This window comes from Lissotriton vulgaris, chromosome 9 (genome assembly GCF_964263255.1).
Source record: "Lissotriton vulgaris chromosome 9, aLisVul1.2, whole genome shotgun sequence".
NCBI classification, from domain to species: Eukaryota; Metazoa; Chordata; class Amphibia; order Caudata; family Salamandridae; genus Lissotriton; species Lissotriton vulgaris.
In genome coordinates this window covers 530,676,268-530,737,215 of record NC_141697.1, presented here as the reverse complement: position 1 = coordinate 530,737,215, position 60,948 = coordinate 530,676,268, and the positions used below count along the sequence as shown (strand labels likewise).

General features: G+C 44.7%; 1 protein-coding gene across 1 annotated transcript; it reads left to right on the top strand.

Moving 5' to 3' along the window:
* The first annotated feature begins 5,998 nt into the window (after positions 1–5,998).
* Positions 5,999–37,020, top strand: MIA (MIA SH3 domain containing). The gene is made up of 4 exons (XM_086936675.1): positions 5,999–6,340; positions 14,320–14,453; positions 16,409–16,519; positions 36,513–37,020. The coding sequence occupies exons 1-4, from the start codon at positions 6,217–6,219 to the stop codon at positions 36,534–36,536; spliced, it is 393 nt and encodes a 130-aa protein (XP_086792801.1). The 5' UTR covers positions 5,999–6,216; the 3' UTR covers positions 36,537–37,020.
* The last annotated feature ends 23,928 nt before the right edge of the window (positions 37,021–60,948 follow it).

Below are 60,948 nucleotides of genomic sequence, written 5' to 3'. Positions count from 1 at the left end.
TGATGATTGGAATTTTTTTATTTTATTTATTTCTTTATGCAATTTTATATAGCGCAGACTTTACCCGAAGGTGTCAGAGCGCTTCACACAAGGAACAGCAATAATACATGAGGAGAAAAATTACAAGTGGACAAATTACAAAAGCAAACGTTAAGTTACATGAATCAAAAGTGACAATAGTGAGCAACCAAAATACATGAGGTAGCAATTGGTACATTACAGGAGGAAAAGGTGATATGTGTGCAGGTTACAAAAGCATACTAAGTACAAGTAGAGCTATAATACTGCAATTAATGGCAGACACTCCAGCACAAGAACAAACGTTACATAGGCAATGGTGGCACTTGTGCAAGTATCTAAAGCAAACAAAAGTGAGAGGTAGCATACAGTGTGATACCAGAGAAAAGTGACGTGTGCAAGTTACAAAAGGGTACCATACACAGGTACAAGGGTAATACTACAGTAAATGGTAAACACTCAAACTGCCAGAACACACTGGGAAGGCACTTCCCATGCACCAGCTTCACCTCAGCCTCCCCCTGGCTACCTGGCTACCTTGGATGACCCAGAAAGCTGTGTTTTGTGCTCCCCTGCCAGGACATTTTCCTGAGGCCTGGAGGGCTGATTAATTTACTAATTGCAGGGGCCTTACCTCTGTTCATGTGCTCCTGAGCAGAAGGTCTGGGGAGGGCTAAGTAGGTTAGTAATAGCAGGGGCTTTGCTGCTTTTCAGGTAGCTCCTGTGCTGGAGGGCTGGAATAATTTTGTGACAGAAAGGGGCCTTGCTATTTTTTTTAGTTGCTCAGCATGTAGGCCATTAGCACCTTTGCCCTGTGTCCTGTGCAAGAACAGTATCCTCCCACTTTCATTCCTTGTCTGTGCAAATAGTGTTTCATGAAAGGGCACGCCCCTTGAATGTGGACCACGCCCCTTAAATATGGGCCACGCCTCTTGAATGTGGGCCACGCCCCTTAAATATGGGCCACGCCTCTTGAATGTGGGCCACTTTTTTCGTCAGTGCCCGGGCCGAATTGTGATCCCAATCCGACCCTGACACTGGCTGTGCCTCTGTGGGCATTAGCATTTCTTTTTTTATTCGTACAAATTAAGCTCTGATTTGGTGGTGAAATTTGCTGTCAAAGGTTTTTTTCTTTGTAGGTGCAAAGCTCTCCCAGAGTGAAGTGTGTGAGCTTCCTCCACATCCGCCGCAGAGTCCCTGCCTGTGTTTATCCAAAATGTTGTTTATTTGCCCCACTAATAACAGATGCAAGTTTAAAATACAACTAACATCCTTTCCAGTGTAGCTTCCAAAAGCTCGTGGAATGTTTTCACATTCACATTTTTGCATTTTAATTAAGCAATCGTAAATTCTGTGTACAGTGAGAGGTCTGTGCTTTCAAATCCCAGGGCACCTTCGGGTATTTGAGAACTGGCAATTTTAGAAGTTTACGTGTGAGCGTAGAAAGATGGTCAGATGCAAACAACAAATTCTCAATGTGTTGTATGAAATCCGGGTAAATCGGTGCGGTTTGTAAGATCTTTTTTGACAAACCCCAATAATAAGTGCATTTTGCTTTTTTATTTTTCTATTTGATTATTTTGGATTAATAGTCCTCGGAGCATGCTTCTTTCTTTGCATTTCTAACACAAGCCCATCACACCCTCGATCTTCAAACATGGCGAAAAGTGGCTGTCATTCTCCTTTGTCTTTGAAATGTCAGTGTTGCGCTAGCAGCCAATGTTAACGATCGCATTACATTCTCCTCTACGACCTTGTACCACCCACCACTACAGCATTATCCTTGACTTTTTCCGGATGATATCTTCCCGGCCCTTCTGGGCATCCCAACCAGGAGCTGAGACTACTACTGTCTTTATCCCAAATGTATCCGGAATTTGAGACTGCTTGTTTTTCCGGCACAATGTACATTACTCTTTGTATCCCATTGATATCCTCCCCTCCTAAGTCCTTTCTATACCACTCTTCAATCCTGTAAAGCGCTCCGATACCCTCATGGGTTTGGTTTGCGCTCTATGAAACCTTAAAATAAATAAATTAATTAATTAAACCGACAATATTTGGGGGATTTATTGGAGTCATGCTCGGGTTATATGTAAAGCATCTTTTCTTAATGTGAGTTGTGGTTTTTTACAGGGCAACCTATGCCAATTCCGTGGCATTGTTGAACTGTTGGTAGTCGTGTGGTGTTGAATAAAGTCATAGGGCCTTATTACGAGTACAGCAATCCATAGGACCACCGTACTCGCTGTGGCGGTCCGACCACGGCAACACTGCTGGTCCGCCAGCAGTACTACAAGTTGGCCAGATGGACCACCACAGGACCACTGCGTCTGCCGGGGATCCAGGATGCCGCGGCTGTCGTGCAGCGGTCAGGGAGCTGCAAAGTGCCGGTAGTGCTGCATCTGCACTGCAGAGCATATTACGAGTTACCTGTCCGTTGACCCTTTCATAGCGGGGAGCCTGCCTTGAAAAGGTGATGGAAAGGCAACAAAGGGGGCTCCAACAGGGCACCCATGCTGTTCCTGGGCCTAGGGATGCATGCAGGGGGAATTTGCACCCTTGTTTGTGCATGGTGTAACATGCATGCCACACCATGAGGGAACGTGCTGCAGACACTGTCTGCCATTTTGGACTAGTAAGTACAAAAAATAATATAATACTGCCACTTAATTTCAGAGGCATGTGAATCTCATCACGCATGCAAGCATCTATGGAATGACAATATCACTAGCAGCATCATGACGCATAGGAGATCATATCCATGATCGCATGTTGTGCCTTTTTCTTTTGCCGATGCTTCACAGCTTTGGCAGAAATCATTGGCAATCAATCAATCAGTCTACTTGTAGATCGCGCTACTCACCCGCGTGGGTCTCAAGGCGCTGGGGGGGGGGGGGGGGGGGTGTTACTTCTCAAAGAGCCAGGTCTTGAGGAGTTTGTCTTCTGAAGGTGAGTAGGTCTAGGGTCTGCCGCAGGAGGGTGGGCAGTATGTTCCAGGTCTTGGCGGCGAGGAAGGAGAAGGATCTGCTGCCGGAGGTGGCTCGTTGGATGCGAGGAACAGCGGCGAGGGCGAGGCTGGCAGAGCGGAGTTGGCAGGGTGTAGAAGCTGAGTCTACTGTTAAGGTAGCCTGGTCCGGTGTTGTGTAGTGCTTTGTGTGCGTGGATGAGAAGTCTGAAGGTGATCCTTTTGTCGACGGGGAGCCAGTGTAAGTCTCTCAGGTGGGGGGTGATGTGGCTGCGGCGAGGGATGTTGAGGATCAGACGGGCGGAGGCGTTTTGAATGCGTTGTAGTTGTCGTAGGAGATTGGCTGAGATTCCTGCGTAGAGTGCGTTGCCGTAGTTTAGTCTGCTATTGAAGAGGGCCTGTGTCACTGTTCTTCTTGTTTCAGTGGGGATCCTCTTGTAGATCCTGCGGAGCATGCGCAGGGTGTTGTAGCAGAAGGAGGAGACGGCGCTTACCTGCTTCGACATTGAGAGGGAGGAGTCGAGGATGATTCCTAGGTTGCGTGCGTGGTCAGTGGGTGTTGGTGCTGCTCCTAGCGTGGTTGGCCACCAGAGTTCGGCTTCAGTCGGCTGCTCCTCATCCATTGAGCGACGGCCTTCATACCCTTGTGGAGGTTGGTTTTGGCGGTGTGCGGGTCTTTGGTGGGGGAGAGGATGAGCTGGGTGTCGTCGGCGTAGGAGATGATGTTGAGGCATTATTGGTATAGCCAATAAGTAAAAAATTCAAACCATATTGGCTTCACCAATGCCTGTGTAAATATGAAGATGGTTAAGTAAATGGAATGATACCTCTGTGGAGGCTATGTGCCTGCTTTAAAATTTTAATTTAGTAAGTGAGATCAGAGGGCTGTACTTGCTAGCTTAAGTGTCCTATTGTTGGTACAGATCGGTCGAAAGCAAGTGGTGAGTTGGAAGCAAGTGCTGTTGGGTGCCCTATTCAGGGGGGGCTCCTCCACTAGGGGGAGGAGCGTCGCCCCCTGCTTTCTCGCAGTGCAAGAAGCAGAAACATAAAATGGTAAAAATACCATTTTATATTTGCGAGAAAGCAGAAGTGTTTGGTTGTGGGCGGGCGGGCGGGTGGACGGGGCTGCTCTACGAGCAAGGCTGGGTAGGAGAGGAGTGGTGTGCCCACTCCTGAATGAGCATGACTGGTTTGGTCAGCCCTCTGGGACCGCCAAAACCAGTCATGCGCACTCTGCCCTTTCTCCATGCAGGCTGCAATGCAGCCTACATGGAGAAAATCGGCTCCCCATAGGCGCCTGGCTGGATGCCGTCCCGACCAATCACAACACTATTGGCTTAGGGGAGGGGAGGGAGGCTGCCTGCTTCCTGTTCCTGCCGGAGGCAAGAGAGCCATGAGTAGGGGCTGAGAAAACGCGGGACCCGGCCGGCCGGCAGACAGGTACGTTTTTAAAATGTATTATTACATTTCCCAACATACCTCCTCCCGCCGTGAGACCCCCTCCCTACCCGCCATTAATGCTGACCGCAACAGACCCTAATAGCCAGTTAATTGTATATTTAGGCTGCTTTGGATGCATGTTAAGAACTTTGTCTTAAAGTGTTCTGTTGAAAGATATTTTGTGTTATATCTTGATGAATACAATGCTGTTGTGAGCAAGGTGATACTAAACTATATTGTGTATTCCTGAGTTGCTAGATGTGCAGGGACGTAGCACCAGGGGGTACGTTTGAGATCTTACACCACCCCTAAAAAATGTATTCTCTTGTACATAGTTGGTAACACGTTCTTTTAGTCAGGTAATGTGCATTGTCTGTTGAATTTCACCTGGGATTTTTACATGCCCACCCAGACAAAAACACACATACTCTCTCTCTCGTCTATGTTTTAAAGGCCTTAAAAAATGTTTTGTTTGAAAAATATTGCATTTTAAGTACCCCTAACAATCCTCACTCCTCTCTTTTCACTGCTCTTAAGCCCCCTCATGTCCTAATTCTCATATTATGTGTTCCCAGTGTGATTATTGGGAAATCTGAAGCTCACACTCTCCAATCATAATGACCAAGCTACGCCCCTGTGGATGTGTGCGTAATGTTTTGTCAGATGTGTCCCGTGGAGTGTTATGTGAGTGGTGTGTGATTTGGAGGAGCCTGCTTTTGTGCACACGTTGATACCTAGCATTTGGCTCGATCACAATGGGGCAGCAAGCTAATTTGTACTACGATGTGCGCAAATTACTGGCTGTGCAACTTGCACCCAATTATGAGTTGTGTACTTCATAATGGAGAACACAATTGTAATAGTGCATGGGATCATGTGCGCTGTTTGCTCAAACAATTTTAACCCAAATTGTAGGAATATTTGGGACACAGACAGCAGTTTGTGTCCAAAACGGGATTATCTGACCCGTGATGATCATGGCGGATGTACTGTGTTTGATGTATGTACAGAATTCTGCTTAATGTGCACATATGGAAGTTATGTATATTCACGTACTGTGTGATTAAACACGGATGCTTTGTTAGATGTGTGTACAATGTTCAGTCTATCGATTCCTGGGTACAAGACCATATAGTGTTCTTTTGAAGCCTTTGAGGCAGTAGGGTAGCCAGTGAGTCATGGGCCCTAGTGCATGAAATGAAATTGACTCCTCGGATGATGTTTGAATTATAAAATGCATCAATAATCAGAGTTTAGTGGGCCCCTAAGGCCTCTGAGCCTGGTGCCACTACATCTGCTGCACCAATGGAAGCTGTGCTGCTAGTGTGACCAAAAGGGCTTAAATATATATGTGTTCGCATGTGTGTGTGTGTATATATATATATGTATGTGTGAGTGTGTGTGTGTATAGATACCCACACACACCGACACATACACACATAGACACACACACACATATATATTATTGTTTATTGTAATGACACAATAGTTTTCCTCAATTATCCTTTTAGCAGCAACCATGTCAACTATGACATCATTCTTCCAGGATGAGAACCAAGACATTCCAAAAATGGCGTGGGAGGCGACCGAAAACAGAGAAGTGTTTTCCTGAGGCACTGGTGCAGGCCAGGAGAATTTTCCTTCAGCAAACATCTACATTGCTCTCTAACGGAGAGCAAAGCATCCGTGGCTACGTCGGTTGTGGCTGCTCGCAGAGGCGCCGCGTTGCTTTTTCGTAAATATTTTTACCAAATAGAAGAATTAAAAAACCCGAGAAAGCTCTTCTGAAAATGTGCGCCACAGCGCGGCTTCTTCTGTTGGCGGGCTTTTTAGCTCTTCTTGTGAGTGCACATGGGGGCAGGAAGATGGGGAAACTAGCAGAAAGGAAACTTTGTGCAGACGACGAATGCAGCCGTGAGTATTATATTTATATATAAACTGACTCAAAATCTGTACTTCGAGGGGGTGGCAGCTGGCACCTAGGGAGAAGTTATGTTATGATATATTATGTTGCGTAGTTTTCGTATAGCTCTGCGTACAGCATTTGGACTGCTTCTTAAGGCTGTCAGGGCTGTTTGCTCCAGCGGAGGGACTCCCACGTGGAGCCTAGTCACCCATAATATCCTTCCGCCATACCGATGTGGACATGCTCCTGCCCTCCGTGCTAGGAATATTTTCCAAGGTTTTGTTTTGTGTGTTAATAGCGTGGTGTACTCCCTGCAGAGCCATCACTTCCAAAAGGTGAGGTGGGGCCAGCTGGCGCCAAATTAGTGCAAACTGCCAGTAAAAAACACTTTTTTCAGTCCATGGTGAGAGCTTAATATTACAAATTAATATATTTTTAGATTTTACTTTCTGGGAGTTTGGTTCTGTCCAGGGGCGATGAATTCCAATCTCCTTCACCCCATGACCGTGGTCAGTTATTTGCTTGTATGTGGAAATTCCCATAGATGTCCCCGGAGGTGGTTGGCTACCATAATAAGAACAGATGTTTAAGATGATTCGGCCAAAAGATTTTCTAAAGTCTCACCTGTAACTAAAGAATGACCGAAACCCCCCTGATTCCATTTTTACTTGTATTGGGTGTATTACCTAACAATTACTGTTTTGGGCCAGATTTTCATGCTTTTTAGGTCTCGCTAGACCTATTGTGACCGAGATCCTTGTCAAGCGACCTAGATCTGGCCACGAGCGCCGATTACACCTCGTGGACGCGCCCCCTGGCCCCGCCCCCCCAGCCGTGCACATCTCTTGCTCCAACTGTGCAAGGCAGCCTCTCGCCTCTCAATCACGCGCACACACACACACACACACACACAGGAGTGCACAGAACCCCCACCCCACACAACTAAGCGGCACACTCAGACACATGCACACACACATTCCCCCACCAATACCACACACCCCCACTCACCTGGCTCTTTCCGCGTGTCACTCTCCCTCCGCAGCAGGTCAGTTCTCTGCATCGGCATCAGGCTCCATGTCTTCTCCGGCGATCCTCCCCTGCTTACGTGCACGCTCACGGCGGCGTCTCGAGCTCCTTAACCTCGTGCACTACTCACGCCTGAACCTGGGGAACGGGATCGTTTTTGCGGTGTCTCGCGCTGGTGCGCGTGCAGCAGTTCGTTTCATTCTTGTTGGGAGATAGTATACCTTTCCCTTGTTTAGTTAACGCTGCCGCATAAAATAAGGCCTTCCCTGCCGCATAATTCCAGAGGATCATATTTATCTATATAATTTAAACCAATACACGTATCAGGTTTTGAACCCTGATTATAACACTATCTGGTACCAAATTTCCCAAATCTGGCGGAAAAAAACACTTTACTAATTAAGAATAATATTAAAATTTACGATTTCGACAAGACCGCACCTTACTCCTGGAACTTTCTAAAACACCACATGATACACTGTACATGTCTAACTGGGCCAATAGGGACCTCTGTTAATACCTCAGGGGCATTTTCAGATCAAGAGTAGATTCGAAGCACTAGCCCCTCTCATGCGCACTGACTCTCTCTCCCCTTTTCCTGCCCTTACCTCTCTCCTCGCCTCGCTCTTCCAGACTGTTTCCCTGCTTCCCTTCTCCTTGGCTCCAAACCTGCTGAACCAGAGCAGGTGTGGCAAGCCTTAAAGGCGCAGGCGAACCCCCAAAGGCGCAGGCGAACCCCCATCTCTCTCCACTTCCCGTCCTCAGACCCAAAACAAACACATACCAGAGCGCCCGCTGCGCTCCTGCCTCTTAAAGGGGAGGCCTGGCCGTGACCTCACCCTGCTATCAGCAGGGAGCTTCGAGCGTGTCAGCGGCAGGCCTCGGCTGCTTAACTTTTAACGGCCAAGCCTCGCCAGAGTGTGGTTTTCATTAGCACAGAAAGTATTTCTGTGGATTACTTTCAAAATAATTAACTTTTTCAAACTTGCGTATCTTTTGTAACTTCGGCGTATCCTGTAGTGTCTACAGGAACTTTATCTGCGCAAATAAAATTAGATGTTTATCTGTTCAGGCTCTTTGTACAGTCCCGCTTGGTGGAATAAATAAATAAATAAATCCTAATCTAGTGGCTGAATTGTGTATTATACCATTGTGTTAGAATCCTGCTGTGATCACTTGGCTAAATTGTGTGATCCTCGGCATATCACTTTATCTCTGTGTCACGGATCTCTTTGCGCAAATGAGATCACTTTGAATGACGGAGACAGCAAGTACTAATTAGGTCGTGCTTTTATAACGAGAGTGCCACGTTATTAACTTTGCCAATGCTTGTTCGTAAAACTTTTTTATTTCTATTTTTAAAAAGGGGGGAAGAATTAAATCCCTGTAGGAAAAAAGCAAACACATACCAAAAGATACTTCAAAGCTGTATATTGGATTCATTATTTTCCGTCTTTATAAATGGCATTGTTTATTTTTCAAATTCTTTTCACTCAAGAAAAAGTCAACAGAATTTAAAAAGAATAAGAAAGCATCTTAAACAATTGCCACTGCCAACTTTTCTCTCCACAGGCCTTAGGACTGAAACAAATGCTCTTCCACTTGGTCCTCTGCAGTAGCCTAGGAAGCAGATTTATCACCTTCCAGGAGAAGAAACATCTCCTTTTCAGTCATACTCAGTAAATCTTCTGCCTCAAACACCAGCTGAGTGCAGCAGCCAGCCCCTTCCTCAGCGCCATTAAAGCCTTTGTGTGCCTGTACTGTCATGTAATATGTTTAACCTAGAGGGGCTGGGCTATATTAACGTCCAAACTAGGCCACCGAAATATATAGTACAAAAGAGATGTTTGGACGTATATTAATAATTAACAACTGTTGAAACAACCACCTTGAAGTCTAAGGCGGTTTTGGTGATTCAATGTTTCAAAAACCAATACACAAAAACATTAACTCATGACTTTGTAAAGGACAATCAGTAGATACACATTTATGAAAGTTCGATAATACAACATCAATTACAATTTTACAAAAAAGAACATTAATGACATCACATCCTTACACATAACCGACCAGTCCTTATTTTTACAAGGAAGCATGGTGGTACATATCATTTTTTTAACCAAAACAACCTGCCATGAACAGCTAAGCACCACTACAGTACACCAGACCAAGTGTCCTGTTTGTATGCACGATTTTGCTATGGGTTAAGTGGTAGATACTGCTAGCTGGGTGAGGTCGACGAGTATCAGAACCCAATACGAATTCAGGGTTCTCTGCAGGACCGGGACATGGTCGAACGCTTCTGTGGGAATAAGGCGAGCACTTGTGGTGTTGTAATAAAAAAAAAACACAACTGGGCATGGATGCCCTAATTTTCTTGTAAAATTGGCCAGCAGCACCTATCGGCGTGGCCACATAATTCAACAAGCATTTGCAATGCAATAGGTCTCGCATTTACGCAAGTTTAAGCTACTGCCATTATAAATAACAACGTGTTTTATTTGTTTCAAAAAACAAAACATAAATAAAAGGCATTGTCATTTACAATGCCAATAGCTCAAACTTGCGAAATGCGAGACCTGTTGCATTGCAAATGCTTGTTTATGATGCTTACAGTAGACATTTATATATTGTTATTTCATATGTACTTAAGTTCACCTTTTTTCTTCCTTCTCCCTTATTTCTAAATTGATTGATATTGCTTTTCTGTTTTTTATTATCCAATGTTGTATCCATATGTATTTCAATGAATGTATCTCCTTTCTGTTTTCAATAAATTTCTCTTTAAACTTAAAAAAAGCTGATTTTTAAATTCAAAATTCAACTTGTTAATTGAACAAAAGCAGCATTAACAACAATCACTCATTTGTTCAAAATGTGAAGGAATACAGTGTCTCACTGTACCCTTTCCAGACGCATTTCCCTACACTTAAGGCCGTCATTTTCTTTGTGTGGTAAAGTTGTTTGCATGGAGTATGTGCAGACGCTGTATTGTATAGATCTGCAGCTACAACATGCTACAAAATGTCTAGCGGAGACGTTGACTAAGCTCCTTATGAGCGCAAGTGCCGTTGTTCCGAGATTCACTGTATCCCCGTGTGTGGCTGCACCCCCTACGTCACGGGGCGGAGAAGGGCAGAGAGCGCCCGCGGGGTCCTTGTGCCAACATTGTTCACAGCCTCGAGCCGCCAGCAGCCCGAGGCGGTGTACGAGGCTGGAACAGTTCTAAATTCATTTTAATTAATGTCATGTTAATCCCCATCTATGATGGAGATTTGATTACAGCAGGAAAGGGAGAGGGGTCTGAGAAGAAGTCCGAGTGAGGCCGATCAGATGGACCGATAGCAAGGAAAGGCTAAAGAATTGAGGACACTTACTGGGGATACGCTGAGAGCTGTCAGAAATGGAATTTATTTATCACGCAAAATATGTAGCAGCTTTAATGCGGGGCAATACCGGCCTGCAGGTGGGGGGGCACGGAGACGGGCTGTGTACAGAGGTCGGCACAAGGACCCCGCGGGCGCTTTCTGCCCGAGACGCGAGCCATGTTCGAATAGAGCATGCGCAATGATGATGACACGGAATGATGGTGGGCGTGGTACTTCGTCATCGGCCATAATGTGCGCATGCGTACGCATGCGCAAAACAGGGGGGGCCACTGCCTCACGGGGGGCAGCGGATTATGGAACACCGTAACAACTGTACACACACATTGCACGGCAAACAGGGGCGATAAGGTTAGGAGCAGCGAATCCTTCGACGGCCTCCTTTTGCTGGTCACTGGAAATCTGGCCCGTGCAGTCATTTAAGCACAGAAGCCAGGAAATTTGGCAGAGAACAGTGGATGCAATTCTCCGAGGGATTTATTCAGTTTGACTGAAGCACAGGAGGCATTTGGGGTAAGGCTTGGCAGTTTTCTTGTGGAAAATCAGGCTTCGCGGTTTTTAGTGAGCTGCACCGGGCATTTCCCAGGTGGGCTGGAAGGGTGTGCGGGATGGTTTTTTCACAGGGGGCGCCGTCACAAAAGCGGGAGCAGCCTTTTTTCTAGCATCCCCTCTGACCTTCCCACCACCCCCAACCTCCCGCTACCAGGGCCGGTCGAGCAACAATATACCAGGGCTGGTTGCTGTTCCCAGTCCGCCCCTGATTAGAAGTCTATTTCTTTCTCCTTGCTTGCTTAGGTGTCTAGCACAACATCTTATGAGGCGTTCAACTTTCCTGAATCTAAGGCGCCATCTTTTTATTTAACTGATTATATTAAAAGTGGGGTGATAGTATTAATAATGTTTAAAAATGTTTATATGTAAAGTAAGGTAATGCTTAAAGATGTATGTACATAAAAAGGAAAGGTTTGTACATAAAAGTAAGGTACATTTTAAAGATTATAACACAAAAGACATTGCAGTCACTGTCAATGCAAAGGAGAGTTTTTCAAGAAAACGTTATTGCAATATCTCATAAGAAGTTGGGAGTATATTGGCAGTCATCTGGTTGGTAGTGAAGGTGCCGGGTTCCACGTTATAGATCTACTCTAGAACCCCTAGCCAATGTCTCTTTTTGTCATCATCAAAGCGTGGAGGGGAGGAAAATCTTTAACGAATCAATCATTACAGTTCCAATGAACTACGACTCCAAAGAATCATAGACTCCCACTTGAGTTTAGTTAGTTTATTACAAAGCTAAGAATAGTTGGACATACAAGCACTTCAAAATGAGGGTGTAGAAATATATTGGAACTAATACAAAGCTAAACATATGGGCGAAGTTTAGGCAGCTCAGCATACTCGGAATAATCAGTTCAAGAATCAGGATACATAAGATAATAGCAACAACGTTGAGATTCCCCTTCATTGGAGGTTCCTGGATATAAAGCATTAGTCTGTCCCTACTCTACCACTAACGTGGCATCCCTACTTAGCATTTCCCAAGACAAGACCCATAAAGGTGTCAGCACATAAAGTCTTCCAAAAGGTCCCCTCACGTTTGGATGGGTTAAGTAGCATAAAGATACAGAGCTTGTTCTAAGATGCTATGTTTCTCAAGGCAAGGCAGAAGTCCCCGGACACTGTCCCCAACTTAGATACTTCACTTTGCAAGTAGTATCCCAAGATGCATTGCGGCATCACACCATCCACTCAAACCACCTCCTTGTAGGTAACGTTCTACACAGCAGTGATGGTCCAGTGCCTTGGCGAGATGACCTTGATTCCCAGGCTTACTCCGATGAAAAAAATACAACAGTTCTTTATTATCAGTATTGCCGTTCAATGTATTCTCTCTTTCCTAAGCCTAACTCCTAAAACAAAGACATTATTCTAGCTAACAAGGATGCAACTGAAACGTGAGAAAGAAAAAATTCAACATGCACATGAAATTTACCAATAAATCTAATGCGAGAGCTTCCAGGGAAAAAAGTCAATTCAGGCCTACAGAAATCGGTCAACATGAGAATTAGCAGAAGGCCTCATGAAATTACACACAAAAAATGATTTGGATTAAGTGAATCCGAATTGGAGCCTATGTCGGAGCCTATGTTTCCGACTGAATCGTCCACCTTTCTGGACGACCGAGTACGATGCGAGGAAGCCGTCCGGGCTGACCTAATCATTTTCCAAAAGCGATTCAAGCAGTCCGACACATTTGGAGCCGAATCGTACAGCTCAATGGGGATGGTTTCTGTACGAGCGAGTACGATGACCGATTCTGACAGCCGTACTGACTTGGTTTTGCCAAGACGAAACAGCTGTGGGAATCAGATTTTGGGGGCCTGTAGCAGGCCCCCTTCACCTAGGGCCCTCTAAATTGTTAGCGGGGGCACCAATGGGTCCCCCCTTTCCATGCATGCACAATGTGGCGTGCACTATGGGGTTGCCCACCACAGGGTGCACGCTTCCCCCCCTTTTTCAATGGGAGCCTGTGTTCACATTGGGTAGACAGACTCATATTGAATTTCAATGAGAGTCCGACCGAACCGAGTCCGTAGACATAGGGACACATCGCAATCGGTCGGTGGGACTCCCAGAGTGCGAGTCGTACGGAAAGCTTTCTGGAACCGACTCGTCCGGAAGGCTATCCTAATGACATCGTAGTCAGCCCCTAAGTTAACACGTTCTATAAGAACATCAATTGTGTGAGTACTTGTCAGCGACATGTATGAATTCTGCATGTTAATGTTTTCGACTAACCACATGTAGTTGCAACGTTAATTACTTCACGTTTACATCGTAAATATCCCTAACACATTTTTCATGTTATTACAGTTCACGTTCTAATGGCCTAGATTAATACGATAAAGGATTATATGTAGGTGCGTAGTACCCATGATTATGATGCACCCCTACAAATGAAAGAGCAAAATGTGTGCTCTAACAGTAGACCTACAGGTTTCCTTTGCAAGAAATTGAAGCTCAGATGAAAAAGATTCTGTATGATTTTCAAAGGAGATGGTGTCAATCAGCACTATAATTATGCCTGCTGCGCTATCTTTGTTATGTGTTGCTGAGTAGATAGTCATGTATTAGCGTCTTTCATCACTACTTTGTGGAACTCTAGTTTGAGATCTAAGGGATGGTTAAGACCACAAATAAGATGTTGGTGAAGTAGCATAATGATGTGGAAGTTATAAGGTCATTAAACTGCTTTAAGAAGAAAGAGTTATGGTGGAAAGGGTGAAACATTTTTGTTATAGGATATATTGTTTTGTTATAGGATTGACTGTTTGATTGTCGTTGCCAGTAATACAAATAAGGAGGTGTAGGGCAATTCAGTTGTAGATTTCCAGGAGCATTTGTGGGATTCCTTGTGAATCTCTAAAATGTATACATCTGCTACAGAAAAAGGAATAAGCCCAAGTGGAAAAAATTTCAACGTATTAGACCATGAGCTTTGAAATAGGCATATCGGTTGTACGGGAAGTCATCTCCTACTTCCTCATGATCATCTTTTTAAATCTCCCTTTTAGATCCGATTTCAATTGGCGTCGCTCTGGAGGACTACATTGCTCAGGACTGCAGGTTTATCAGCGTCGCTAGAGGTCAAGTACTCTATGTGTTCTCCAAGCTAAAAGGAAAGGGGAGGCTCTTTTGGTATGGCAGTGTAAGTCAGCTTATGTGATTATAAACTTGTCATATTGTAGTAAAGTATATTGGGGCCTGCACTGAGTCTCCATTTTAGTTTCACGTTTTAGCTTGACATCTTTTTCTAATGGTGACTTGTTACATGGTTTACACTTGCACGTTAATGTACTGAGAAGCCATTGTACATGCAGTTAATTTCTAAGTAAGTATTACTATCATGTTGTGCGTACACTCTGTCCAAGACTAGGCACATAGACCGATGTGACCTTATATTTGTTTGTCCGGTTGGAGACAGCTCTAAGGCTCCCGACAAACCATCGCATCAGCTCTGTACCTTTGACACAGTGCAATTTGAACTGCTCTTTTAGTATATAAACAGCCTCTGTGCAACATTCGGCCGAGGAGCATTTCTGCTGGGATTATCCTGGAATGCGGTGATCTGTGACTGAGATGCAGCCCTGCTGACTCTGACTTCCATCCTTCTAAGGTTGATGGCCTGTTATACACAGACCAGTTTGCTGGCACATCTATCCCAGTTATGCAGGGTTAGGCTATCCCAATGGATCTGGCAGAGGGTACTCCCACTATGCTCTCAGTAGTATAGGTAGTATTAGATAGCATTATAATAATATAGTATTGTTATCATGGTTGAATTGTTTATCTTTTTCACTATTATTGAAATGCTGGCTACAATGCCTTGTTTCATCTGCCTAATAATTGAAGCTCACGCTTTCTAAACTGGAATATGATTGTTTCAATAAGTGTTTGAAAACCATATTTGTATCTTTCTTTTGTTTTACCGTGGGCTTGCAAAAGTGACAGCAGAAGGGTAGACTATTTTCACAATTTCCTTGGGGAATAAGAGTGGTCATGTTCGAGGTTGCTGATACCTTCTGGTACCTAGGTAAGGTTAGGGTTTCAGATGGGGCACTGAGAGCTAGCTAGGAATTGGGTCAACATTATCAGATGATATATGTGAACTGAGTCCGCATATTCTGAAGTTCATGTTGTGCACATACACAGTCCTACTTAATTTGTAGGAACCGCATAACATTATCTATAGATTATGATGGGAGGTCACTGCATTTTGATAATTTCCACAACCTACTAATTGCTTTTGGGGCTGGAGAACAATTTTTCTTTCTGTATTTATTTTTCCATCTAGTAGTTAAGGTGTGTGAATAGTAGGTCAAGTCACCTGGAAACACTATAGGCGACTCCCATTTCACAGACCCAGTCAGGCTCCTCAATGGACAAATTATGATTATTTCTGTATTAATATTCATCTACTGTGCTAGACCATGGTTTAGATTTGATTTTAACTGCAAATCTTACCAGGATGGAAAAAGAAAGCAATCTGGTTGTGTGCCAAGAAGCACTTTCAATTAGAAAAACAATGACTGAAATGCTTAAATTAAAATCAATCACTGGTAATTATATAGGCACCATTCCACGTCATAGTACTTTTGCTTACTATGCACTCCAGACAGAGACCAGCCTTATGCAGATCAGTCTTCATCCGGCCAAAATATAAACAGTCCAGCCAAAACAGCAGACTAGTTCGCCTCTTCTCTGGAACATCAATCCAGGCTGCTTTCTGCCTTGTTGGGCCTCATTAGTGAGTTGCAGTCTGAGTCTTCGTGCACAGTGAACACAGGAGCCATGTCTGGGCAGACCAGTTGCACTTAGGGTGTCCCACTAGGTATGAGGTACCGTCAATGCACAGCTTGTAGTGGTACACCATTGTTCCAATGTAATATCATCACTGAATGTAATGGTACTGAGGTAAGATTGAAGTGCATCGAGACAGAATGTTTCAAATCTTTACAAAGCAGACTAAGCTTTATGGCAAGCCTTTAAGGGCCGCAAAATATGGTTATGTGAGCTATATCGACCTGCATGAAGGTTTCGCCTATCTTTGGAGAATCCTACTACATGCACATTGCTCTTTTCTGACTTTTTATATCTTCACAGGTTCAAGGTGAATACTATGGTGAACAGGCAGCACGACTGGGGTACTTCCCAAGCAGCATCGTTCGCGAGGATCAGTACCTGATGCCTGGGAAAGTGGAGGTCAAAACTGATGTAAGTGCATAGGCCTGAGCAAAGGAATGATTTCTTAACTTTGAAAGCCAAAGCTGATGGTAGGGTTCCATGTAGGGTAAGTGGTGGAGTGAGCAGATAAGGGAGCGGATTACGCTGCCTTTATCCCTCCTGAGGGAGCATAGCAGCACTGCCTGCTGAAGGTGTGTCCCGCTCTATGTTGCTACGTTGCCTTTATCTCAGTTCTTGTCTTTCTCATAAAGTCCATTTCCTTCATTCTAGAACCTAAAACATTCTTACATTTTGGTTCCGCGTGCAGCAATATGAAATTATTTGATCGCTAATGGATGAAATATGAGCATTCCTTGTAGTACCACCTTTCAAAAATAGGTTCTTACACATTTTGCACTCGAAGCATTTTGTTCAAGTTTCTGGATTTAGATTATTCGGTGAATTTCACAAAGAATGTATTTTTCACACTTTACCTAGTCATTGTTCTTAAAATGTATTCTTTGAAGTACCAAATTATTATTAAAATATGCATATCTTTATACTTCGTAAATAATGATGGAATCAAGAAACAGATGGTAAAATCCACTTTTTCCATGTCCCTCATGAATGTGATCAGGTGGCACTTACTCCCTATCTTGAAATATAAATCTCTAGATCACTGCTCACAATGGTGTGTCTGGGCTCTGTTCTTGATGGATTCCAGGTTAGCTCAGTTGGTTGAGTTTCATATGTATTTCATTTACATAGCACGAGCCTCACTACGTGGGCAGTGAAGACCTTTTCATTAACAACCTAAAATACTATACAAAAGTAGTTAGAGAAAAGTTAGAGATGTATTAAAAGTGTAGCATAATGGTAACTTAGCTACTGTTGAGTTACTTGTCCAAAAGGTCAAAGCACACAAAAAGTGATGGGAGGCTGCTTGCAAAAAGTCTGAACACTGGCAATCTCTTGGAGTAGCACTCCAGCCTATTGTTCTTTTGGTCACCATGCCACCTCAGTCTGGCCACATCCATATGCAAATCGGTCTTGACCTTGCTCCTCATGGGAACAGCCCTGCCTGAACTGCCAAGCCAGGTCCTCCCTGAACTGGAACACAAGCAACCCAGGAACGTTTTCGCCCTGGTAATGGGCTCATCAGCCAGGTACAGCTTGGTCCCAGGGACACTATGAGCATGAGACCAATGCCTAAACTTACCCATGCCACTTAAGGTGGTACATACAACAAACAAAAGATGATGGGAGGCTGCTTGTAGTAAGTCTAACCACAGGGTTGCACTCCAACACATGTGAGCTGTAGTTCCCTGCCTTGATAGCTTTTGTGCATCAGAACAGGAAATATAATCACAGGAACTTGCGTGCAGGGACAGGTATGCACTACATCAGGAAATAGAACTATAGCTGCTCTGATAAGGTGCTTGCACTATCCATAGCCTGTGGGTGGTACCCAGAAGATACCAGACACTGGTTAGATTTAACTTCTATAAATCCATCACAATTCTTCTGAAGTGAGGCTGAATCATCTCAGAACAGCGCTAATGGAAATGACATTGACCCACAAAAGTTCGTAGATGACTAGCCTGTGCCAGGATTAGCTTACATTGAGTCCTTCCACAACAACAGGACCAGCCAAAGCATGGAGGGGAGCCGGGCCGTAAGGAAGAGCTGGTAAGGAAGGCTGACTCTGATAGAGCCCTCACTACTCACATTCTCTTAGCCTCACACATAACTCTTCAGAGCTGTTGTTAGAACCCCTGTATATATTCACAGAAATACTGGTTGTTCATAGACCTCAAATACTAACAAGCATTGGTATAGCCAATAGGTCTCGCCTTTGGGACCTTGTAAGTGATTAGCCATGCAGCACATTATCCTTGGTGCTGTCCCGCCAGGGATTGTTGAGCTATGCAATTACTACACACTGGGTCATGCAGTGTGATTCAGGAATACATGCTTGCCTGAAACCTATAATGCTCACAGTACCATATTATTTCAACACACAAGATATACTCCCAGGAATTCTGTAAGGCCCAAAAATAATATGGCGTTCTGTTTCAAGATAGACACTGCTTTACCCAGCTCATGGTTCTGACACACAACGAATAAAGACAGAATAGAAGCCAAATTAAAAATGGGGTTATGCACAGAGAAATAGTACTGAATATCAGGCCAAGCATAGACCCCAACAAAAATTAGGAGGCTGGTCAAAACGGAAGCTCATTTGAGGGGCTTCCCACAGGGCAGCAACTTTCCTCCCCTCCACTGACAGAATGCACAGGCAATGCACCAGGAGTCAATAGGAAGGCATTAAAGTCAGAGAAATGGCCATGCTCAGGAGGCTGAATGAGTAATTTATGTAGAATCTACTCAAAGTAGAGAGGGTTGACTCCCTTGACGCACACTGCACGTACCTACTCTGGGAGCAAATTGGTTCATGTCAGAGTTCACCTAAAACATATGACCAAAGTTCAAACCGGTTTGTAGCCAAACAGTTGAGTTTAATAGACTATAGCTAACCAGTCCCATAGCTACCAAGGTTTCAGATTGCTTATGTGTGGCATTTTAATAATTTCTGAGTAATTATGGGTGACATTCAACGACTATAAGGGACACTTTGTCGCGAGCAAAACAAAGTACTGAAGACGAGAAAAACATAAATATCAGAAATCACACCCATATGGCTGCCAAGTTTTCAGATTATGTGTGACATTTCCAAGGACTAATTTCGTTTATGAGTGACATTGTAGTTCCAAATGTGTGACACCTTGAGTGACAGTTTCTCACAAATAAAACCAAGGAATAATGTCCATGTAAAGAGATAAATATCAGAAACAACCTACTTCTGAGCAGTGAGAAGCACTACAAAAGACCTAGAGTAAATTCTCTTTAATGGAAGCCCCCTAACTGATTTTGCATTTCCAACGTGATTCTTACTGCATTGAGTACAGAATTACTAATTATAATGCTAAGGCTTTAAACTGTTTCAAATGGCTGTTTCTTTGGTAAAGGCAACAATCACTGATAGCCAGACATACCTCGGGCAAGCCGCAAATTTGGCTCTTTGGGGGCCGGCCTATCCCTCAAGCTAATGGTGCCTTGTGCACCAGCTGTCATTGCTGATCTTGGGTGAAGCCTCCACAACATTCACTCAGGACTGGTAAGTCAGGCGCCGGCCTCCAGGAGCATAGGGTGTATATAGTTGTGTGCTTATAGGAACTGGAAGAGTTACTAAGGGATTGGCTATGCTAGCTTAATCTAGGGGGGGGGGATTAAAGTCTTTACTAAAGTGTGCCTCTTACCTTTCCTACTTCACTGATCCGATAGTTTTGCAGCCTGGCACTGTTTGCAGTTGAGGTTATGTTCCAATTTAATGTTCGAAAAATAGTTATGTGAATGTGAGCCTGTGTAAAGTGAGCCTGTGTAATGTAACTAGTACTCATGTAAAGAGGTTCAATGCCTTTGTATTGAGGTCACGCTATATAAATTGTAAAAGAAAAGCATGTTACCAAGAAAACGTTTTGCCCATATTCTCCTGCACTGGGCTGAGCACTGATAAGAGTGAAGGCTAACCTATGTGTCCAGAATCACAGGGCTGATACACTTCAAGAGGAGTAAAGAGTCGACTGCTGGCTGGACCCAGAGAAAGTTCTGTGTTAATGTCACAAGAAACTCAAAAAACAACTTTACAGGGCCCATGGAAGTTTCTATAGCAACCGGTCACCTTCCTATGACCTGGGCCCAGTTCTTGCTTTAATATGCAAGCCATCTGTCTCCCAGGTGTCAATTAGAAAGCGATTTACTAACAATACAAAACAGTAAACCAGTTCAATATGTGCCGAACTGCAAACAATATTTTTACAATAATCATAATCATTATTTGAGGAATCATTATCAAATACTTTTTATTTTAGCACTCACCTGGCGCTGTGCCCGGAACCTAAATCTGGTGCCAGGCTGCTGATGACCTGCCTTTAGACTGTGGGAGTGATATGCGCGTCTTGGGCCTGCCATGCTATTCAGAGCAGTCACAGGAAAGTCTGGTGAAACGTTGTCCATGAGATGGTGCAGCGGCAGGTTGGCCCTCCAGAGTGCTCAGCCTTGTGATTCAGAGTAAGTGGCGGCATCATGGGCAAACATATCCTTCCGTGCTGCGCCCGTGCAAAGATCCCCACTTTAGGGCAAACATATCCTAGAGGGGAAAGAAGCAGTTACGGGATAGTGTTTTCTTTGTGGTACGAAGAATGGCATCTGGGGCTATATCGGAGCGAAACCAGGGTGAGTGCAGGGCGTTAGAGATAGTGCAGTGAACGTTTATTTAAAACTGTGAACATTCTAAGTAAAACTGGCCAACTTGGACAAGCGTGAACATTACGTGTTGCCTTTCAGAATGCTATTTAGTATAAACGTGAAGACTGTATCTCTATCGAACTAAATGGTAGCACAGTACTTCTGTTTTACCTTCTTATGCGTAATGTACCCAAAGGATACACATATCTCGAGGAGGAGTAGAGGGAGATGCTCCAAAAATTGTTCATACACCCCAGACTGACCAACCAGGAAAGCAGAGTTCGCAAGGGGGAGGTGGGGGCGGGAGAAGTAGAATGGAACACACACCCATTTAACCAGGACTCTCCCCAACAGCGAGAGCTGTCTTTTTTCATCTGCAGCAGTGTGTACAGTCCTGTATGTCATGGCGAGATCACCATGTTTAAAGATAAAGCTCTGTGTCGCGCTGATGAAGGAATAATGTGGAGCATCCCACTGTCAGTTTCCCAGTATTTTCGCGGATCAAATAAATTCAGCAACAAAAAAACAACCCAATCCATAAAGCTCCCACTGCCAGGTTTTACCGTTGGAAACTCAAAAGAAAAAAGAGAAGTGCATAAAAACCGAACACGATAACAAAGGAACAATAATACTTGCAACAGGGCCAGTAGCCAGGGAGAGGAACCACCCCCAGAAAGGAGGGACAAATGTAATGATTGACCAATGAAACCAAATAAATTCATACAAGCACGCAAAGGAACGAATGGGGGACAAGAGGCGTGATTAATCCCAGAGAGGAGATACTAAAGGACTCGCAGAACAGCGCATGCCCACTGCGCTAGGCTCGACCTAAACATATACAACTGAGGGAATTTTAGGGAACCTTCTGCATCAAAATACTTAAAACACAAAGTTGCTGCAAAATTCATCGGGCACTCTTATTTGATGTAAGAAGGTGAGTCCAGCGTCTACAAAGGTAAAATTGGTCAAAGCAGAAGGCAAAGTACAAGTCTTTTCTATACCTAAGTGACAAATGGAAACTCACCAATTCTGTTGGAATCCAGTGTGATTCCCTTTTGGCAGACGGAACTCTGCGCCAAACACGCCTTGTGAGCATTATCCTGCCGCCAGCCATTTATCACCGGACTTATACGAGTCTTTACATGCCACAGTTGTCGTCCTGGGGCTGTTATTTCTGGCGCACGCTAACACTATTTATTGCCGGATTTTGATATCTTGGAACACATATTAAGACTTATACGTGTCTTTACATGCCACAGTTGTCGTCCTGGGGCTGTTAACTTTGCTGAAACGCTAATACTGCACGTTGCCGGTTTTGATATTTTGAAACATTCATTAAGCTAGCTGTTCGTACATCATTAAGAAAGGGTCCGAACATTCTTGCATTTTTTCGTATACCTTTCAAGTGAGCCTTTCGTATACCTTTCAAGTGGGCCTTCCTTCTTGGCTATGCAACGTCCGCCCCAACCATCGTTCCCCACACGGAGAGTTTAAGATGATAATAGCTCTTGCCTGAGCCCGCAGCATTATATCCTTTAATGCGTGACTTCTACATATGGGATACATGGTATATTATTTACAGAACTGTTCCATTACCTTTGACGACTAGCAACTGATTACAGCCTAGCAACATCAGCCTCGTTTTCACAGGAACATCTATTGCCTGTTTTGTTTTTTATCTTGAATGAAGATATCATCTGCTTGTCATCAGTATCCAAATATAACCAACTGTGACTCCTTGAGGAAGGCGTTTTCCGCCGAAACGCGCGTCGAGTTCTTATTCGCCATTGCACTCTAGGCACCACTTATGATTTCGGGTGCCTTTTTATTAAATTGTTAAAAAAAAATTTTATTTTATGTATTAATTGTATATGTTTTGATTATTGTATGATTTCATCATATAGTCTGATATTTGTTCAGGTCCCTATATGATTTTTACTACGTCAATTAAAAGTATGCTTGTTTTTTAAATGTATTTCTTGAATGTTCCTTTTGCTATTGGGTCAGATTAATTGTTTGCCTACTGGCTAGACTGCCTAGGCATTTTTTTCACAAACTTTATTTACCCTGTCCTAGGAGTCTGCTTACATTACTACCCAGGGGGTCCTTGTTTTTCTCATTCCGGAATCCAGTGGAGTGCCAGAAATAATCAGATTTGACATTTAGGGTCCAATTATAAGTGCCTCGGAAATCTCGTACTTTCTTTATTGTATTGATAAAAATCATTCACAATAAAACACATCAACTTAAAAACACATTTGCTGAGATCAAAGTAAACAAGCATTTGCAATACAATAGGTCTCGTATTTATGAGAGTTTGAGCTATTTGCATTGTAAATGACAATGCCTTTTATTTATGTGCTGTTTTGAAAATATATAAATAAAAGGCATTGTCATTTACAATGCCAATAGCTTAAACTCTCGCAAATGCGAGACCTATTACATTGCAAATGCATGCTATAAAAATGTGTTAGGAGAGAGCGTGTCCTGCTTGCAACAGCAGACAGGACAAAGCTATTTGAGAAAATAGTGCTCGGAGGCTCTAATTAAAGCCAACCGAGCAACAACACACGTAACAGGGGGTGTTGCGATGGGATGTTACAATATGAGACAGGGCTGTACTAAGGAGGGACTACTAAGCCTTCTGACCAATGAAAAGCCTGTTTACAGTGGACAATAACACAAGCCAATGAAAAATGTGGGTGGAGAGGGGGCGGTGCTTCAATTCCCTAATTCAATACAACGTGCCTAGCAGACAGCGCATGCGCTGCCCAGGCTCGACCTAAAAATGACTACACATATAATATCAGTCATCAATAACCAATTCATGTTCAAACTTTGGCAGACGGGCAACTGCTTGTCTAAGAAAGAACATAAAGCACCCCACATATCTGTTGATTTCAGAGCTAAAAAACGGAAGATATGGCGTATCGACCTACATTGAGATTCAATAAATATCAGGCATAACATCTTTCTTCCTAAGTCAGGTAAAGCTGGGCATATAGCAAATGCCATGTTCAATTGACTTTACATGGGCCTTGCACAAGCAGCACAGGCTATTGAGGCACACTCCAAGAGCTGTCAAATAGGAGAGTTGAGATATAATAATAGCCCAAAATGTATACATTATTTGTTTTACTTTAAAAGTCAAGTTAGAATCATGATAAGATAAAGCTGCTTTTTCCTCGTGTAAGCATGTTGGGTATGTGTAGTCTACTGTAGCATAAAGATACATCCAAGTCAAGTTGAACCACCTTTTTTTTGGTGATGGATTTTAACCCCTTGCATGCTGGTGACGAACCCCAGCCGTCACGCTCCGTGGTGCTCGTGTGCTGATGACGGCTGGGGTTCGTCACGGCCCCGCCCTGTTCATTTGTTTACCGCACAGTGGCGGAAACGGGCCAGCAGCGAAGGGGTTAAAAATTGCTTTTGTGTGGACAATGGCAGATTAGAAATAACAACAAAAAATGATAATTGATGTTCACTAAGTAGTGAGTTAATGCTGATTTTCACAAGCAAATAATTGTCATGAATTGATAGGAAAACTTCCTTATTAATGAATGATCTTAGAATGTCATTATTTGCTCCAGTACCACTACAAAAGTAATTAACTAGCAGAAGTCCATGTAAGAACAGTAACCTCGGGGCAGGATCAGAGTTACCAGATGATTATAAGAGGAACCCCAAGGGTCATCTTAGAAATGAGGACTTACCAGGGGAATCAGTCATTTTGGACTGACTCCCCAAGTCATTTTCCATTTTTCCACAGAGTTTTACAACCTGATTTTGGTTGCTTTTATCAGCCGAAATATGTGTTTGCAAAAAACAGATATCCGAGGTGCTGCTACAAAGTCCTACGCAGATGTCATGGCAAAGGGAAATTTATGTGTGCTATTTCTTAAAAGAGGAATGGTTTATCTAGTGTTAGGACTTAGTGAAGACAGAGCAAAGGTCAGATATGTCTTAATATGTAAACTGATAGAATCTTAAGAGGGTGTACTTCCCGAATCACAAATTCCAATGCAAACTATAACTTAACAATCAAAAATATTAATGCATACACCCATTGCTTAATTTGTGCTGGTGGTCATCTCAGCACTTCTACCAGGAGACCGGGACTCTTTGCCTCCTCATGCGGTCCTCCGGTCCCATTGTGCATCAGATTCCTTCTATTTCCATAAAAGGCTGCAGAAATAGAAGGGCAGCCAGTACACTGATCCTTCATCATTCATTGTATTTTGCAGTCCTTCTTCTATTCCCATAAACAACAATGGAAATTGAAATAAAAGGAGTCTTGTTGCCTTCCCAGTCGTGTACAGCCTGCTCAGCAGCCAGGCTGACTGTACAGCCCACAGGTTGGTTGCTGGCAGAGGTTTAACGGGGCAGGATCTATTGGGAACGACATTCCCAATCTTTTTTAATTTTATTAAAATAGTTCCTATACTTTCTCTTAAAGAATAAACGTTTCTGCACGTTAATGATGACCTTGAGTTGTCCCAGGTTGAAAGGAATGAAGGAAGTCCCCTGCACTGTGAAGATTAGTTTAACGTCCATTTGTTTTAATTTAATATGTGTGAATTATATTCTATGTGCAGTTACTTTTAGGTTAAAGTCTAAGAATAAGGTTTAAAATATGTTATTCTTTTATAGTTATGCATCTTACCCCATCCCCAACTCATTGACCCTGCCTCCTCTGCGCTCAAGATCACAGTTCCCATATTTTTATACAGTTTGACTGCTGGTTACTGGCATAGGTAGGAGGATAGTCCGAGCAGGAGTGGCTCTGCAGCTCTACACATGTCTCCTCAAAAAAACGTGGCACATATTATTATAGAAATTAATCATGGCTAGCAACGTACACTTGCCATTATTGTACTAGTTGATGGGTTTATATGGGAATAATTTTGCACTGTTGCATAGCACTTACTTTAAAATGAGTTTTTCCTCAGACTCAATGGTAGTCTAAACTTTGATTCATGTGAAAGGTTTCGAGTAAGGCTGCACATTTATTCATAGAGTACCCGGAACAGCTCCTGTGCATCATTATTCATGCAAACCTGTTTCACTTTGTCTTTGAAGACTTCTTCTTTGGTTGTCTATGAAGACGTCTTGTTTGGTTGTCTATGAAGACCTCTTGCTTGGTTGTCTATGAAAGCCTCTTGTTTGGTTGTGTATGAAGACCTCTTGTTTGGTTGTGTATGAAGACCTCTTGTTTGGTTGTGTATGAAGACCTCTTTTTTCTGTGGTCTATGAAGACCTCTTGTTTGGTTGTGTATGAAGACTTCTTCTTTGGTTGTCTATGAATACGTCTTGTTTGGTTGTCTATGAAGACCTCTTGCTTGGTTGTCTATGAAAGCCTCTTGTTTGGTTGTGTATGAAGACCTCTTGTTTGGTTGTGTATGAAGACCTCTTTTTTCTGTGGTCTATGAAGACCTCTTGTTTGGTTGTGTATGAAGACCTCTTATTTGGTTGTGTATGAAGACCTCTTGTTTGGTTGTCTTTGAAGACCTCTTGTTTGGTTGTGTATGAAGACCTCTTATTTGGTTGTGCATGAAGACCTCTTGTTTGGTTGTCTTTGAAGACCTCTTGTTTGGTTGTGTATGAACAACTCTTGTTTGGTTGTGCATGAAGACCTCTTGTTTGGTTGTCTAGGAAGACCTCTTGTTTGATTGTCTATGAAGAACTCTTGTTTGGTTGTCTATTAAGACCTCTTGTTTGGTTGTCTATGAAGACCTCTTGTTTGGTTGTGTATGAAGACCTCTTGTTTGGTTGGCTATTAAGACCTCATGTTTGGTTGTCTATGAAGACCTCTTGTTTGGATTTAATGGTGGTCTGACCATCTGTGCTTCTTTTCCGGGAAGCAAATGTGGTCAACCATTGCATGCAGTGCAGGCAAATATTTAAGTGCACCACACACAGAGAAGGGTTATTGGAGCTCCAGCACAGCTTCAGCTAACACTCACACGTGGTGGGATGCAAAATGACTCAAGATTGCCAAAAACAAGCTACATGGTAAAGAGATAATGAAACAATGGGGTCACCACACTTTAGGCCTGTGACATTGTCACTTAGCACACACACTAGTTGTAGAGTACAGACAGAAAGGGGCAAGGAGACCACTAGCAACTGAGAATACTTTCTGACTGCTGGTCACTGGACCATGTGGTACAAATAGCACTTAAAACACAGAAAGGCATTTCTGGTGTGTTACAAGTTGCTACATAAGTGGATGATATCAAGGATAAACATTCAGAGGCAGACCCACACACAGCTCTATGCACATTCATACAAACCCTTTCTCTACCTCTAAATGCAATCGTACATCCATCTTTGCACTCTATTATACAAATGTTAGTAACCTAACATAAAACACAAAATACCTACCGCTACATGCCCACATATAACAATTGTTTAAAGACTTTGCTAAAGACACACTCCCCTATACACTTCTCCCTACAGTGCTTGCTGTACACATACACCCCCAACACACACCAACACACACATATATATATAGACTAATACAACTATCTTTACTAATACACACACCTATCTCTACACATTGCATTTGTCACTACGCACGCATTTCCAAACCAACATCTGCACACTTCCTTGTACAGTCTTACTCACACCTTCTTTTATAATCTGACAAAAAGTTCAACAGAAATCTTCACACACATCTACACTCACCTGCACATGCATGTATGAACATAGAAATGCACAGTAATGTCAACATTGTTCACACACACACATGTGTCTGCATTGCATTATGTATATTGTGCTAATCTTGGTGGAAAAAATGGCAAACTATATAATTGGCAATGGCCAGAGGGAACGATCAGAAAGACAACACCCACATCTCTCTTTCTCACACACCTCTACATACACACACACAACTGCTGATATTCATAGACGTTGCTGCACACATACTACTTTATACACCTCTGCACACATCTCTAGCTCTACACCCAGACACACACATGCACACACAAACACACATATACATATAACTTTACTAAGATACACACTTACCTGTACACATTACTATCAATCCACATGTGTGTGTAATCACATATAACGCAACACATATATTCTTACTCCACATCACATACAGACCCACACTTTTACTAAATATTTCCACACTCAACCCTACACTCACCACTGAACGCACACACACACACACACACACATGATAATGCACACATATATACCCCAAACACACAGCTCTTCATGTGTACACCTGTGACAATACTCATCACTCCCACATATAAACCTAAAAATCTGCAAACCCACACACCCAGAAACACACAGACATACACAGACCTACCTATGCCTATTTATCAGAACACACGTGGTTTGCATCCGGAAGTGACGTGACGCAACAGAGCACTGCCCAGAGCGAAGTGGAGCAGAGTGGCTGTAGCGGCCGCAGCAAAATCAAAAGCGGCAAAAGCCTGTAAAACCCGAAAACCGGGCGGTCCTCCGAAAAAGCCGTGACACCACACAGCAAGGCAGCCCGCAAACTCTCTACTGAAACGGAGGGGTAAGGCGGGGAGCAATGGAGAGAAGTGAGTGAGTGAGTGAGTAGTAAGCACGGCCGCTATTAGGAGCAGCCGCAGAGTGCGAGCCTGTTGAGTCCGCGGAAGTTGACCAACTAGGTTGGGCGCAGCTTGCGACTCACCAGTGTGCCCTGCTCACTTGCCCACTTGGCCTCCACTTGCCCCCCACAACCCCTCAGCGCCGACCTCAGGAGAAAGTAGTAACAGGGAGCAGCAGTGAGCAGTAGGCACTGGGAGCTGAGGCTGAGCTGCACAGGGAAGGTGACCTACCCACTCCAACCAGCTCCACCTACACCCCCTGCATCTCTCTGCATCTCCCTGGCCTCTCTGGCTTCTCCCTCCCACTCTCCCCTTTTTATCACTGTCCCTGCCACTGAATACGACTACCTCCTCAGCCCCATCTTGCTCCCACCCCGCTTTGGCTGTGCGCAGCCCAAGTACATCTGAGGCCGACCAGGGACATTGGGACACCTAGGACATTGGGATACCAGGAGCTGCAGGCTAAGGATACAGAGGGCAGACTAAGGTTGGCCAGAAGAAGCCAGAATAAGCAGTGGGTGGAACTAAATCATCTCCCCAGTCTGCTCCAGATTGCCCCTGTCTGTCTGTTTAGCTGGTTGTTAGCTACAGCAAAGCCGCTCGCCCACGTCAACCACCAGAACATGCTACCTGCGACTAGTGTTCAGGACAGGACAAGACAGCATAGAAGAGAGTGGGGGCCAGAGGAGATAGCGGCGCCATTGGCGGTGGAGGAGGCCGGAGAAATACGGGAAGAAGGGAAATTATCGCAATGGGAAAGTGAGATCAGGCAGGGTGAGAGGGGGTCGCCTGCTCAAGACAAAAAACAAGAAACGTAAGAGAAGATCCCTGTCGCCGCAGGGCAGTTGAGCTGAACCCTACCCTAAAAATAGACCAGGCTCAGAACCGGTGGACTCTACTTCAGAAAAGGGCATCGCCATGAGGGGGTAAACAACATGAGGTGAAAACCTGCCAGAGCTGTCCTATACTGTCACAGACTAAGATCTACACCAAGTTTCAGTTTTTGAAAAATGCGGGGGATGCGCTCCTTTAGGCCTACTTACGCCACTTGAGCAACTTAACCCGCTAGATAATGGAAGCCGTAGGAATGGTCTGGCTCTTGAGTCAAGTACAACACCCAGACCAGAAATATAACCAGCGCCCAAGCCCATCCTACCCTAGTGTAACAGCTTCAAAACCAGGCTCATAAAACCAAGCCACACTTTCGTTACACGACCCTCAGTGGCCTGCTAAGACGACTACGGCAGGAGTAGTAGCAGAAGTAATAGCAATCAGTGAACAAGGCCCAAAAACAGAGAAGGTCAGAAGAGAGACAGAGCCGCCGGGAGAGGGGGCCCGTAACAACAAGATGCAAAGTAGTTGTATCATACACAATGACCGGTCAATAATAGAGCTAGGCAGCCAGAGAACACAGAAATCGCCCTGGTCTTCCATCAACGAAGCAAAGCCTAACCTGATCTTGACATCAAAAGAATCTAACGCCAAGCTTCACACACTGTTAACACCAACATCGACCAGATCAGAATCAGATTTAGAACCAGAATCAGGACATGAGACCGGAGACTATGAACAGCACTCTCACCTCAATACAAAGGAATGGGAGGAACTGCTAGCAATATACACACAAGAGCCATCAGCAAAATCTAAGACCAGTTCTCAAAGCTACAATGCTCTGGAGCACCCGGAGGCAAGAGGGAACCAGGGGACAGAGGACCTAGAACTAGGGACTGAACTGTAAAGTCCAATAAAGCACCAGCAAAACTTGAACTCTGAAAGCGCATGGGCAAGTCAACTCAAAACAGTGCAACTCCTGGTGGAAGCCCTCCAGTACCAATCTGACAAAATGGACACTCAGTTAACCATACTAAACACCTTGGCAGTCTTTGTAGTAGCGATCAATGGGAAACTAGGAGCTCTAAACACCTTCCTCCAGAGCATATGGGGTAAACTCAAGACAGGGAACCATGCTGAGGCTGTGGCCCAATAGTCGACAAACTAGCCTACCTTCCCTCAATGTTGAGCAACCTGTGCACGCACATTAAAAACGAAGCCCAGAGTCCTATTAAGCCCCATCCAAAGGAGGATCCTCCTATAAAGGCACAAAACAGAATGAGAACATACTGCGCAGAGAGTCCGGTCCAAAAGCCTCTCTCTCTCAAAACAGCAACAAGAAGCAAAGTCAAAATTGACGGATGTAATAAAGCAACAGCACTGGAACAGGCAATTGGGCCTCATCGGGGGCCTGGAACAGATCCAGACACTAAAGTAATAAAATCAAATGACAACTCAAACGCAAAGCAAAGTTGTTCCCAAAGGAGGAAGGGCCAGATCCAATAGGTCATCTCGAACCAGAAAGACTTTGCCCTCCTATTCAAGTTGACACTGCCTGAGATATCTGCACCCACAAATCAACAACCTCCCAGCTTCAGCGGAGACACGGAATAAGAACCCCAAGACTGCAGAAAAGGGGACAATTTCTAAACTCAACAAACAATCCACCACCCCAAGGCCACCACGGCAAACAACGCAGGTTGTAGATGATGGCAAACATTCATTCAATCACAACGACTTCAGAAAGGAGGCATAAGCAAGTGGCCAAATGACATGCAGAACGAAGGAAGCAACAACAATTCTGCACCGTTTTTCACCAACTCCAACAACAGTCTATCCCCTAGGCTGTCTCTGCCACAAAACTTCATCTAGTCCCAAGGGAGCTTCATCCGGAAATGGCAATCCAACTCTCGACTGAAATCGATTCATCAACAACAAGGGATGAGAAGCCAGCAAACTTGATCCTTCCAAAGCTAGGGTGGTCGGGCTTTAGGAACATCTCAGCGGAAAAAAGATATCATCTGTCCAGCACTGGATTGGTCGCAAACATAACTCAGAACGTTTGGCGCAGGCTTGATACCGAAGGTCCGCTAACATCGGAAAACCCAGGAAATAACAACTATCGGCCTACTACCAACCAGAATGTGGCCTACGCAGCTGGCAACTTAAATGAGGAAGGAAACAACCTCAAGTTTGTACCAGAATATAGATCAAGAGGCCCACACAATATATTAAACTGAGGAAATATCCCCTGCCTAATGTCACACATACCAACACTGAAAGATGTAACTACCGCAGAGCTGGACTCAGTTGAATTCATCAATCGCAAAGGCCCCGAGGGGGGAGAGGATACAATGATCACATGGAGAAAGCCAACTATCGCCCAAGAAGTACTCCTGGAAAGCTCCACATTCAAAGGCTGGGGGATAACGATCATCCCCATCAGCGTTCCTGGCTTTCCTTTTCCATTGGCCGTGGAGTATTCAGACAAAACACTGACAGTTCGGAAAAACATCCCAAGATCTGTATTAAAAGGCACAAGAGGGCACTCTCCTCTCACAAATGGTCATTCACCGGACACACACAGAACAAGCCAAGAACCTGCAAATCAAGTGAACCGGTTTGAAGATCTGGGATGGTTCTCAAGGACAATAAATAACTAAGCAAGAAATAAGTAACCAATCAGCCACCAACCCTTACTAACAGGAGAAACCAACCTGCTACGGATATGCTAATGGAACATAAATGGTCTGGCCAGCAAGATAACAGATTTGGATTTCATCAACTATCAAAGGACATTTCACATTATCGCTCTGCAGGAGACTTGGTTGACTGATCCACCACATTTTCAAGGATATCTCTGTTTTTTCACACCAGCAGTTAAAGGGGCAAGATACGGACACCTGCAGGGAGGCCTCGCAATTTATGTCACCAGCACATGTACAACCTCAGCACGTTCATTTGACCCAACAACATCAGACATTATTGCAATAAAAATATCTGCATCGAAGGTGCCACCAGGGAAAGGTGTTAGGACATTGTAATAATAAACGCTTATATGCACCCAAATAGAAAAACCAAGGTAGTTAAACAACTAACTGATTTCTCAGAGTCATGCATAATTTAGGTTAATACATTGGATATGATACTCAATCTACATCTAATTGGCTCATCGACAGCGGAGGAAGTGTCTATACAAAACCGGATATGGACCATTCCACCACAGGGGAACAGCCCATCAGGACAGCCTACAAAAACCGGCCAGCATCTCTTAGAGGATCTTGAGCATCTCAATTTTAGAGCAGTAAGTGGCAAAAGCACATGCGACAACCCCCCGGCAATCACTCACTGCTCATCAACTAAAAACTCGACATTAAACTGTACTTTCGTGTCCCTACCCATGCTTAATGAAATTTACACATTTAACATGGGCGACAAAGCGGACAGTGACCATTGCCCCCAGGAAATTACACTCTATACAAACATGCCCAAGTTCGAGAAATCACACCCCCTACAAGGAGTGACCTTTACAATTGATTACAGGAAAATAACATTTGTGCAAGCATCACAAAGGAGCTTTAGGAAGGGGGCAACGAATAAGAGAAATGGGTCAACTTTACAACTTTACTGGGAGAGTCCTTTACCGCCCCAATTAAATCAAGAGAGCAGCCTAGCTATAGCAATGTAACCAACTTCACAAAAACACAAATTCGAGATAAGATCCATAAAAAATATAATCAATCGCATGCTGCGGTATCTCAGATAAAATCCAAACGACTTTACATTTTTAGCCGCATTATGCCAGCAGAAAGTTAAGCCAAAGCAAGTAACATGGACAGCCAAGAGAGCAGCAGAAGACGCTGTCTGGGTGAAACTGCACGCAGATATTAAACCGAGTGACAGTGCAAGATTTTGGGGGACAATAAATCGACATTCGTCCTGCACATGAGGGATTATCATCCACTATATCAGAAGAGGATTGGGCAACATATCTTGGAAAACACTTCCATCAAGATGTCATTTCACTGCCTACAGGAGCATGGCCAACTGTAACTCTGAGAACAACCCCACTTGAGACCAGACATGTTGAGGGGAGCACAATAGCACTCCAAGGGGAAGAAGGCATAACGCCGGGAGCTTTACTCCCAAGCAATCACTACAAAGTAATCAAACAACAAATAGGAAAGGGAAGAAAAGAAGGGGCACTGGGCCCAACTGTGCTTTACAAACAAGATGTAGATTATTGGGAAAAAGTACTCACCCCTCTCTTCACTGAAATACTGCAAACCTGCCAACTTCTCGCCTCCTGGAGGGCCTCGATAATTTAGTCAATTTTTAAGTCAGGAGACAAAGCCCTGCCAAAGAACTACCGCTTAGTTGCCCTTTTGGACAACGAGGCAAAGGTTTTTGCCGGTACTCTCCTGGAGGAACTCCAGCTATGGGCCGAAGGCAATTTGATCATTCCTCTAAATCAGACAGACTTCTCTAAATCTGTTGAAACAGTAACAAATATAATGAGTATGGATCTGCTGATCGATAAGGCAGAAAAAACAAAAATGCCACTATACTTATGTTTCATCGATTATGGGGCTGCCTTTGACCATGTAAACCGCAAAGGATTATGGGCAAAATTGGCCAAGTGGGGCATACCACAGCCATTGCTTAATTTGTTAATCAACTTGCATACTGACACCTATATCCAAATAAAACTGCAAGACGGATCTGCCCTTTCAAGACGGATACCAATAACTAAAGGACTTAAGCAAGGTTGCTGGACCTTGTCCTGCTACTAATTGCCAGCAATTCACATACCCCAAGGCTAGGGAACTCAGCACTACCATGCCAACTCTATGTAGACGACTAAGTCTTATGAATACTCCAAACTAACAGTTTGAACATCAACCTGGCGAAAACTAAGACTATGGTAATCAAAAAGAATCTAAATAAATTTCTGGCCTGATTCTGGTTCTGGGGACAAACCTGCATTGACTCTGTATCAGAATATAAATAGGAGCGGTTATAGACAAAGGCGGCCACTTCACTGTTCAAAGGGACTCAATTAGGAGAAAGGCACAGCCCTGGCAGTTCCAATAAGAAATCTCAACTCTAAACTAAGTGGCCCATCACTCCTTCCATTAATCGAAGTCATACAGGCAAAACTCTTACTGACAATAACCTACAGCAGCGAGGCACAAAGGGGCAGGGACTTTAAACTACTGGACAGCATGGTTGTAACAGTGTATCAAATAATTGTTGGCTTGCCTAAATACACTTCTCCTGCACAGATCAGGCTAGAGTTTGGCGTCCAAAAGCAGACCCTGGCTAGACAAGGAGCATATGTCATTTTTTTAGAACAAGGTACGAAAATCTGGACCAGGAACTTTCAACTGGCGCTTGTAGTTAGAGATACAACAGCAAGCATCATCATCAGCTGCAAAATATCTACAAACAAGCCAGACCACACTGGGCCTAACCAATCACTGCCTTTTCAAAAAATGTACATGGAAAACAGTAAAAATTTTATCATGGGTCGAGGATAAAGCATCCCTATCAAAAAGGTCACACGGCTGGATGACTGAGCACCTATCCCACTCCCACCACTCAAAAATATCTAGCCCTGGGGTATGCTAGATCTACCAAAATCCAATTCTTAAAGCATCAACAAGGTCTGCTAACCTGCACAAAGCCCTTTCCACATTGCCTGAAGGCCCAAACTGACTCCACCTGCTGCTTATGTGGCACAGCACAGGAGGACATGTTGCACCTACTCAGCACTTGGAAAGAAGTGAAGGCTGAACGAAAACAACTTGTAAAACCATTTGGTAACCAAAGAGGCATGTGTGCAAAGAGACAAGACGGGGTCTTGTTATTTGAGGACAGCAACAGGTACCGAGCGGGTGCTTGGCTTTGCCGGCGGTGTGCCTACTAACCACCACCCCCCTCCCGAGACCCATGGTGTGATTAATTGTTACACCACATATGTATGTTGGGTTCCTACAAATAAGAAGGATCCCTCAGTAACAGCAGGTTACTATAAACCTTTGTTTCCTTTTCACACTTTGGACCTCTTGGTTAGGGTGAGCCTTAGTGTGCTCATACCACAGAGGTCCACACTTTAGTCCTGACGAATGCCTCGCCATTAGCATTATATAGGCAGAAACATGTTGACCACACACAGTGAGACATAGCTGATCAATCTATCCAGCTCATACATCGCTCACTTTGTTTTTACTCGTGTCTGGTTGGACAACGAATAAAATTATTTTTGGACACAATCTACACACTTTACTCACTTCACAATTACTTTTACTTGTCACTTAGACAACACTAACCTGCTCCGCAGTAATTCTGGTGTTGAAGCACACCGGGAAGGCACTTGGCATTCCTGGTGGGGCCCGATGATGAAGCATGTCACCAACTAGGTTGGTGAGTGAGGGCTTTCTAAAGAATCAAGTTTAATTCTTCATGCTTGCTCTTCTCCTGAGAAGGAACACTCTTCTGTTGTTTTGACTGGTCTGCTTTGCACCAGAGGACCCGCAGCTGAACTTCCGCCTGGTGTTGTTTCTGAGGCAGGTAGGGAAGAAAACGCTATAATTACGATACGGTCATTCAGCAAATGAATTGCTTATTATAAACTGCAATGGAAACAAACGTGCAACTTTTTAAACCAAACTCTTTTTAATTTTTACCTATAATATAACGTACAATGAAATTTCTTTTTATTGATACTTTTTGTAGCAATGGTTTAAGTAACTACGCTAATAAAAATAAACTTGAAAATTGAACTGGAACACACACATCTATACCCTAACACCTACATCCACACCCTTAAGGACAACTACATTTTACATACTTGCACCCACACACCTATAGCACATATCTACTCCCACACGCCTACACCCACATAACTACACACATTCCCATTTACATATAGACACTTACACACACAGTAAAGCCCGTGATGGGGACAAACAACCATACAAAGAACAACCCTTGATAATTTGAACACAAAAATGAATATTTCTTTTGTGCACATAGTATTTCATCACTAGTTTATGGTTTTATTAACTATTCATGTGTACTAGCCTATGTCAGCATGGCAATATTGTTAACCCATTCTATTGTAACTCTCATCATGGCTGGAATTACACCCTCCGCATGCCCTGCAAATCATCGCAGAGAGCTCCCATATCACACCAAGCCCTACTTAAAAGATGGTGCCAGAGGATAAATGCAAAATAGCATAAACATACAAAACAATATCCCAATTTACAGTTCGCAATTTTAATTGTTATTCATTTTCTTTGCAGCAGTGGGACTTCTACTGCCAGTAGGTACTGCTTCACTGGTGTGGTCATCTGAAGAAAAGCAATCACCTCGGCTGTCCCCATCTAGATACATCAGAGAAGACTTTTCAGCAAACAGCTGCCGCGTGGGGTCATGCCATCCAGCTGCCACTCAAGCTAGACGAAGCATGCACCTGCTTAGCATCAGTCATGGGATCTGCTATAAGTTTAGAGAGCCAAAGTTCTTGTGCCGTTATCTTTTCCTCCTCATATCTGCCTTGCCTGTTTAGTGGGCCGATGCTTAATTGTTGAAGATAGAAGTGATAAAAAAACATTAATATGTGTTCAGTGTTCCTCAAAAGCTGTTTTACAGGTCAACTTGTCAGTGAAATCACATTTAATTCTGCAAACATGTGAATCTAATTTTTACTTTAACTGCACAGGAAACAGTCTGACTGGAGGCTTCAAAGCTACAGTATGCCTTACTTTTGTACTTATTTTAATAATAAAATGCATCATTAAAATCAGCATACATACGTTTATTTGTTTCATTATCCTACCGGCAGGAGACTAGTCAGAGTAGAAAATGTCTCTTGGCAGAGAGGTTGGCGCAAAACTTTGCATGAAGGAGCCAAGATGGACTAAATTATTGGGGGAAAATTTTATGAAGATTCGTAAAACTGCACTAAAATGATTAGCAAAACAAAAAGCATTATTCAAACTAAATGAATTTAAAATATGTACTGCATTTAAAATAATTACATAAAGAAGTATTAAAAAGTTATGTTAAAAAATACAATTTTTTTAATGTAATAATATTAGACAAATAATCAAAATACAAGTGTATATTAATATTATTATTATTGAAGACAATTCTACATTAAAAAACAAATAAAACTAGGGATAAAGCAAAAAAAGTATAGGGATTATAAGAAGGAATATGTATATATATCTAGCCATACCGATGTAAATTTATGTTTACACGCACACACACACGTTTGGTTTAATGCGTTAGGACATCATATATATACAATTAAATGTATAAGAGTATATACAAATGATACATATATGTTCATGTAAATATATGTTCATTTAAATTGAATGTTATGCAAAAAATAAACATATATGTTTACACAAAAATAAAGTTAGACATATATGTACTTATATAAAAATATAAACACGTCTGCAACGTTATGATGTAAAGGAACTCCTGATATAGTGATTGTTGATGTAGTGGCTGTGAATGAATGTCTCCCAATGTACTTACCTGCGAAGTCATAATTGAAAAATCCAATACAGTGTGGAGAGACACACAAACAGCCAGGGCAATGGGACTAATTCAGAGACTTACTGTTCACCGGCTGCCGTGGCAGCAATTCACCTGGTCTTAACAACTTAGGCACTAGGGCAACTATTTAGCTTGCAAAAGGAAGCAAGATGAGAAGGATGAATAATGACCAAGCCTCTTTTCAAGTCAAAAAGTACGTTTATTTTGACCAAGCCTCTTCAGAAATTTCCCTGAGAAGGAATCTTTATGAGGGTCAATTGGGATGAGAACTCTGCAAGGGACGAGATCTAAGTGAACAACCCTTGGAGCTAGCTTGGCAGGGTGAGGTAATATAAATTTTGTGATCGATTGTGTCCCCTATCTTAGGCCCCAACGACTCCGTGTACACGCTACAAGTACATGTATGTTCCCTCCCCTTCAAGCTATGAAGACGCAAATACATTTGCGTCCAACGTTAACATGTCCTCTTTCAGATCCACCATGAATGGGTCAAATAGTCCGTTCCTAAATATGCCATGCCAACGTCTTTATGTAGTGTACTTTACACGTTTTTCAGCTCTGGCGAAGTAGGCCCTGAAATCTGCCATCGAGCCTTTTCCTGCCTTCTGACTTTGAATCTCAAACCTGGGCTTGCATCTGTACCCGTGACCTCTGCCTTACTTCCAGCGCGGCCCACCGCGTTTGGCTCAGCCTGTTGCCTGCCAAGACTGTATTCAACCTTCGAATTATCTGCTCCACTCCTCGAAAATACATTCCTGTCTAGTAGTTTCATGTCAACATCCTTCCAGCTGCAGAGCAAAGGGCTTGGCCTCACTGTCTCTATGCAAGTAATTCATGGCTCTGTTTCCATGGTAGGCCCATGCCCTCCCTCGCACCCCTCGCATCTCATGCAGACACGTAGACGCTCATACACGCACTCACAGTCAGTATAGAATAGCCTCTTGTCCGAGAGACCTTTTCCTTCCAGATAATACAGTTCCTTAAACATGAGATATTAGATACGATTTGGGATTAGGTTAATCTGACATCCAGACATCTGTCTCCACATGTAGGGCTAAATGTCAAGTCCCCCTTCACCCCTCAAGTTACACGTACATTACACGTCATACTGCTGCGCGCGCATCTCTGCCATATGTTTTTGCTGACACTGCCGGATTCACTCATGGATCCGCCTACTTGTGACATCATGTTAAATGACGTTCTTGTTCACGCCCTCATGCACGCCTATTGTAACGCCTTTTTGTATTACGTACATGCATTCTTATCTCTCCTCTCAGCTGTTACGCCTCCTGCATATGCCTTTACTGTAATGCATTGACTATATATATGAATGCCTGTCAATGATGTATTGTCGCATACTTGCATACTCGCATATTACCATTGACTCTGTCAGTCTGTCCCTTCCCGAACCTGCGTGGTGACGGAACGGTATGCCACCTTGGCTCGAGCCAATATGCTAATCACCCAATTCCTTTTATAGGAATAAAACCCTTTTTGAGAAACCTCAAATATCACGGATTTTGCCTCTTATTTATTATGAGTTATTCTTATTGACTTTACCGCATAGAAATTCAGTACCAGGTAATTAATTTTACCACATAATTGGCGCCCGAACAGGGACCCCTCCCCCCTCTCACCCGCCGGAGGTGCTTTGCAGGCTTAGCCCCCTGCCACAGCCGGACGGAAACTACGAGTACCCGCAGGATTTCCTGTATCTCCCTCAGGCCAACGGAGGTGACTGAGGCCGCGATCGACACCCAGACGAGGCGGTGAGAAGTGCGGAGGATCCCGACCAGAGCCTAGTTGAGAGAGCAAGATCCGAGGTATACGGAGGCCCACCAGGTTCCGAAGTTCCGAAGTATCTGCGTCACGAGTCGAGTTCGAATCCAGTCCGAATCCAGTCGAGTCCAGTCCAGAGTTTCCGAGGCCTTCTGTTTCCGTGCTTCCCGGTGAGTACTGTTGCTGGGGACGCATCTAGACGTGCGCATTAGGTTGTGCCGGTCAAGACAGGTTTGGGTACACAGACCTGGTCTGCACTGTTTTAGACAGTGTATCTGTACTGTTTAGCAGTATATCCAGTCTGCACTGTTGAGCAGTGTATCTAGTATTATGCAGTTAGCTAGTTACATTCTAATTGTTATCATTCATGTCAAAATGTTTTAATGTGTCTCAAAATGTCGTGGTATGAGTGATTGTTCGATCGTCATTATTGTGATTATTGTGTTCATTGTGTTCATATCTGAGTAAGCACTAAGTAGCCAGATTTTTAAAATGCCGTTGTTCTCCAAATTAAGACAGATAAAGACTAGAAAAGGGGTACTCGAGGAAGCTGTTCCCATCCCACCTAGGGACACTCCAGGGTACTTTATGTACCACAAGCACGGCCTAGATGCCGTTCTATTTCTCGATTTATGGGTGGACTACACTAAAGATCTAGCAGAGAATCAGAGATGGCCCGCTGCAGGGACATGGGATTCAGATTGCATCATAAGAGTAGAAGAAGCATTACGAAAAAAGAAAGCCAGACAGTCACAGAAAGATGCCATCGAATTATGGCGTAAAGAATCGCATAGGCGTATAGAAAAAGCACTTAGAAAAGAAGAGAAAAGGAAAGAGGATTCAGACAAGGCCCAAGAAAACGTATTAGTTGAGGAAGGTATCCGAGTAAAAATAGAACAAGTAGACAGACAACTAAACACCCTTAGGAATGGTATGTATCCTCTCCTGGCCGAAGGTTTACCTAAGGCCACTCCGGAAGTATCAAAGGACCTACCACCTCCCATGCTCCCGACTAAAATGCATCCCAAGACCGCGAAGGACATTTTCCTTTCTTCCTATCTGGATGATGTAGCGCCCGCATACGCTAATACCGCACCGCCGCGCACACCCCCTCCTGGCGGCGCCCGACCCCGAGACAATCAGCCCCTACCCCCGCGACAAGCTACTCCTCCACCTCTTCCTCCCGTTCCGAATGTCCCTCCTGGTCTTCCTCCCGTTCTTCCAGCTCTTCCCGCACCCATTCCTCCCACTTTACACCCGAACAACCCCTTCGGAGGCAGTGCCTCAGGAGGCGCGTCCGGAGGGGCGATAGGTTTCCAGACACCTCCACAAGTACATAGATTGACTTACAGGGATCTAGCACAACAACGTACACCTCGATCAGCCGATTTCGATATAATAAAAGACCGTCTCGGGATTGTAGATATGATCCAGTACCCGGTAGAAATGATGAAAAATTAATACTAGCATCAGTACGACTAAGACGGGTCACCAATTTTTTGTTGACCCTACCCGGAATGGTTGAACATCTAGACAGAATATATCGTTTTGTCCAAACAGGGCAGGGACCTGAAAGTATTAAGGAAGCCATGGCTCACCAGAAAGTTGACATTCAAGCCAAGATATTACGGTTTTTTATAAACTGCTTAATAAGAGAACAAGATAGGCCGGGGATAGACCCGGAGGAAATGTTATGTTATGTTATGTTATATGCGGATTTATAACGCGCTCCGTTAGTCAAGACTGTCCTGGCGCGGGGAAGAAACTGGATCAGAGTGGAAAAAAGGAGTATGCTAATCATGAACTTGAAAGAGGTGAGTTTTAAGCAGTTTTTTAAAATTGGTCAGATTGGGAGCGTGTCTAAGAGCGTCTGGTAGGGCGTTCCACATTTGAGCTCCCTTTACCATTAGAGATTGTCCACCCAGGCGGACTCTTCTGAATCTGGGGACGACCACCTGCTTTCTGGAGGTAGATCGCAACTGACGGGTCGGGAGGTAGAGAGTGAATCTTTTGGCTAGATAGGAAGGGCACGGACCATTGAGGGCCTTATAGACGATGACCAAAGATTTAAAGCGCACTCTTTGTGCCACAGGAAGCCAGTGAAGCTCCTTCAACTGTTTGCGAACGCTGAGTCTCCTGGGGATGTTGAAAATGAGTCTCACCGTAGCATTCTGGACTACCTGTAACTTTCTGATCATATAGTCAGGAGCCCCTATATAAAGGGCGTTTGAGTAGTCCAGACGGGAGAGAACCAGAGCTCTGGCTACAGTTTCTTTGGCCGTTTGTGGGAGGAGGGGAAAGAATTTGCGCAGAGTGGTCAGGGTTCCAAAACACGTCCCCGCCAAGCGCGAGATCTGGTCGCGGAAACATAAGTCGGCTCCGAACCAGATACCCAGGTTCTTGGCTATCCCACTCTCTCCCGTCGGGCATGTTGATTCGCTGGGCCAAATAGACTCCTTAAAGTCAGTGGGGAATTGGCCGTAGAGCAGAATTTCTGTTTTTTCCTCGTTGCATTTGAGGCATGATTTAGCTAGCCAGGCAAATACAGAGGATAGGCATTGGCGTACTCCAGAGGTGCACAAGTTCTCCTTTTTCCAGGTGAAGAGAAGCTGGGTGTCGTCGGCGTAGGCCATTATCTTAGCCCCCCAGCTCTCTGCCAGCCGGATCAGAGGAGTTAAATAAATATTAAATAAAAGGGGACTTAAGGTCGACCCCTGGGGTACTCCAGTTTCTACCCTTCTATTGGAGGAGTGATATGGGGGTAACCAAATCTGTTGGGAACGGTCAGATAGGAAAGACCTGATGCAATCTAAAACCGTGCCCGAGATGCCAATGTCCTCCAGCCTAGATAAAAGCTGGCGGTGGGGCACTGTGTCGAACGCGGCAGAGAGGTCCAAAAGAATAAGGGCCGCTCTGCCGCCTCCGTCAAGGCATTCCCTAATGGCCTCAGCCATTTCCACCAATGCAGTTTCAGTACTGAAAGAGGTGCGGAACCCTGATTGGGCCGGATGAAGAGCTTCAGAGAATTCCACGAATCTCTCAAGTTGCCGGAATGCCGCCTTCTCGCAAACTTTGGCGAGGGCTGGAAGGAGTGATATGGGCCTGTAGTTGGAGGTGATCGAAGGATCTGCGGAGGGTTTTTTTATCAGAGGGAGAAGTTTGGCTTGTTTCCATTTGGTGGGCACAGCTCCTGAAGTTAGGGATTCATTAACCAGGGTGGTGACCATGGGGGTAATTACTTCAGCTATTCCATTCAGGACCCTTGCAGGGCAAGGATCTATAGGTGACCCTGACTTCAGAGTTTTTAATATGGCCATAACATCTGTACTTTCAACCTGAGTGAATTTGGTCATTTCTGCTTTAACCCTTGACATTAGAGAAAGTGGAGGAGGAAGAGGTTGGCAATTTAAAGCTAGATCCGATTGCGAGGCAAGTGGCTGGTCAGGGTTATTCAAACTGTCTTGAATTTTTTGAATTTTCTCGATGAAGAAAGTGGATAGTTGTTCGCACCAGTCTGTGGAAGGCGGAATTGCCGTCTTCTCTGCTACCGGGGCAGTAAAGCTTTTAACTATGGAGAAAATTTCTCGACTGTTGTTTTTGGCTTTTTGAATTCTAGACGCATAGAATTCCCCTTTAGCTGTTTTAATCGCGGCGTAGTAACTTTTTTGGGCTGCACGAAGTTCCGTTTTAGCAGTGGGACAATAATTCTTTCTCCATACTCGCTCTAGCGCCTTACATCCTGTTTTTAAAATTTTTAATTGTTCAGTATACCAGGGGGCAGTGGGGGTGATCCTATGGTTGTTTTTACCTTTGCTTTTTGGTAGTGACTTGAAAATGAAAGCACTTCATAGATGGGGTCAGAATATAGCAGACGGGAGCCATGATAAACAGAATTGTATAAAAAACATGTATCAAAGAATCAGAAGCGTAGTAATAAAAATACATGAAACAAGACAGATAGAACCAGAAAATGAATCAGACAAGTTTGAGTCCTCAGAAGAGGAGCAACCAGAAGAAGCTACAGGACAAACACAATTACCAGTTAGAGAAACGATAGCATACGTAGGTAAAGGAAGACCCTTTAATAATTCAATGCGCCCAGTGCGTCCAGAAAGTAAAAGAATTTTTCAAGAAGCCATGTGGAACCCATGAACTCCTGAACACTTATTTCAAGCTACTGATAACAGACTCCGAGAACGAATGGGGTACCATGTACTAGATTCTATGGATGAACAAGAATTAGCGAGGTCAGCAGTACAATGGGCTGACAGTCCCGAGAAATATAGTGATGATGCGTTAGCACACACATTTTTGAACATGACACCAAGTGAACAGCGTTTAGCTGGTACATACATGATACAACACCTACTTCTATTGTATAGAAGCCAACATTCCGATCCAGGCCCCCTGCCTGATATATTAGCAGAACTACTCATGAATAAATGGAGAGGTCTAGGTACCGATCTAATTAAAGTAATTCTAGAACAGCGGCACAGATATAGTGCCTTCCTATGTCCACAATCTGATTCAGCACACTCCATGGAAAGAAAAATGTATTACCTGGATAGACAGAATCCGTTACGAGAAGTGCACCCAGTTCAGAATGCCGATAATACACTTAGACGTGTGTTTGTGTTCACACCCATAACCAAAATAGAATTATTGGAAATTAAGAAACTAGTACCTAGCCATGATAAAGATCCCGCAGGTTTTCACCGTGAAATAAAAGACATGTTACTCATGGGTGACTATACTTATCCCGACCTTATGAAGATATTGAAAGTACTACTGCCTCCTGGTATTTATGAGAAACTTAAAGAAAAGGAATGGGAAGTGGGAAATGCAAAGATTGATTGGGCTGCATTAGAAAACGAAGAAAATACTAGAATTCCAGGCCAAGGGCTTGGGGAGAAGGTTAAAGCATTACCAGGATTGTTAGTACAAGGGTTGCCACGTTTACTGAGTACGAAAAAGGAAGATTGGGGTGCAATTTCGGCCTGTAAACAGAAACCCGATGAAGACACTAGTGATTTTTATACTCGATTTGAGAAATGTTTTGGTATTAATAGCGGCCTGAAACCAAGTAGCGAGTCCTATCCACACCTTTTTGTAACAAAATTAGTTGAGAATTCACTGCCTCAGATTAAGAACAGAGTACTGAAAGTCGAAAGCACTTGGCAAGCTAACACCTCTTCACAAATGTTACAAATGTTACAGTACCACCAGAATAGAATTAGAGAAGAACAAGAACATGAACAAAGACGTATGAAAGACACGAAAATGAAAATGTTAGTTGCCCAGTCAGTTCCTGCTGATGGTCACAAAAAGGGTGCGACCCAGCCTAGTAATTCGACGGCTCCTGTTAAAGGGACATGTAACTATTGTAAACAGCCAGGTCATTATGTAAACGATTGTGCAGTTCTGAAACACAATATCTCCACGGGTAAGACCAAGGAGAGACCGCGCGTACCGAGACAAGATCAGGCCCAGCAACAAGTACAACAGAATATACAACATATTCCGCCTATGTCAGCTTCATCACAAACTGTAGCAGTGCCACAGCAACAGCCTATTACTGCAACACAGAACACGACACAACAGATGTACCAGTATGCACAGAATGACTACCCTGATTATCAGCGATACACATGAAACAGCCTAGAGAGGGAGTTTGGCTTGCCCCTTATTGAAGTTCCTGTGGATCAAGAGGGTCCTTATGTACGCAGTCAAGTGTTAGGAAAAGACAGAAAGTTTTTAATTGACACAGGGGCAAGCAGGACCACAATCAGTCACAATGAGGTTCCAGGGGCACCCCTCTCAGGCTCACAGAATGTTTCCCTTGGATTTTCAGGAAAGCCTATTATTAATGAAGTATCACAGCCACTTCTACTTGCAGTTGGTCCCTTGACACGGACTACAGATTTATTGCTTACAAAAGCATGTCCAGAAAACTTATTAGGCATAAAAACACTGAAAGCTCTAGGAGCTTAAATATGCTGTTCTCCGGAAGGAGTACGATTATTCTTGCGAGATTTTAAAGGCCATTATGTATTAAGAGACATGGATCCCCGGTTACAGAGTGTACCTGCACACTTGTGGGCGAAAGGCCCCACTGATGTAGGTTGTATGCACATTACACCATATCGAGTCACACTCAAAGCAGGAGTGGTATTACCACGAATTCGACAATACAAGTTACCTCCAGATGCTGTAGTGGCTTTACTGAGAATCATTGACGAGCTCATTGCACAAGGAGTGGTCGTGGAAACCGACTCCAATGTATGTAATTCTCCTATCATCCCAGTTCTTAAACGTACTGATCCAAAAGCACCACCTGTTTATCGATTAGTTATTGATCTGCGCGAATTGAATAAATGCATTGTACCACAGTATCCTGTGGTTCCAGATATCTCTTCGTTACTGACAGCTATTGATTCAGAAGCGACGTTCTTTACTGTAATTGACCTCAAGAACGCCTTCTTTAGCGTCCCAATTGATCCAGAAAGCCAATACTTGTTCGGATTCAGTTTAAATGGACGAAGTTTCAAATTTTCATGCGCACCTCAAGGATTCACAGAAAGCCCCAGCATCTATAGCCAAGCACTGAAAAGACAACTGGACAGTATCCATATGCCTGTTAACACCGCCCTACTCCAGTATGTCGATGATCTGCTGATCACCGCACGAAGCGAACCCGAATGTGAAAAAGCATCACTGACGGTTTTAAATTTTCTGGCTGACAAGGGGCACAAGGTTTCCCCTTCAAAGCTGCAATTCTGTGTTCAGCAAGTTGTGTACCTGGGTCACTTGCTGTCCAAAGTGGGGAGACAGCTCACTCCAGATCGCATCCAGCTAATTGTAAACATGTCACCACCGAAAACACAAAAGGAGGTGCGGGCTTTCATAGGCCTCACCTCGTACTGCAGACAATGGATTCCCCAATATGCATTTCTAGCAAAGCCACTCATTCAGTTGACAACTCAGGAGGCAGCGACGTCGACTGTCCTCCCTTGGACTCAGGAACATACACAAGCTTTTGAAGACTTAAAGAAAGCCTTATGTCAAGCACCAGTTTTAGCAACACCATGTTACAGTAAGCCCTTTACACTTTTTGTTACAGAACGTGAAGGTACTGCCTTGTCAGTCCTCACTCAGGAACAAGCAGGTTCACACAAACCGTGTGCTTACTTTTCTAGCACATTAGATCCAGTAGCCCAAGCGTTACCTGCATGTTTGAAATCAGTCGCAGCAACAGCTTTAGCAATCAGACAGAGCGATTCCATAGTATTAGGACATCAATTGACAGTACAAGTTCCACATTCCGTGGAAGTTCTTTTAAATCGTACACAGACCCAACACTTGACCATAGCAAGACTTACAGGTTATGAATTGACATTGTTTCAGCCACACATAGAAATCAGACGCTGCAGCACATTGAATCCTGCCACACTTTTGCCATTAAGCGGTGTAGACCCACTGAAGCATGATTGTATCGAAGTCATCACTATTACGACGAAACCCAGACAAGACTTGACAGATGTCCCATTACCAGACCCAGACCTGACACTTTATGTGGATGGTTCATGTATGAGAACAGGTACAGGAGAATTAGTGGCAGCTTACGCAGTCACAACAGACACCGAAGTTATAGAAACAAAGTGTATCGACACCCTGTCAGCTCAAGCAGCAGAGCTCATCGCTCTGACACAAGCCTGTATTCAAGCCAAAAATAAGAGAGTTAACATATACACTGATTCACGTTATGCATTCGGAGTCGTTCACGATTTCGGAGTCCTTTGGCGAGAGAGAGGTTACTTAACTTCTCACGGTGCCAACATTCAACACGGTCCCCTCATTCAAGCCTTGTTAGATGCAATACATCTACCTACTGCGATATCTATTATGAAGTGTAAGGCACATACAAAGGTTACCGATACGATCTCCCAGGGTAACGACCTGGCAGACCGAACAGCTAAGCAAACTGCCCAGAATCGAATGCATGCAACTGATTTGACAAAGACAAAAGTTCCGACACCATCACACTGCATGACAGTCAAGGATCCCGCACATGATGTAATTGACATACAGACACATGCCACACCAGATGAAATAAAGAAGTGGACTGAACTAGGAGGGATCCAAACAGATCAGGGATGGATGACGAAGGGAAAATCTACATGGTTTCTCCCCGATTCTATGGTTCAAGTCATCATTAACACTATACATAGCCCAGCACACCTAGGAGAAAAGGCAATGCTAGATAGCATTCAACACATATGGTACAATAAGAACTTATGAGCAGCAGCGAAACAAAAAGTGCGTACTTGCATGATTTGTTGTCAGTTCAATCCAGGTAAAAGCATTCCTGTAGAGAAAGGTGGATTTCAGCCTCCCGATCACCCTTTTGAAGTCCTCTAGATGGATTATATCCAGATGGAACGTTGTCGAGGATTCAAGTATGTCCCCGTAGTCGTATGTGCACTTTCCCGATGGACAGAAGCATATCCAGTCCCAGATTACACTGCTCCGACCACAGCCAAGCAACTGGTTCGCGAGTTCTTCCCACAGTATGGTTTGCCCCGTATCGTGTACTCAGATAACGGTCAGCCATTCTCATCCGAGCTTGTGAAACACATAACACTCCTGTTAGGGTATCAGTGGAAGTTCCACTGTGTCCGGCATCCCGAGGCAGCAGGTCTCGTGGAGCGCCATAATCAGACTCTAAAGATCCGACTTTCAAAAATATGTAGAGAGAAAGGCGTTGACTGGATAGTAGCCTTGCCAGTTGCCCTTTTCTATATGAGGATGGTTGCGCACTCTCGAACTGGGCTATCCCCGTATGAAGTGGTCTTCGGTAGGCCACCAAATATGTGGGGGACGCCTATACCTCGTAAAATTACAGATGTTGATTGCGTTATGCTGACAGATTACCTTGCCTCCTTGATGTCTGCACTACAATCTTGTCGTTCACAGGTAGCTGCAGCCTTTCCCGACAACACCGAGGTGAAGCCCCATGAAGTGGTCCCTGGCGATTTTGTGTTCGTGCAGAATTTTGACCGGAGAAGCCCACTGGAGCCCCGCTGGCAGACCCCGAAGTTGGTTCTTCTGACGACAAGGACGGCTGTTAAATTGGAGGGCAGAAAAGGATGGCTGCACTCGAGCCACATCAAGAAATTCCACGGACTTCCTTCGGACTTGGACTTTAAGCCCTGCCCTCCTCCACAAACTGACTCAAAACTCCCCCTGGTTGAGAAAACCGCCTCCGAAGAGTATAGACTAAAGTTACGGTCTAGCAAGTCAGACAGTTTAATTGTTTAAGTCCTCCCCTAGGTGAATCGGTTAAATTAGTTTCTGACATGTATCCCCTAGACCGAGATAGAGAGAGAGATAGACAGAGACAACTCAAGAAACGTGCATATTGTAAATCACTTCGTAGTCACTGTATAGTGACATTACTGATTATGTTTTTCCTAAGCCTTCTTATTATTGCTGCAAGTATATTATTACACATGTACTACCCTATTTTCAAGCGTGCACAATCTGCTTACAATGTCACTGCCGAACATTCTTTTAGCGAATTACCTCCCCATGAATTGTCTTACAGACTTGCGCTGCACAACAATACATTCATTAGTATGTTACATCACTCCCATCAGACTAACAATGCTACAAACTGCTGGATATGTGGCCGACTCCCTCCCTACCAGAAATACAAGGGAGTTCTGCCCCTCTTTCCGTACCCGTTCACTCACAATGGCTCCTGTGGGGCATGGTTTAGATTGATTAATTCCTTAGATTCTGACATTGCTGTTTACGATGGGAATTGGGTTTGGGGAAACCTGAACTCAGTTCTACTTAAAGTCTGTTACCCTGACAAGAAGGGACTTCCCACTAGAACAGGAACTGATCTAGAAAATGAAGTATATGGATTAGGTAATTACACAATTAACCTCATGATTCTTACTGTTGAGTCCGAAGCCGCACCAGTATTACCTGCTATGTCAGTGTTACCAGTCAAAGGTGAATTATGTATCAGAAAGAACGGTTCCATACACTTAGGTCATAGTAAATGTACTACTGTGATCGAATTCAGTGATCAAGGCAAATCCACGTTTAGAGCTACACGTCATTCCTACTTTGTCTGTGGCCATATCGCATACATACGTTTGCCTCCAGATTGGGATGGTACCTGTTACATTGCATTCCTTCTGCCACCTGTTTTCCTAGCTCCTCCTGATTATCACAGAAATACCAATCTAGTAAACAATAGACTCCGAAGAGATCTCCCGATTGTCGACTACACTGAAACGGCATGGGAGCAATACACGGATTTCAATAAAGGTTTCTTCCCCTACTTAGGTGCTGTTTTCAATAGTAAACTGATACGCAAATTAACTAGAACCCTCGAAGCAGTAGTGAATGAAACTACCTCTGCTTTAGGCAACTTAACAGAAGAGCAGTCCGCCATGCGGGTTGTTGTTCTTCAGAATCGTCTCGTCATTGACGTCATCCTAGCAGATAGGGGTGGAGCTTGTAAGGTCATCGGGTCAAGTTGCTGTGTTTTCATTCCAGAAAACGCGCCAACGGTATATAAAGCTATAACACGTCTCCATAAAATTGCAAGTCTGATACATCAGAATCCAGGCACCTGGACTTGGTCCGGTTGGTTCTGGACAACGTTGACCTCTTGGGGATGGAAGATCCTATCCTTCCTAGGCATTGGCCTTCTCATAGTATTCAGTTGCTGCCCATGTTTACAATGTGGACCGGCGATTTGCGGCTTGTGCGCCACATCATGTATTCCGCATCCAAATTCCCATTCAAAACGTCAAAAGAAGAAAGAAGTGCAAATGATGTTACATGAACAGATTGATCGATTCATGCAGATCGATATATCATGAAGGGTCCGTAGGGGACAAGGAGGGAATGAGGTAATATAAATTTTGTGATCGATTGTGTCCCCTATCTTAGGCCCCAACGACTCCGTGTACACGCTACAAGTACATGTATGTTCCCTCCCCTTCAAGCTATGAAGACGCAAATACATTTGCGTCCAACGTTAACATGTCCTCTTTCAGATCCACCATGAATGGGTCAAATAGTCCGTTCCTAAATATGCCATGCCAACGTCTTTATGTAGTGTACTTTACACGTTTTTCAGCTCTGGCGAAGTAGGCCCTGAAATCTGCCATCGAGCCTTTTCCTGCCTTCTGACTTTGAATCTCAAACCTGGGCTTGCATCTGTACCCGTGACCTCTGCCTTACTTCCAGCGCGGCCCACCGCGTTTGGCTCAGCCTGTTGCCTGCCAAGACTGTATTCAACCTTCGAATTATCTGCTCCACTCCTCGAAAATACATTCCTGTCTAGTAGTTTCATGTCAACATCCTTCCAGCTGTAGAGCAAAGGGCTTGGCCTCACTGTCTCTATGCAAGTAATTCATGGCTCTGTTTCCATGGTAGGCCCATGCCCTCCCTCGCACCCCTCGCATCTCATGCAGACACGTAGACGCTCATACACGCACTCACAGTCAGTATAGAATAGCCTCTTGTCCGAGAGACCTTTTCCTTCCAGATAATACAGTTCCTTAAACATGAGATATTAGATACGATTTGGGATTAGGTTGATCTGACATCCAGACATCTGTCTCCACATGTAGGGCTAAATGTCAAGTCCCCCTTCACCCCTCAAGTTACACGTACATTACACGTCATACTGCTGCGCCCGCATCTCTGCCATATGTTTTTGCTGACACTGCCGGATTCACTCATGGATCCGCCTACTTGTGACATCATGTTAAATGACGTTCTTGTTCACGCCCTCATGCACGCCTATTGTAACGCCTTTTTGTATTACGTACATGCATTCTTATCTCTCCTCTCAGCTGTTACGCCTCCTGCATATGCCTTTACTGTAATGCATTGACTATATATATGAATGCCTGTCAATGATGTATTGTCGCATACTTGCATACTCGCATATTACCATTGACTCTGTCAGTCTGTCCCTTCCCGAACCTGAGTGGTGACGGAACGGTATGCCACCTTGGCTCGAGCCAATATGCTAATCACCCAATTCCTTTTATAGGAATAAAACCCTTTTTGAGAAACCTCAAATATCACGGATTTTGCCTCTTATTTATTATGAGTTATTCTTATTGACTTTACCGCATAGAAATTCAGTACCAGGTAATTAATTTTACCACAAGGGTGTGCTTGACTAAGGAACCAGGTAACAAAGCTCCCTGAAATGACATGCAAAGGTAGTACCAAGGGTTGCATGCCATAATACTGACAGTCACATCCAATTGCAACAATATTGACTGCAAATTATCAACTTGCACAATATCATACAGCGTACTTAGGAGTCTTTAGATTTACTATTTTAACTCTACATCTGCTTATCTCGATGATATTGTAAAATTCATTATCTTGCAGCCAATATTATTGCGGGTTGATATTTCAGAATCGATATTGTGGTACCACATCAGTGCTCAATTTGTGCCAATGTGTGCCGGTGCCCGACATCTACACTAATTTGTCGACACTGGCACTTATTTCTGACAGCCCCACAATATGGTGGTGCTGGCTGTATATTTTTGAAAAAAGCACATCAAAGGAGTGTTTTACAACTCAATCTAAATTAAGATTACAATACTTACCCCAGAGTATTTTACAGCTTTGGTGAGGTTAACTAATCCAAATGGTGACAGTTGTTGGAGTGCGATGGTTAGAAGGTAACGCTAGTAATGGCACTTGGCAGTGCTGGTATGGTGTACAATCTGCAGTGGTCTCTTGTGAAATACCTTGGCCCTGCCATTTTTCTTAATTACAAATTAAGCTCTCTGCTACACTTACCCAACTCATTGGTATTCCATATATTGATCTTTGGAGGATGAGGGGCTGATTCATCCCCGCTAGGATTGAAATCAGTGACTGCACATTACACACAGATCTCAGCAGAGATCCCTGAACGCACTGACCTGTCTTACTTGCATGGGGAGCCACCTTTGCCTGCCACACCAGCTTTTTAGGTCTCACCTGAGCCAATGCGCTTGCGCATTGCTCCGGTGAACTTATGTAGGGGCTACAGGAAAGGCTGCCAGAGGGCTTTGGAATGCGGATTATGGCCAGGGCATGTGCTCCGGGCGCGCGCGCAACATTTGCTCCCCCGCCCCCCGCATCAGACTTGAAAGGAAGCCGCTCGCACACCACCATTTGTCTGAGCCTCGGCATCAGACTTCAAAGGAAGCCGCTTCCCCCCCCCCCCATCAGAATTCAAAGGAATGCGCTCCCGAACTTGCTGGCCTCGCTCTCGTGAGCCTTTATTTACTTGTTTTCATGGTCTGTTCTTCATCCAGCTCTCTCTCCCCTTACCTCTGTTTCTTCCCCTCTCTCTTGCTTTCAACCTTGTTGTTTCATATTGTTTGCCCTGGCTCTTCTCTTCCATACAGGCTCACTTCTTTTGCTCGCTGCTTTTGCTCCTATGAATTTTGGCCTATCTCCAACCTCCTCCCTCGCTGACCTTGGATCTCGGCCCTCTCCTCCTCTTTCCTCTCTCCCTCGCCTCTCCCGCGCTTACTGTTCCTGTATCCTATTCATTCATCTTCCTCATCCAATTTACCACCCTCTCTTCATTTCGCAAACATACTTCCATTCTTGGCTAAGAAAATCATTGCAGTATTGATCTGTGCCTACTCGTCTCTCTTCATAACACATCCCATGCTTTGTTAATCAATGTTATATACATAACGAGGGTTTTGTTTACAGGTATATTAAGAAGATACTTCAGTTGGGTACACCACCACATCACTCGGGACACCACCACATCACTCAGGAACACCACCACATCACTCAGGAACACCACCACATCACTCAGGGACACCACCACATCACTCGGGGACACCACCACATTACTCGGGGGCACCACCACATCACTCAGGGGCACCACCACATCACTCAGGGACACTACCACATCACTCAGGAACACCACCACCTCACTCAGGAACACCACCACATCACTCAGGGACACCAACACATCACTCAGGGGCACCACCACATCACTCAGGGACACCACCACATCACTCAGGAACACCACTCAGTGACACCACCATATCACTCAGGGACACCACCACATCACTCAGGAACACCACCACCATATCACTCAGGGGCACCACCACATCACCCAGGAACACCACCACATCACTCAGGGGCACCACCACATCACTCAGGGGCACCACCACATCACTCAGGGGCACCACCACATCACTCAGGGGCACCACCACATCACTCAGGGACACTACCACATCACTCAGGGACACTACCACATCACTCAAGGACACTACCACATCACTCAGGGACACCACCACATCACACCACCACATCACTCTGGGACACCACCACATCACTCAGGGGCACCACCACATCACTCAGGGACACCACCACATCACTCAGGAACACCACCACTTCACTCAGGAACACCACTCAGTGACACCACAACATCACTCAGGGACACCACCACATCACTCAGGGACACCACTCAGGGGCACCACCACATCACTCAGGGACACTACCACATCACTCAGGGACACCACCACATCACTCAGGAACACCGCCACACCACTCAGTGACATCACCACATCACTCAGGGACACCACCACATCGCTCAGGAACACCACCCCACATCACTCAGGGGCACCACCACATCACTCAGGAATACCACCACATCACTCAGGGGCACCACCACATCACTCGGAGACCACAACCACATCACTCAGGGACCACCACCACATCGCTCAGGGACAACACCACATCACTCAGGAACACCACCACATCACTCAGGAACACCACCACATTACTCAGGAACACCACCACATCACTCAGGGACACCACCCCATCACTCAGGGACACCTCCACATCACTCGGGGACACCACCACATCACTCGGGGACACCACCACATCACTCAGGGGCACCACCACATCACTCAGGGACACCACCACATCACTCAGGAACACCACCACACCACTCAGTGACACTACCATATCACTCAGGGACACCACCACATCACTCAGGAACACCACCACCAAATCACTCAGGGGCACCACCACATCACACAGGAACACCACCACATCACTCAGGGGAACCACCACATCACTCAGGGGCACCACCACATCACTCAGGGGCACCACCACATCACTCAGGGACACTACCACATCACTCAGGGACACCGCCACATCACTCAGGAACACTACCACATCATTCAGGGACACCACCACTTCACTCAGGAACACCACCACACCACTCAGTGACACCACCACATCACTCAGGGACACCACCACATCACTCAGGGGCACCACCACATCACTCAGGGGCATCACCACATCACTCAGGGACACTACCACATCACTCAGGGACACCACCACATCACTCAGGAACACCGCCACACCACTCAGTGACATCACCACATCACTCAGGGACACCACCACATCGCTCAGGAACACCACCCCACATCACTCAGGGGCACCACCACATCACTCAGGAATACCACCACATCACTCCGGGGCACCACCACATCACTCAGGGGCACCACCACATCACTCAGGGACCACCACCACATCGCTCAGGGACAACACCACATCACTCAGGAACACCACCACATCACTCAGGAACACCACCACATCACTCAGGGACACCACCCCATCACTCAGGGACACCTCCACATCACTCGGGGACACCACCACATCACTCGGGGACACCACCACATCACTCAGGGACACCACCACATCACTCAGGGACACCACCACATCACTCAGGGACACCACCATATCACTCAGGGACACCGCCACATCCCTCAGGGACACCACCACTTCACCCAGGAACACCACCACATCACTGAGGGACACCACCACATCATTCAGGGACACCACCACATCACTCATGAACACCACCACTTCACCCAGGAACACCACCACATCACTCAGGGACACCACCACATCACTCGGGGACACCACCACATCACTTAGAGACACCACCACATCACTCGGGGACACCACCACATCACTCAGAGACACCACCACATCACTCTGGGACACCACCACATCACTCAGGAACACCACCACTTCACCCAGGAACACCACCACATCACTCAGGGACACCACCACATCACTGTCCTTACTTGCTACCAACAAGCATTGCCATAGCCAATAGGACTCGCATTAGAAAAGTGTAAGCTATTGGCTTTGTGAATAGCAATGCTATTAATTGAGATATTTTCAAAGCCAACACACATTAAAATTTTTGTAATGTACAATACCAATAGCTCACACTTTCCTAATGCGAGACCTATTGCATTGCAAATGCTTGTTCCTGCCTTGCCGGCCTGGGGAGGGGCCGCGATGCAACTAGTAGGCGCCAGAGTGCCATAAAACCACGGGAGTTGTCCCTCAGCATGGGAGCCTCCTTTGCCTGCCGCAGCAGCTTTTTTCTGCCTTGCTGGCTCTGGGAGGTGGGCGACACAGCCTGCGGGTGCCAGAGTGCCATAAAATCGCGGGAGGCGTCCCGCAGCTTGGGACGTGTGCAGGGTATGCCCGGGCTCGGCCTGGGTGTAGACCGAGCCAAGACTTGCCAGTCTTAGCCCGTCATAGCCCGGATTAAGCTGGGCTGGGTAATCTCTCTGAAGCCTTGCATTGGGACAGCTCTGAAGAGGAACTTATACACAGAGGTACCTTCATCTGTTTTGTTTATTTTGACAGTTTGTGGCCTTTTTGTGGGTCTTTTAATGTTTGATTATGGGTAAAAGGAAGGGCACTACCGAGGTCCCTGTCGTCCACCACCTTGTACGCTCTCCACAATTGATAATTATCTGATGCGGACTATGGATATGTTCTCCAATGAAATTAGATTGGTGGAGTGACACTTATCCCTCACTACTGAGGAATTTGCTCCAGCTCTGACCATCACTCAGGTCACTCCCAAGGTCTCAGGTTGCCCCCGAGCCTTCTCCGTCGAGGTCCTCTTTTATTCCTATGTCAAGCCCCCTTGTTGCCCCAATTGCTGTAGCTTCTTATGTTGCTGAAGGCTTAATTAATAACGAGACACTAGCAGGCATAAGTGATAAATCACATGCTCCTGCAAAGGGTCAAGTAGTTGAGTTAAATCCTACATGTATGCTGGGACCTGACTAAGACTCGGACCTAGACATTGGGCCAAAATCAAATCGCAGGAGGAAATCTGGGAAACCTGTAAAAGACAAACCTTCAGCAACTAAGGGCAAACCTGCACCTCGCAAAAGGCCTTGTAAGGAGTATGTGTTAGCGTCACCATCTGCCATCTCAGAAGAATCCTGAAAGCAACTGAGAATTCATATAGGTGACAAATTGCGTCCTATTTTTGATTGCCTTGATCACATCGAGGCTACACTGGCAAAGTCATCTGCTGTCAGGGACCAAGAAATCCAGTGCCTTCCGGTGATTCCATCAACTCAGGTCCATGATAAGGAGGGTGGGAGGGTGGCTATCAACCAAGTCCCTGTTTCTGATGATGGTCTAGAATTAAATGGAATTTCATGGCTTCATGAAGAGCAACCCTCAACAGCTAAGCAGAATATCAAGCAAGTAGAAAGTCAACACCACAGTCCAGCTGCTCTTCTTGTGATTGACCTCCCACCTGCATCCTCTCCCTATGTAATTATTTTAACTAATGTGCCCAGCCCTCCAGTTGATGATGTGGAAACCACAAGGGTCTCATGAACAAATCTAGACACTGGCTGAACACTAATGTGTGTACTTATTGGGACTTCTCTGAAGAGATCTTGCTGGTAAGACGTGTGGGGGGTTGGAGGAATGGGCAAACGGTACAATGGTGATGATAAAGTGATTAACTTCCTTAACTCTGTGTTGTAAATGAAATATTGAGCCTAGCTTAGCCTGGCATGGTTAAAGCCAGTTCTGTGAAGAACCTGACACTTGGTTTCTTTTACAGGCATCTGGCGACTTCTACACTTAGCGCAGAAGGGGCAATGGCTCCAAAGAGATACCCTTTAGACATTTATTATCCCTGACAGTATCCCTGAGAAATACATTTTCTGTGTTGTCAGGGTTGGAGGACAATGATTGACTGCATAGTAAGAAGCGTGATAGCACGGCTCCTTGGAAAATGGAGATATATTTAAGAGAGAGATATCTGTAGCCCACCTGTCTACTGCCCCCCCCTCCCTCCTCTATTAAGTCATGGTAACCTGCATAGGGTGGCGGCCATGTCTATCATCCAAATATACAGGAAGGGCCTGATATTGTATTGTAATTGAATTTATATAGCGCTTACTACTCCTGACGAGGCATCGAAGTGCTTATCGGCGGGTAGCACGCTACTCCGGGAACCATAGAGGATAAGTGTTGAATTAGTATAGTGAAACATGCAAGTACATTTTAAGTGGTTGATAGGTTAGTGAGTTATTTGGATATGGAATGATAGCAGAAGGACAGAGGAGGAAAAAAAGGTTTGTATTTATGTAGCACTTGTTACCCCTGATGGGGTGTTGAAACATGCTATTCAGGAAGCCCATAAAGGATTAGTGGTGAATTAATATGGTGAAATATGAAAGTAATTTCAGTGGTGGATATTAGTCAGTCATTTGGAGTGGGAAAGATAGCGGAGGGATAAAAGGGGAAGAAAGGTTTACATTCATATAGCACTTGTTACCCCTGATGGATGTTGAAGTGCTTTTATGGCGAGTAGCACGCCACTCCGGAACTCATAAAGGATTAGTGTTGAAAATTAGTATAGTAAAATTTGAAGTAATTTGAGTGGTGGATATGTTATTCAGTTATTTGGGTAGAGCAGGGTAGGTGGCGGGATAGTGAAGGCACAGGGGTTTGTATGTATATAGTGCTTGCTACCCCTGATGGGGTTTTGAAGCACAAGTAGCACGCAACTCTGAAACCCATCAGGATTATTGTTGAATTAGTATGGCGAAACATGAAAGTAATTTTAGTGGTGGATATGTTAGTCAGTTATTTGGATTGAGAAGGGTTGGGGAGGGGTAGAAAAGAGGGAAGAGTTTAGAAAGGTTTGTTTTGGGGGATTGGTATAGTAAAATAGGTGTAAGATGATGCAAGGAGGTGTAGAGTAGGAGAGAGTCTAGAAAGGGTTATTTTGGGGATCATAGTGGTGGTATGGGGTTTGGGGTTAAATGAGAGCGTGGATGTAGAGGATACATTGATAGATGTGTAGGATGAGAGATAGGATAGTGCATTGGAAAGAGTAGTAGGAAGAAGTTTGAGATGAGTCAGAAGGTTGGGCTAGAAGATATATTGAGCGAAGTATAGGCTGAGAAATAGGGAAGTGCATTGGAAATGCTAAATTAGAAGAAAGTGATAAATATATAGATCTATAAGTACATTGAAAGTATATAGATGCATAATGGAGGTATGTATATTGGGCAGCATTTCTTGCCCTGGACCTGGTCAGTCTCGAACGGACAACTGCCCTTGTCTTCTACGCCTTTAGCCTCTCCGCCCGGGCTGAGACGCCAAAACCCTGACCTTTTATAGCTCTAGTAATCAGGTGACCCCGTCGGCCATTGGGAACCCTAGCACTAACACTATCCAATCACAAAACTAGCCTAAAAATCTAGAACCAATAGGAGACCAGGACCTTACAGCCAATCTTAGCTCTAGTGCAAGCACCCAATCAGTTAAAAAACCCTAATCTCTACATACAATAGATGCCCTAGCCCTACCAGTAGTCCCACCCCAAGTAACCAATGGCACAGAAAGCCCTTGCCCCTACTTCCAATAGAAAGCCTAATCCAACTTTTAGTCCCACAACCAGTCCAGCAACCAATCACACCAGAAGCCCTAATTGCTACTTCCAATTAAAAGTCTAACCCTAGCCGTAGTCCCAACCTAGTCCCAACAACCAATAACACAGGGAACCCTAGTCCTTACTTCCAATAGAAATCCTAACCCTATCCCTAGTCCCAACCCTACATTGATTGACTCAAAGACCCAGAAACCAATCATAACACTCAAATACCCAACCAATGAGGCCATTAACCCTAATCCAATAGAAACAGATACAACCACTAATCAGTGACACATGTACCAAACAATATCAGACCATATAAGGTCCCAGCGACCTCAGACAAGGTTTGCTGGCCAGGGAGTTGGAAGCTGCTTTTCCTGATCAGAATCTCCTAGGAGACAGACAGGCTCAATCCACACTTTGGACATCTGCAGGTAAAGGCCTCACTAAATTGAAATCTAACAATACTGTTTGAATACAACTTTACTCCCTCTACTGACCAGAAAACGAAGTGCACAGTCCCTAGTAAACACAGTTTAAACAGCTCACAGAAGCACCCTCTGATGTAGAATATCCCTTTTGCTGGGGGCGGAGGCAGGGGGGCTGGTTTCACTGGCTTGTGAACACAAAATGGTGGCTGTGGGTGCACTGTTTTAACATACAGGTCTTAGCACAGAGCAGGCACGGTGCATCCAAAGGGGCGTGGGGGCGTAGCCCCCCCACCCGCAGCTCCCTCGGCGTCTTTGAACTTCAGTAAACTGAATCAGTTTACTTAAGTTCAAAGAGGCCGAGGGAAAACTGACAATCATGTCAGTCAGCATGACGTCGGACCGCCCACCCCTTCAGAGTCTGAAGGGGGTGGGCCGTCTGGCATCATGTTGACTGACATGGTTGTCAGACCAGTGGGAGGCAACAGGCAGCAGCAGAACACAAGTGCACATGAGTAGGGACGGAGGGCGAATTTTCGCACCGTGCCCACTCATGCGCACTTATGTTTTGACTTGTTTTTGCATGCCCATTAGGATCCCTTTGGGCTCCTAATGGGCGTGCGGCGGGCGAAGAATAACCGTGCCCTAAGCCAAGCCTAGCGCTGCTGGCAGCGCCAGGATTGGCTGAGAGGGGCTGCCAGTCCATTCCAGTCCCAACGTGAAGGCGCCAAGGGGAGCAGAGGTGGCGCGGACCGGCTGTGGTAAGTACGTTTTCCTTTTTATATTTTATTTAACTCCCCGCTCCCCCCTGCGCGCGCTGCGACTGTCTCTGTGTGTGCCCGTCGATCCCTCACCACTCCATTGTGAGGGACCGACACTCTTTGGAAATCTCGGCTATTTTGCTTAACACCTTAAGTGCTGCGCCTATTCCAACGGCCGACGGCACCACTACCTCGGGAGTGCTGCCGTCGGCCGTTGGACGTTTCAACTGCACCTGCGCAATGGAACGTTCAGCACTGGAGCTGGACGTTCCATAGCTGCTAAGGTGTTAAATTTGAAGCGACCACTTGTATTGTTTACTAATTGAACTGACGCTTCATATTGGACTCCGACTCTGGGTTCCGTCCACAACTTTGTTCATTGCAAGTCACCGGTTCATGAGCC

Coding starts and splice junctions, on each gene's coding strand:
- MIA (XM_086936675.1), top strand. CDS start 6,217: ATGTGCGCCACAGCGCGGCTTCTTCTGTTGGCGGGCTTTTTAGCTCTT. Junction 6,341..14,319: donor TGCAGACGACGAATGCAGCC/GTGAGTATTATA, acceptor TCTCCCTTTTAG/ATCCGATTTCAATTGGCGTC. Junction 16,520..36,512: donor AAGTGGAGGTCAAAACTGAT/GTAAGTGCATAG, acceptor TTTTCTTTGCAG/CAGTGGGACTTCTACTGCCA.